Genomic DNA, 72,089 nt, shown 5'->3' with positions numbered 1-72,089 from the left:
GGATGCAGACGGACAATACCACTGCGGTGGCTTACATCAATTACCAAGGGGGCATTAGGAGTGCCCCCTGCGGCCCAGGAAGTGACCAGTATTCTGTCTTGGGCCGAGACTCATGTCCCAGCGATATCAGCAGTTCACATTCCGGGTGTTGAGAATTGGCAGGCTGACTATCTGAGCCGCCAGACCCTGGACCAGGGGGAATGGTCCCTGCACCCGGAGGTGTTTCATATGCTGTGTGCGAAGTGGGGATCCCCGGATGTGGATCTGTTCGCGTCTCGGCTAAACCACAAGGTGGAAAGGTTCGTGGCAAGAACGTGCGATCCTCTGGCAGACGCCTCGGATGCGCTGGTGGTGCCTTGGCATCAGTATCGCCTGATCTACAGTGAGTACGGAAAGTATTCAGACCCCCTTAAATTTTTCACTCTTTGTTATATTGCAGCCATTTGCTAAAATCATTTAAGTTCATTCTTCTTCCTCATGAATGTACACATAGCACCCCATACTGACAGAAAAACACAGAATTGTTGACATTGTTGCAGATTTATTAAAAAAGAAAAACTGAAATATCACATGGTCCTAAGTATTCAGACCCTTTGCTGTGACACTCATATATTTAACTCAGGTGCTTTCCATTTCTTCTGATCATCCTTGAGATGGTTCTACACCTTCATTTGAGTCCAGCTGTGTTTGATTATACTGATTGGACTTGATTAGGAAAGCCACACACCTGTCTATATAAGACCTTCCAGATCACAATGCATGTCAGAGCAAATGAGAATCATGAGGTCAAAGGAACTGCCTGAAGAGCTCAGAGACAGAATTGTGGCAAGGCACAGATCTGGCCAAGGTTACAAAAAGATTTCTGCTGCACTTAAGCTTCCTAAGAGCACAGTGGCCTCCATAATCCTCAAATGGAAGACGTTTGGGATGACCAGAACCTTTCCTAGAGCTGGCCGTCCGGCCAAACTGAGCTATCGGGGGAGAAGAGCCTTGATGGGAGAGGTAAAGAAGAACCCAAAGATAACTGTGGCTGAGCTCCAGAGATGCAGTCAGGAGATGGGAGAAAGTTGCAGAAAGTCAACCATCACTGCAGCCCTCCACCAGTCGGGGCTTTATGGCAGAGTGGCCCGACGGAAGCCTCTCCTCAGTGTAAGACACATGAAAGCCCGCATGGAGTTTGCTAAAAAAAACACCTGAAGGACTCCAAGATGGTGAGAAATAAGATTCTCTGGTCTGATGAGACCAAAATAGAACTTTTTGGCCTTAATTCTAAGCGGTATGTGTGGAGAAAACCAGGCACTGCTCATCACCTGTCCAATACAGTCCCAACAGTGAAGCATGGTGGTGGCAGCATCATGCTGTGGGGGTTTTTCAGCTGCAGGGACAGGACGACTGGTTGCAATCGAGGGAAAGATGAATGCGGCCAAGTACAGGGATATCCTGGACAAAAACCTTCTCCAGAGTGCTCTGGGCCGAAGGTTTACCTTCCAACAAGACAATGACCCTAAGCTCACAGCTAAAATAACGAAGGAGTGGCTTCACAACAACTCCATGACTGTTCTTGAATGGCCCAGCCAGAGCCCTGACTTAAACCCAATTGAGCATCTCTGGAGTGACCTATAAATGGCTGTCCACCAACGTTTACCATCCAACCTGACAGAACTGGAGAGAATCTGCAAGGAGGAATGGCAGAAGATCCCCAAATCCAGGTGTGAAAGACTTGTTGCATCTTTCCCAAAAAGACTCCTGGCTGTATTAGATCAAAAGGGGGCTTCTACTAAATACTGAGCAAAGGGTCTGAATACTTAGGACCATGTGATATTTCAGTTTTTCTTTTTTAATAAATCTGCAACAATGTCAACAATTCTGTGTTTTTCTGTCAGTATGGGGTGCTATGTGTACATTCATGAGGAAGAAGAATGAACTTAAATGATTTTAGCAAATGGCTGCAATATAACAAAGAGTGAAAAATTTAAGGGGGTCTGAATACTTTCCGTACCCACTGTATGCCTTTCCTCCGATTCAGTGTTTGTCCAGATTCCTTCGCAGGTTGGCCTCGGAACAATCACTGGTGATTCTGGTGGCGCTGGACTGGCCTCGCCAGTCCTGGTACGCGAACATCGTTCACCTGGCCGTAGAGCCTCCGTGGTGGCTGCCAATGCGGGAAGATCTACTGTCTCAGGGACCGATCCTCCATCCTGCTTTACAGTCGATGGCTTTAACGGCCTGGCTGTTGAAAGCCAGGTCCTGAGAGACAGGGGTCTCTCCTCAGAGGTCATTCCTACTCTGGTTGAGGCTAGAAAAGCCTATTCTGGTAAGATTTATTACCGTACATGGAAAGCTTATTTTGCCTGGTGTGAGTCCAGGGGTTTCTCTCCTCGTTCCTATTCGGTGGCGAGGGTGTTGGCTTTCCTCCAGACTGGTGTGGACCAGCGCCTTGCGTTGGCCACGATTAAGGGCCAGGTTTCTGCACTGGGTATTCTTTTCCAGCGCCCTGTGGCGTCTAATTCCTTGATTCGCACCTTTATTCAAGGTGTGCGTCACCTGGCCCCTCCTAGAAGGGAGCCCTTACCTCCATGGGACTTGAACTTGGTTCTGTCCATGTTACAGCGTTTCCCGTTTGAAAACATCAGGGAAATTTTGTTACCTATGCTATCTAAGAAGGTTGCATTCCTGGTAGCGATCACTTCTGCTCGCAGAGTGTCGGAGTTGGCGGCGTTGTCATGCCGCTCCCCTTACCTGGTGGTTCATAGGGATAAGGTGGTCTTGCGACCTAATCCGTCCTTTCTGCCAAAGGTGGTTTCGGATTTTCACCTGAATGAGGACATTGTTTTACCTTCGCTTTGTGCGAACCCTAAGCATCCAAAAGAGGTTGCCTTGCATTCTTTCGATGTTGTAAGGGCGATCAGGGTTTACCTGTCGTCGACTGAATCCTTTCGAAAATCGGATTCTCTCTTTGTCTTTCCTGAGGGATCTCGGAAAGGGTATGGCTGCGTCTGCGGCAACCATTGCCAAATGGATCAGACAGACCATTGTACAGGCCTATAAAAGCAAATAGTTGTTGGGACTTTAAATGAGGTTATAGATTAGCACAAAAAGATATATTTATTTATATCCAATGATATTTTTATTTTTCATCTCTTGATTTTCAAAAATAAATGTAAAAGAAAAACAATTGTAATACATATACATGTGCGGAAATTGAAACATGATATTTTATAAACTTCACAATGCTTCATTTTCATGTTATATCAAGAAACTATAGATCAATTTTTTTTTAATATAAAACATTTGACAATACATCTTACATTTTTATATAATATAGAGTAGTAATATACAGTAGTTAAACATCTTGATTTCTAGTAGGCTCAACGCGTTTCGTGGACCTCCGTCCACTCATCAGGAGCTTGGATAAGAATTATTGTATATCTAAAAATAGGAATTTGCATTAATTGCATATATCTCAAAAAATGAATCTGTTTGAGAATAGGTGTTAAATATTAACTACCTTAAAAATACGATGATTGGGTTAATAATTCCTTAATATTGTTGTCTAAAAAAAACCCAACATCGAAGAGGAAGAGCGGAGACGCTCTGAGCAATGCCTGATCCGGGGCTGTGGCATAGACCCCCAACTCAAGAAGGAAATTGTCCTAGTGTAGGCAAACATCAGATATCACAAATAGGATCGGGAAAAAAAAATGGTGAGGACACATTTTAACCAAAGAAATCTAAAAGAAAAAAGAATATATATATACAGTCAGGTCCATAAATATTGGGACATCAACACAGATATAATCTTTTTGGCTCTATACACCACCACAATAGATTTGAAATGAAACAAACAAGATGTGCTTTAACTGCAGACTTTCAGCTTTATTTGAGGGTATTTACATCCAAATCAGGTGAACAGTGTAGGAGTTACAACAGTTTCTATATGTGCCTCCCACTTTTTAAGGGACCAAAAAGTAATGGGACAGATTAACAATCATAAATCAAACTTTCACTTTTTAACCACTTGCCGACTGCTCACAGTATATTTACTGCGGCAGTCAGCCCCTCACAGGCAGAGCGACGCAGGTCTACGTCGCTAGCCTGTGAGGCTCTGGGTCCGCTCTGTCACGGACCCCCCCCCGCGCGCGTGTGACCGGCGGACCCGATGTCCGCCGGTCACTCGGCGATCGTCGGGGGAGAAGGAGAAAGTCAGGCGGCTGATGTAAACAAGCCGCCTGTCATTCTCCCCGGTGTAGAAACGATGATCACACGGTTCTACTATGTAGGACCGTTGATCATTGTTCCTACACCTCAAGCCACAGCCAATCACAGTTAGAATCACGCCTCTAGGGACACACACAGCCCCTCCCTCTCAAATAAAGTTAACCCCTTCACTGCCAGTGTATTTTTACAGTAACAGTGCATATGTATAGCACTGATTACTGTAGAAATGTCACTGGTAACCCCAAAAGTGTAAAAAATGTCAGTCAAGGGTCCGATCTGTCCGCCGCAATGTCACAGTACCGCAAAAAAAAAATCGCAGATCGCCGCCATTACGCGTTAAAAAAAAAAACAACAAAAATGACAGAAATCTTTCCCTTTGTTAGTAAACGCGATAACTTTTGTGCAAACCAATCAAAATACGCTTTTTGCGATTTTTTTTTACCAAACATATGTAGCATAAAACAAATTGGCCGAAAATGTTAAAAAATTTAGATTTTTACATTTTTTTTGGGGGGGGGGGGGAATTTCATGTGAAAAATATTGTTATTTTTGCAAAATTGACGCTCTTTTTTTGTTTATAGCGCATGATCAAAAAATCGCACAGGTGATCAAATACCACCAAAAGAAAGCTCTGTTTGTGGGGAAAAAAGGACGTCAAATTCGTTTAGGTACAGCGTCGCACGACCGCGCAATGGTCCGTTAAAGTCACGCAGTGCCGAATCGCAAAATACCCCCTGGTCAGGAAGGGGGTAAAATCTTCCGGGGCTTAAGTGGTTAATATTTGGTTGCAAATCATTTGCAGTCAATTACAGCCTGAAGTCTGGAATGCATAGACATCACCAGATGCTGGGTTTCATCCCTGGTGATGCTCTGCCAGGCCTCTACTGTAACTGTCTTCAGTTTCTGCTTGTTCTTGGGGCATTTTCCCTTCAGTTTTGTCTTCAGCAAGTGAAATGCATGCTCAATTGGATTCAGGTAAGGTGATTGACTTGGCCATTGCATAACATTCCACTTATTTCCCTTAAAAAACTCTTTGGTTGCTTTCGCAGTATGCTTCGGGTCATTTTCCATCTGTACTGTGAAGCGCCGTCCAATGAGTTCTGAAGCATTTGGCTGAATATGAGCAGATAATATTGCCAGAAACACTTCAGAATTCATACTGCTGCTTTTGTCAGCATTCACATCATCAATAAAAACAAGAGAACCAATTCCATTGGCAGCCATACATGCCCACGCCATGACACTACCACAACCATGCTTCACTGATGAGGTGGTATGCTTTGGATCATTAGCAGTTCCTTTCCTTCTCCATACTCTTCCCATCACTCTGGTACAAGTTGGTTTTGGTCTCATCTGTCCATAGGATGTTGTTCCAAAACTGTGAAGGCTTTTTTAGATGTTGTTTGGCAAACTCTAATCTGGCCTTCCTGTTTTTGAGGCTCACCAATGGTTTACATCTTGTGGTGAACCCTCTGTATTCACTCTGGTGAAGTCTTCTCTTGATTGTTGACTTTGACACACATACACCTACCTCCTGGAGAGTGTTCTTGATCTGGCCAACTGTTGTGAAGGGTGTTTTCTTCATCAGGGAAAGAATTTCTCGGTCATTTACCACAGTTGTTTTCCTTGGTCTTCCGGGTCTTTTAATGTTGCTGAGCTCACCGGTGCATTCTTTCTTTTTAAGGATGTTCCAAACAGTTGACTTGGCCACACCTAATGTTTTTGCTATCTCTCTAAAGGGTTTGTTTTGTTTTTTCAGCCTAATGATGGCTTGCTTCACTGATAGTGACAGCTCTTTGGATCTCATATTGAGAGTTGACAGCAACAGATTCCAAATGCAAATAGCACACTTGAAATGAACTCTGGACCTTTTATCTGCTCCATGTAAATGGGATAATGAGGGAATAACACACACCTGGCCATGGAACAGCTGAGCAGCCAATTGTCCCATTACTTTTGGTCCCTTAAAAAGTGGGAGGCACATATACAAACTGTTGTAATTCCTACACCTTTCAACTGATTTGGATGTAAATACCGTCAAATTAAAGCTGAAAGTCTGCAGTTAAAGCACATCATGTTTGTTTCATTTCAAATCCATTGTGGTGGTGTATAGAGCCAAAAAGATTAGAATTGTGTTGATGTCCCAATATTTATGGACCTGACTGTATATATTATAATATATATTGATAAAAAATGAAATTTATAATAATTGATAAATTTGGAAAAAATATTAATTTGCCACCCAAGAATAAGGAACCGAGAATGTGAATATCAAGTAGACAGATAGATCAGGTCTACAGCGCCCAAGATAATAAAAGGTATCATGAATAGGAAGGAAAATTTCTATATAGGTGATAAAGACACCTGTATGTGCTATACTAATAGACATATATATGAAAAGGTGCTCAAATCAAAGAATGCATAATTGAATATACCCAATAGTAGGAGGAACATAAAGAAATCATCCATAGAGAATTGTGTTGATAAAGACCCATTGGGAAAAGCAGTGTAGATATCTGATGTTTGCCTCCACTAGGACAATTTCCTTCTTGAGTTGGGGGTCTATGCAACAGCCCCGGATCAGGCGTTGCTCAGAGTGTCTCCGCTCTTCCTCTTCGATGTTGGGGTTTTTTAGACAACAATATTCAGGAATTATTAACCCAATCATCGTATTTTTAAGGTAGTTAATATTTAACACCTATTCTCAAACAGATTCTTTGAGATATATGCAATTAATGCAAATTCCTATTTTTAGATATACAATAATTCTTATCCAAGCTCCTGATGAGTGGACGGAGGTCCACGAAACGCGTCGAGCCGACTAGAAATCAAGATATTTAATATATTGGATTTATTATTGAGAGATTTTAGTTCTTTGCTACTGTATATTATATAAAAATGTAAGATGTATTGTGAAATGTTTTATATTAAAAAATATTGATCTATTGTTTCTTGATATAACATGTAAATGAAGCATTGTGAAGTTTATAAAATATCATGTGTCAGTTTCTGCACATGTATATGTATTACAATTGTTTTTCTTTTACATTTATTTTTGAAAATCAAGAGATGAAAAATAAAAATATCATTGGATATAAATAAATATATCTTTTTGTGCTAATCTATAACCTCATTTAAAGTCCCAACAACTATTTGTTTTTATATATCTATTTATATAGGGATGGAGGTATTTATAGGAGGTATGTGTCAGATCATATTGTACAGGCCTATTCGTTGCGGGAACGGGTTCCTCCCTTCCCTGTCAAGGCGCATTCTACCAGGTCGGTGAGTGCGTCCTGGGCCTTCCGGCATCAGGCTTCGGTGGCCCAGGTGTGCAAGGCTGTGACTTGGTCGTCGGTGCACACCTTTTCCAAATTCTATAAAATTGATGTTCTGGCGTCAGCTGATGCCTCCTTTGGCCGCAAAGTTCTCTGTGCGGCATTGCCATAGGGAACTCTGGTTTTGTATGGGTCCCTGGCTGTTGGGGTTGTTTTTCCCCTTGGTTATTTGTTTTCCTGGGTTGTTGCTCCTGTTGAGCCCTTTTTTGTTACCCAGAAGGTTACCTTTCTGTTCATGTAAGGTTCCTTTCTCTGATGTGGGCACTGCGTTGCTTTTCTGATGGTTGCGTTGCCCACCCCTCATGTCTACACTGCTTTGGGACATCCCCATTAGTGAAGACTGTGTGAATGGGCGGCGACTGTCGGAGGACGTAAGAGAAAACTGAATTTTTGTAAAATCTGACCGTAAAATTCCTTTCTCTGAGTCCTCCGACAGTCGCCGGCCCTCTTTTGGGTTTTTTTTCTACACTATCACTGCTTGCGACCAAACTGAGTTGGGATGGCTATTGCAGGGGGGTATTGGACTAGAAGGACAGCCCCCATGGGTGTGACTATGTAGATGAATTGTTCTTTTACAAGTCTTATGCCTAGTAACTCCTGCGAAGAGGAAGCAATACCCAATAGTGAAGACTGTGTAAATGGGCGGCGACTGTCGGAGGAATTTTAACGGTAAGATTTTACAAAAATTCAGTTTTCTTCCCCCCTGCACTGGAACCCGGATTGCATGGGTGTTCATACCCATGCGATCTGATTCCTGTCCCAATTTACAGTTCGCACTGTGATCTGTGCACTGATCTGTGGGTGTCATTAACTTTGTATTGACACCCGTAGCGGTTTGCAGAGGGCAGTGTGAACTGCCTGTGGGGGAGGTGTGATGCAGGAACCCACACTATAATCTCGCTGGTTCCTGCATCACAGTAATGTGAAACTGGGCTGAAGCATAATGAGCCATCCAGATGTCTTCAATCTGAAATGCCAAAAATCAGGGATTCCAGGTGTGTACACCTTAGTCTTTAGATCCAACAAACTTCCTCTGCCAGAACTAAGGATCCTCTAGCCTCAGCTTCCTTGAATAAGCCCCTGGTCTCGGTTCGGGCTAATTTTTTTGCCTTTCCTTCAGTGACATTCCTACCTCATCTGCTACAGAAAATAGTGCAAGAGCGGAAAATCCAAGTTAGATTTACTGGTAACTTGTTTTCCAGGAGTCTTTCAGGACAGCACCTGAGTGGCTCCTCCCACTTGCCAACTGGAAACACCACTTCAACCAAACTTTAAAAGGAGGCTTCTCCCCACAGCTTATCAGTTGTAGAGTACCTTCAGCCCAGGCTGGAACACATAATCATGATATGGTTAATAACAGCAAAAAAAACAAGGGTGGGTCGCTGCTGTCCTGAAAAACATCTGGAAAACAAGTTACCAGTAAGTCTAACTTGGATTTTCCCTTAACGTCTTTCATGACAGCACCTGAGAGGATAAAGGAGACTTACCAACTAGGGAGGTACAACAGACTGAAGGACCTTTCTGCCTAATGCCTGATCATCTGCTAACAGAAGGTCCAGTCTGTAATGAGAGACAAACATTAAATAACTTGACCATGTAGCCAGGGTGGGCATCAGCTTTTTCTGCCCATGTAGTGGCAAGAGCTCTAGTAGAGTGTGCTCGGATTCCCAGCGTGGGAGACAATTGCATCTGGGATTAAGTCTCCAAAATAGCTGATTTAGGCGACCTAGCAATTGACGCTTTAGATGCCTGCTGGCCCTTTTTTGTTGCACAAAAAAAAAGAACAATGAGTCCAAAGATCTGACGTCCCTTTTTACTTCCAATACCGTAATAGATTTATTTTTACATCTAGATTGTGAAACAGTTTCTCCTTATCCCCTGAAGGATTAGAACAAAAAGTTTGCAGGATAATATCCTGAGACCAGTTTTGAACTGACGCTACCTTTGGCAAAAACCCTGGATCAGTTTTGAGTATAATCCTATCTGGGTAGATGGACAAGGAAGGCTCCCTAATTGATAGCGCGTGCAGTTCACTGACTATTCTTGCGGATGTAATTGCAACTAAGAGTACCGTCTTGAGGGTAAGATTCCTTAAAGGAATTGATTCTAAAGGTTCCTTTGTAAAGGCTTGTAGAACCACTGACAAATCCCACTTAGGAAAATGTTTAGCAGGAGCTGGTCTGGAACAAGTAAGTGCCCTAAAAAAAATATTGCGACTCAAGGCTTCTGAAGAAATTGGTCTCTCCAGGAATACTCCTAAAGCGGCCACTTGCACCTCAAGAGTACCAACTGCCAGACCTTTGTCTGCACCATTCTGTAAGAATTCCAACACTGACACAATATCTTCCAAGGTTCGATTTGTCAAAGGACACCAGGCATTGTAGACTTTCCAAACCTTAGCGTAAATAGCTCTAGTTACTTTTTTCCTACTAGAAAGCTAAGTGCTTACTACAGGTTCTGACAACCCCTTACTCTTTAATAGCTGGTCCTCAGATACCAGGCAGTGAGGCTTAGCCTGGCTACATCCGGGTGACATACTGGGCCTTGAAGTAGTAAATGCTGTTTGAGAGGAAGTTGCCAGAATGGTTTGACTGCCAGTTGCAGAATGGTGGAGAACCAGGCTCTCTTTGGCCAGAATGGAGTAATCAGACACGGGGGACAGAGCCATAAATCGTAACATATGGGTTATATAGGCCACCTATAGGTGAAGGACACTGCCAACGAATCAGAATTGATGACCCCCTATATAACCCCTCCCACACAGGAATAACCTCAGTTTTTTCACCAGTGTCTAAAAGGTGAAGGTCGCTGTGGAGAGGGGCTCCACATGTTTATGTCTCAAAGAAGAAGAAAGAAGATTATGCTATCATACCCCAGTCAAAGATCATTGAATCTAAGGGGTTAGCTATCGGATCCATCTAAAACAGTCAATGTACTAAAAAGATGGTACCCGAACCTCGGGAAGCAGATACGAGGTTTTGCCTGTAACGCTGTCCTTTTTAGGCACTGGACCCTAGGATCCAGACCCTTGGAATACCAAACCACAAAGGCGCTCCCATGCAGGGTTCTCTACAGGTCCAAGGCCGTGTCAGAGTGTGAGGCGAGGAGAGCTGATCAGCGGCTCCTCCTCACACAAAGACAAGTAATCGGGGCACTGATCATCAGTGCCGATTACAGAAAATTAAAATAAAGTGCCAATCAGATCCCACCATCAGTGCCCATAGTGCTGCCAGTCGGTGCCCATCAGTGCCTGCTAATCTAGGGGCACCAATTGTGGGCACTGATGGTGCTGCCCATCAGTGCGGCATATTAGTCAGTCATCAGTGCCGCCTCATCAGCGCACATCAGTGAAGGAGAAAAATTATTTATTTTCAAAATGTACTCTCAGAAAATAAGAAAAACTTTTTTTTTTCAAAATTTTCTGTCTTTTTTTGTAAGCAATAAAAAACCCAGCAGTGATAAAATACCACCAAAAGAAAGCTCTATTTGTGTGAAAAAAAATGATACAAATTTCATATGGGTACAGTGTAGCATGACCGCGCAATTGTCATTCAAAATGTGAGAGCGCTGAAAGCTGAAAATTGGCCTGGGCAGGAAGGGGGTGAAAGTGCACTGTATTGAAGGGGTTAAAGCATATTATTACTCTATGTGCTTACTCTGTGCTGATTATCTGAAAAGCTGCTAAACATTGTAGCAGGTTTATGCAGAGTATGTTTAAAATATGTTTAAAGCATAGTGTTACTCTATGTTCTTACCCTGTGCTTTCTGCTGTGACAAACAGGATTCAGCCTAAACTGCTCTCTTTCCCTATTTGTTTGGGTTAGTCCTGGCACATAAGCATTCGCATGGTAGCCTCTGCTGCATCGCATGCCGCCTGTCTATGGCCTTCGCCCATTAGCGCACGCGGGGAAAATCCGCATTTAAATATAGACGTTTGACACAGTGGGCATGGTTTAACCACTTTACCACCGGAGGATTTTCCTGCTAAAAGACCAGGGGTTTTTTTGCGATTTTTTACTGCGTGACTTTAACGAACAATTGCGCGTTCGTGCGATGCTGTACCTAAACGAATTTCACGTCCTTTTTTTCCCACAAACAGAGCTTTCTTTTGGTGGTATTTGATCACCTGTGCGATTTTTTGATCACGCGCTATAAACAAAAAAGAGCGTAATTTTTCCAAAAACAACAATATTTTTCACTTTTTTTTATATGAAATTCCCCCCAAAAAAAAATGTAAAAATCAAAATTTTTTAACATTTTCGGCCAATTTGTTTTACGCTACCTATGTTTGGTAAAAAAAAAAAAAAAAAAAAAAAAAAAAAAAAAAAAAATCGCAAAAAGCGTATTTTGATTGGTTTGCGCAAAAGTTATCGCGTTTACTAACAAAGGGAAAGATTTTTGTCATTTTTGGTGTTTTTTTTTTTAACGAGTAATGGCGGCGATCTGCGATTTTTTTTGCGGTACTGCGACATTGCGGCGGACAGATCGGACCCTTGACTGACATTTTTGACACTTTTGGGGGTACCAGTGACATTACTGCAGTAATCAGTGCTATATATATATGCACTGTTACTGCAAAAATGACACTGGCAGGGAAGGGGTTAACAGTATTGGACAGGGAGGGGTTAAGTGTGTCCTAGGGGCGTGATTCTAACTGTGCAGGGACAGGTATACTAGTGTAAAAACAAAGATCAACAGTTCTACATAGTAGAACTGTCTGATCTTCACTTTTACACAGGGAGAACTGACAGGCGGCTTGTTTACATAAGCCGCTCTGTCTTTCTCCCGCTGTACCGGCGATCGTAGTGTGACCGGCGGACATCGGGTCCGCCAGTCACACTCCCGCACTCCTCCGTGAACGAGCCGAGGCGGGCGCGCGCCTCAGCGGGCGCGCGCCCGCCCGCTATTGGCTCTAGAAGGAGTGACAGGCGAGCGACGTAGACCTACGTCACTCTGCCTGGCCGGGGCCGACTGCCGCAGTAAATATACTGTGCGCAGTCGGCAACCGGTTAACATGGTTTGGCACGCGCAAACGCCACGCATGCATAAAAGGTCGCGTTATGCAAGGAACGCTTTCCAACACACTAGCCTCTGCAGGCTGAAAGGGGACACAGAGCAGCAGTAGCTGGGTTGCGTGAGTCACTGTGGGTATATGTTACTGGCACTAATAGGTTCTGTATCTTTGGTAATTCAGTGTTGTGTGCATTAGGCTGTATAAGCTTAGCACCGACCTTGAGTACACTTTAAAGGTAGTTCCTCAAACCTATAAAGCAATGTCTGTCCGAAAAACGGCTGGAGGGAGCACAGTTGGAAAAAGCACTGTGATGCCACTGTCAGGCCCTGAAGGCCCTAGTCGTGCTTCCAGTGTCTACTCCTCCTGGTAGGCCAGAGGCAAATAGTCAAACTGAGCCATTACGGTTGTGAGGCATAGTAGTTACTCCATGTACTTCTACCACAGCCTATGTTACCAAGGACGATTTGGCATTAGCCAGCCTAGAGGGTAGGATTGCTGACATGATTGCAACACCACATGGAAAGAAGCGGGTTAGATACCCCTCTGCTGAGCAGCCCCCTGAATCAGTTCAGGATTGGGCAGAAAATGTGGAGGATGTGAAAGATGTAGCTGAAGATGACCCTATTGAAGGTCAAGCTGAAACTTCCACTTCTGGGGGAGTCAGAGTCCGAGGAATCTCTATCAGCCTCTCAATCACAGAGATGGTTTATCCAGTCTCTTGCTGAGATGGTGCGGGCTGAGTTTAAACTCCCACCCCTGGAGTCAGCTGAGAACTCTTTTTCCTCCCTTGGCTCACTGCACCCTCCTCAGAGTCCTTGGTCTTTTCCCATGCATCACTCTTGGAACAAGAAGTGTATATTGACTGGGATCATCCAGATAGGATGTTTATTCCTCCTAAAAGGTTTTCATTATGTCCTATGGAGGAAACGTTTTCTAAGAAATTGAATATTCCCACTGTGGATGCAGCCATTTCTTCGGTTAACAAAAATTTAACCTGTCCTGTGGATAATGCCCAGGTTTTTAAAGATCCAGTGGATAAAAAGCTGGAATCTTTACTGAAAGCCTCCTTTGCGGTTGCAGGTTCTACAGTACAACCAGCCGTAGCAGCCATAGGAGTGTGTCAGTCTTTGAAAGACCGCATAAAGCGAGTGTCCAAGACAGTTCCTTCTCAAGGAGAGTCTGTGGAAGATCTGTCAGATCTACCTCGCATTTTGTGTTTCGCAGTAGATGCTCTTACGGACTCCATAAGGCAAATGTCACGATTTGCGCCGATGACAGTGCATATGCGCAGAATCCTGTGGTTAAAGAGCTGGTCTGCGGCATTACCATGTAAAAAAATTACTGGCTAGCTTCCCCTTTAAGGGAAAATGCCTTTTTGGTGATGATGTGAATACCTGTATAAAAGATGAGCAGGTGTCCTTCTTTTAAGATCCCCAGCACACACACAATACCAGTGCTTCCAATTCCAGGCAGTGGAGACGGCCTCAACTGCCTGCATCCAGACCCAAGCCCTCAGGTCAGAAAAAGCCCTGGGCCCAGAGACCAGCCAAGTCTTCCTCTAAGCCCTTGCAGTGAAAGGGCGCCCCCACTCACCTAGGTGGGGGGGGGAGGCTCCTGCGGTTCGCAGGGGCATGGTTGGAGTTGATTCAAGACAACTGGGTTGTCTCCACCATTTCACAGGGATACAAGCTGGAATTCCGGGTGTTCCCACGCCCTCGGTTTGGGAGGCCAAGTATACCAACAGATCCCCTAAAAGAAAGCTCTCTCTTTCAGGCATTGGACCAGCTGAGAGCTCAGAGGATGATAACCAAGGTTCCAGAAGACGAAAGGATTCAGGGGTTTTACACAAACCTATTCGTAATCCCAAACGAAACGGAGATGTGAGACCTATTTTTGATCTCAAGGCGCTGAATCAGTTTCTGAACGTTTGTCGTTCCCCATGGAATCAATTCGTTCAGTCATATCCTCCCTGAAGGGAGAGGAATTCCTAGCATCCATAGACATCAAGGATGCATATCTTCCTGTGCCTATATTTCAAACCCATCAAAGGTTCCTGCGTTTTGCAATTGGAAACCATCATTTTCAGTTTGTTGCCCTGCCCTTCGGGCTGGCCACAGCACCAAGAGTGTTCACAAAGATCCTAGATCCAGTATTGGCTGTTATAAGGTCCAGAGGGATATCAATTATAGGATATCTGGATGATCTGTTACTAATAGATCGATCAGCATCAGCTCTATGCCAAAATATCCTTCAGACGGTACATTTTTTGAAACATCTGGGTTGGATACTGAACTTGGCAAAGTCAGCATTACAGCCAGTCCAGCATCTGGAATAACTGGGGCTTCTTGTCGACACGGTGCAGGCAAAGATATTCTTGCCAGCGAAAAGGGTCTCGGACCTGAAGGATCAGGTTCGGTCTATAGTAAGACTGAGATTTCTGTCTATACATGACGTTACTGGGGAAGATGGTGTCCACATTCGAGGCAATTCCCTATGCTCAATTCCATGCCAGACCCTTACAGAACAACATTCTGTCTGCGTGGAATGGAAGAATTCAGTCGTTGGACCGGTTCATATCTCTGCTACCAAGAGTACGACAGAGTCTGAATTGGCGGTTGTTGACCAGAAATCTGGAGAAGGGGAAATCCTTTCTTCCAGTGACCTGGAAGGTGGTGACTACGGACGCTAGTCTCTCTGGCTGGGGAGTGGTTCTAGAGGAAGCCTCTGTCCAGGGGAAATGATTTTGGGTAGAGAGTCATCTCCCCATCAACATTTTGAAGATTCGTGCAGTCAGTCGGGCGCTGAAGTTCTGGACGCCTAGACTTCTGAGTCACCCTGTCAGGGTGCAATCCGACAATGCCACGGCCGTGGCTTAGGTCAACTATCAAGAAGGCACAAGGAGTCTTATCAGCCCAGAAAGAGGTGGATATCCTGTCCTGGGCAGAGAAGTTTGTGCCATGCCTGACAGCATTATTCATTCCAGGAATAGAGAACCGGCAGGCAGATTACTTGAGCCGTCAACAGATGTTTGGTCCTTACATACCGAGATTTTTCAGTTGATTTGCCTAAGCTGGGGGGATCCCAGATGTAGATATGTTGGCAGTCAGGTTAAACAACAAATTGAAGAGATTTGTGTCCAGGACCAGGGATCCACTCGCCGTCGGAGTGGATGCTTTTGTGTCCCTTTGGGAGGAATATTTCCTGATCTATGCCTTTCCTCCGGTACAGCTGATATCGTGTCTGTTGCGCAGGATCCAGCTGGAGGGGAGACCAGTAATTCTGATAGCTCCGGCTTGACCGAGGAGAATTTGGTATGCACAAATCCAGAAGCTGGCAGTGACGAGGCCCTGGGTCCTTCCATTGCTTCCAGACTTGCTCTCTCAAGGCCCGATATTCCACCCTGCTATACAGTCTCTAAATTTGACAGCTTGGCTATTGAAGCCTTAATCTTGGAAGAGCAGGGTGTGTCTGGCACAGCAGTTTATACACTGATAAACGCCAGTAAGCCAGTTTCTCAAATATTTATTACAGGGTCTGGAAATCCTACATTGCCTGGTGTGAAGCCAGGAAATTGCATCCCCGCACATATATCATCGGGAGAATTCTATCCTTCCTGCAAGCAGGGGTAGATATGAAATTAGCCCTGAGCACAATTAAAGGGCAAATTTCAACTGTCTTTTTCCAGGAACCGATCGCTTCCCATTCGTTGGTTCAAACCTTCGTCCGGGGAATATTGTGTTTGCTTCCTCCAGTGAAGCCACCGTTGTGTCCTTGGGACTTAAATTTGGTGTTGGCAGTTTTGCAAAAACAAATTTTTGAACCTCAGGGGCAGGTTCCCCTGGTTCTTTTGACCAAGAAACTGGTCTTTTTGATTGCGATAACTTTGGCTAGAAGAGTATTGGAACTAGCAGCTCTTTCTTGTAAAGAGCCATTCTTGATATTTTATCAAGATAGTGTGATTTTACGTCGTCACCCAGATTTTTTTGCCCAAGGTAGTGTCTGCCTTTCATTTGAATCAGGACATTATACTACCTTTGTTTTTTTTTTCAGATCCTCACTCAGAGGAGGAAAAGTTATTGCATTCCCTTGATGTAATGCATGCACTTAAATTTTATTTACAGGAAACCACTCATATTCATAAAACCAAGAGCATGTTTGTGCTGCCAGAAGGCCCCGGGAAGGGGTTGGCAGCATCTAAATCTATGATTTCCTGTTAGATTCGCCAGGTTATTACCCAGGCGTATGGTTTAGTGGGAGGAGTAGGTGCCTCTGGGCACATCGCCATCAAGCCTCTATGGCTCAGATTTGCAAGGCCGTGACCTGGTCGTCGATGCATACGTTCACTCGTTTCTATAGAGTGGATGTTGGGACCCAGGAGGAGTCTGCCTTTAGCCGCAGTGTACTGCAAGCGGCGGTGTAATCCTTCTGTTAAGGGTCAGATGGCGGTATGTTTTGGTGTCCTCCTCCCCTCAGATGCATTGTTTTGGGACGTCCCATATGTTCTGATTTATGGCTCTGTGTCCCGTGAAGAAAAATGGATTTTTAATTCATACTTACCTGTAAAATACATTTCTTGAAGTACATCACGGAACACAGAGGTCCCTCCCCTCTTCTATAGGGTCTTTTATTGCTTGCTACAAAACTGAGGTACTTCCTGTGTGGGAGGGTTTATATATTATATATATATATATATATATATATATATATATATATATATATATATATATATATATATATATATATAATGTCATCAATTCTGATTGGTTGCCAGTGTACTTCAAGAAATGGATTGTACAGGTAAGTATAAATAAAATCCATTTTTTTGTATCTTCCTCAAAACCTACAGAATTAGCTGAAAAGGAGGCAAAGCATAACCCATGCAAAAGTTCCAAGAATGCGCTAAGCGAAGGCATCTATCCCCAGAGCACTGTCGTCTTGGTGAAGAGAAAAGAATCGAGGGCGCTGTGCATTTTCTCTTGATGTAATTAGGTGCATCTGTGGATGCCCCCAAGTACTGGTGATCAATGCAAATATTTCTGGATTCAAGCTCCACTCTGCTTCCTGAATTTGCAGTCTGCTCAAAAAATATGCCACAACGTTTAAAGTGCCTTTGAGATGGACTGCTGATAAGGAAAGTGACTTTTTGCCCACTCCAGGATTTTTGTTGACAGCAACTGAAGGGCCTTGCTTCTCGTGCCCCCCCCCCCCCTCCCCCCTGGTTTCTGCCATTACCTCTTGTAAAAATCCATAGGGAGGGTGAAAGGTCTGAAAGGGAGGGCTTTAATTGTAGATGCAGGACTTCTTTCCCCATATCCACTGCCAGCCTCAGGAATTTTTGGGACTAAGGGGCTATAGGAATGTGTAGGTAAGCATCTCTTAAGTATAGCAATGCCATGAAGCATCCTTTGGTGAATAGATTCCTGAGAGTGAAGATCGAGTCCATACGAAACCTGTATAGGACAGACCTGTTCAGCGGCTTTAAGTTGAGGATGAGATGAAAACTTCCTGATGGCTTCCTTACGAGAAAGATATAGGTATAGAATCCCTGATGACGTTCCTTTGGTGATACCCGAATCACAACCCCCTGTCACATCAGACCCTTTATTGGGTCTTTCATAGCCAGGGCTTTTGTGTCTTTTGAAAGGTTTGTGACAAAAAAATTTTCTGGAGGAGAATCCAAAAATTCTATTTGGTATCCCTAGGACAGCATGGCTAGAATATATTGGTTTGCTGTCACGCTTGCCAAGTGGGGGGGGAGGAATTTTTGGAGCCTTCCTCCCACTGGTAATGAATCGTCATTGCATTGTGTGGTTGAAGCAGGAAGATGGCAAAGATGCATCCTCTGCCTTTAGTCCTCTATGCTGATCAATTCCTTCTTTTCCCCTGGGGCTTGCTATCTTGTTCCTGAGCCTTTCAGCTGGTTTGTTTTTCTCTTTTTGTTCATTGACAGAAACAGCTCCTGTCATTCTTGACTATTGGGTTATGCTGCCACCCCCTACAGGAGTAGGACACTAGACAGAAAAAAAAAAAAATTGTGGCTACACCCGGGGGGGGGGGGGGGGGGGGGGGTTATACTATCTCTCTCTGCTATAGTCACTTAGTTTTTTTTTCTGCCTAGTCAGGAGTATGGACGTAGTTCCTTGCTGGGATCTTTGGTCCTTGCAAAATCTTTTAGATAGAAAATCCAGGAGGGAAAAAAAAAAATTTCTTTCTGTGAGATCTACTATCAACTGCCAGACTGAGTGATGGGATGGATAATTTAGATCCAGTGGTCACCCCAGTCTGGCCCAGGCCTCAACTCTGTTAGGTCGGCCGCGACATAGCCCCACTGTACGGGGGGGCTGGCCCTGCGAGGTAAAAGTCTTGCGAGGTCCCATACAACATGACCTTGGGCTGAGTCGCAGCATTCCTCCTGGCAACAGCCCATTTCGATGGAGAGGAAGATCTGTCTGGAGTGGTGCCCACCTGGTTCCTCAGTGTACATCTTGTGGCATGTATATATTCTTCGATCATGCGATAGAGGTCGAATACAGCTGCACAAAATGTAAGCACGTTGCTTCCCTGGAAGCCCAGGTCCTGAATCTAGGGAAGCAGCTGGCAACACCAAGAAGACTCTCCATACTGAAGGAGAGCTGGGATCATACCCGACAGGTGCAGGTCGGGGCATGCACAGAGGAGGGTGGAGAAACAGGGGTGCAGGCCTCAGAGCAGAGTAGATGGGTGACAGGTAGGAGGGGTAGAAGGGAACAAGACAAGGAGGCCGATCCTGGGTTGGATCACGCAATAAATACGCACCGTTGCGTGATGTTGGGGAAACCAGTCAGGGACCATCATTGCTGGAGCAGAGCAACGCCCCTAGCTGCCAGGGGAAGAACTCCTCCAGTGAGGCCAGGAGAAAGGAAAGACAGGTGCTGGTGGTAGGGGACTCAATTATTAGAAGGACAGACAGGGCAATCTGTCACAAAGACAGAGAGCGCCGAACTGTCTGTTTACCGGGCGCTCGGGTTCAGTACATCACGAATCGGGTGGACAGATTACTGGGTAGGGCTGGGGAAGACCCAGCTGTCATGGCACACGTGGGTGACATAGGGAGATGGAGAGTAATAAACGATTTAAGGGACTTAGGCGCTAAGTTGACTAGGACCTCCAAGGTAGTATTTTCAGGAATACTACCTGTACCTCGAGCCACACCAGAGAGGCAGCGGGAGATTAGGGAAGTTAACAAGTGGCTGAGGAGCTGGTGTAGTAAGAAGGGTTTCGGGTTCCTGGAGAACTGGGCTGACTTCTCAGTTGGCCACCGGCTCTTTGGTAGAGACGGATTGCACCTAAATGGGGAGGGTGCAGCCATACTGGGTGAGAGGATGGCCAAAAAGTTAGAGGGGCTTTTAAACTAGGTGATGGGGAGGAGGGTAAAGATGTAGAATTAGCCAGCGGGGAGCAAAATGGGGACATTAGCGGTAGGGATTTTCAGAGTTCCTAAATTCAAGGTGGGTATGGGGAAAAAAAAAAAAAAACACAAGAGCAGCCTAAAAACAACATCAAATAAGGATATGGTATGCATCCGGTCACAAGGTTTGTATACCAATGCCAGAAGCCTGGCCAACAAGATGGGAGAGCTGGAGCTGCTAAAGTATGAGGAGGACTTAGATTTTGTGGGGATAACAGAGACTTGGTTTGACAGCTTTCAGGGGTATTCCCTTTATTGCAGAGATAGAGAAGGTAAGAAAGGGGGAGGGGTATGTCTGTATATTAAGAACAGTGTACAGGTAAATATGAGGGATGATATTAATAATGGAGCTATGGACGAGGCAGAATCCCTATGGGTAGAACTTCAAAGGGAAGGCACTATGGGGAAGGTAATATTGGGCGTATGTTATAGGCCCCCCCCCAACCAGAGGGAGGAGGGGGTGGCGGACCTCCTTTCACAGATAGGATTGGCAGCAAGGAAGGGAAATGTCATAATGGGGGACTTTAATTATGCAGATATAGACTGGGCAGAAGGAACCGCGCATTCAGCCAAGGCTCGGCCATTCCTAAATGTTTTGCAGGACAATTTTTTGGGTCAGATGGTGAACGCACTGACAACAAACAATGCGGTACTTGACCTACTGATTACCAATAATACAGACCTGCTCACGGATATAGAAATACAGGGCAACTTAGGAAACAGTGACCATAGGTCAATTAGTTTCAGTATTAATCATAGTAATAGGAAACACAAGGGTAATATAAGGACACAATTTCAAAAGAGCCAATTTCCCAAAACTGCGCTCTTTGCTAGAAAAGATCAAATGGGCTAGAACCCTGGGAACAAAGAACACAGAGGAAAAATGGGAGTGCTTCAAGAGCATACTAAAAAGGGATTGGCCAGTGCATTCCACAGGGAAATAAATTTAAAAGAGCAAAGCTAAACCCTGGGAGGCTAAACTCCAACATAAAAATGCATATTAATACTAAAGAAAAGGCCTTCGAAAAATACAAGGCTGAGGGGTCATTGGCAGCATTCAAGCATTACAAAAGAGTGTAATAAGAAATGTAAAGGCTAAATCAAGGCGGCTAAAATAGAACACAAGAGACATATCGCGGAAGAGAGTAAAAAGAACCCCAAGAAATTCTTTAAGTATATAAACAGTAAGAAAGCGAGGCCAGAACACACTGGCCCCATAAAAGACGACGATGGAAATCTGGCCACAAAGGACAGAGAGAAGGCGAAAGTGTTAAATAATTTATTCTCTTCAGTCTTCACAAAAGAATTGGGGGGCTACACTAATTCAGCTTGTAATGCTAAACTAAATAATACACCTCAGGAAGTACCGCCAACAGAGGATAGACTTAGAACTAAACTAGAGAAACTTAACATAAATAAATCACCGGGACTGGATGGCTTGCACCTGAGGTTTCTTAAAGAGCTCAGCCAGGTGATTACCAGACCATTATTCTTGATCTTTAAGGATAGTCTACAGATGGGTATGGTGCCAGCCGATTGGAAAAAAAAAAAAAAAGCCAACGTGGTACCAATATTTAAAAAGGGGTAACTATAGGCTAGTCAGCCTAACAACATCCCCTCCAAAATCTTGCAGACTACTGATAAGAGACTACATACAATAATTTAGTAATGAAAACAGTATTAGTAGTAATCAGCATGGATTCATGAAAAATTGTTCCTGCCAGACCAATCTACTAACCTTCTACGATGAAGTGAGTTGCCATCTAAACAAAGGAAAGCCTGTGGATGTGGTGTATTTGGACTTTGTACAGTAAGCGTTTGTGGGGAACTGTGTCAAATGCCTTTGCAAACTAAGGTACATAGGTATGGACCATAGCATCAGTACCTGGATAGAGAACTGGCTCCAGGGGGCGAGTGAAGAGGGTGGTGATAAATGGGGAGTATTCGGATTGGGCGGGTATGGAAAGTGAGGTCCCCAAAGGTTCTGTCCTGGGACCAATATTGTTTAATTTATTCATAAACGACCTAGAGGAGGGGATATCCAGCACAATCTCGGTATTTGCGGAGGATACTAAAATAAGCATGCCAATATCTTCTATGCAGGATGTGGAAGCCTTAAAAGCAGACCTGAACAAAACAAAATGGGGCGGGCAGCTACATGGCAGATGAGGTTTAATGTTGAAAAATGTAAGGTAATGCACTTACTTGGGCATCAGAAACACGAACGCAAGCTACTCACTAGGGGGGGAACCTCTGGGTGAATCCAAAATGGAAAAGAACCTGGGGGTACTAGTGGACAACAAGCTTGGCAGTGGCATGCAATGCCAAGCCAATAAAAATACCGACATGTATCAAAAAAAGAGGGGATTCACTCCAGAAATAAAGAGATTATTCTCTCACTTTACAAGACTCTGGTCCGGCCACACCTGGAGTATTCTGTCCAGTTCTGGTCACCGGTCCTCAGAAATGTTGTGCTTGAACTGGAGAGTCCAGAAAAGGGCAACAAAAATATTAGGGAAATGTAGGACAACAGCTATGAGGAAAGACTACAGGCATTGAACTTATTCTCTCTGGAGAAGAGACGCTTGAGGGGGGATATGATATCAATGTACAAATCCTGTACTGGTGATGACCCTAGCATAAAGGAATAAACTTTTCAAAAGAAAGGCAATACAATAAGACACGTGGCCACTCACTAAAACTAGAGGAAAAACGGTTTAACCTTAAAATACGTAAGGGGTTCTTTACTGTCAGAGCAGTGAGGATGTGGAGCTCTCTTCCACAAGCAGTGGTATCGGCAGGGAACATCGATAGTTCAAAAACCTATTAGATGGGCACCTTAAAGACCACAACATAAAGGGGTATACAATGTACGGTTAACAGTAAACACACACATCATAGGTTGAACTGGATGGACTGAGGTCTTTTTTCAACCTCACTGTTTAAATGCAGACGTCCCCCCACCCCCGAGTCGGTTGAGGGCGTCCCTTCATGCAGAGGAGGAGTTGCCGACCCCGAACTGGCTGGGCTTGGACTTACCGGACCAAGCCTTCTTCCCTCCAGAGACCCTGAGCGGTGTATTTTTCCCTTGCACCAATGGGGCACGAAAAAGCCACTTATGAGCCGTAATGGAGGGCCCTCGCTTACTGCGAGGAGCCATGCCTCGTGAGGATTGAGGTAGTAAAGTACTCTTTCCTCCTGTAAGGCCTTTGATTATATCATTAAAAGGATTCAACAAATAGGCATTCACCCAGAAAAGGGAGATCCGCTAAGGCTTTCTTAGATGCTTGGTCGGCCGACCAGCTCTTCAGCCACACCATGCGGCGTATGTCAATGCCCACCGCAGACACTCTTGCCACCAGAGGGGCAGCTTCCATTGCCGCATCACACAGGTACACTTGGGCCTGGACCATCTGGTCTACAAGTACAAATAAAGTTGGGGGAACCATCTCAGGGTTCAGGTGACCCCCTAAGTACCTTAAACCATTTTGTAAGTCTGAGACCAGAATGGACTCAAAGACCAGCATAAGTAGCGAGCCTGCCAACAAGTGTAGATGGCGGGAAAGGGATTCCACCCGTCTGTCCACCGGGGTCATTAAACAGCAGGGAGTCTTCCACAGGCACTAAGGTAGATTTGTTCAACCTGGAAACACTGTCCAACCATTGGAGACTGAGTCAGCAAAGGGATAACGGCGGGCAAAGCGCTTAGGCACCATCAGCACATGCTTAATGCGCGGTCATTGCTCATTCACGATCTCGTGAAATTCATCAGGACAAGGAAACACCTGGCCTGATTAGTGGGCTTTGCGGGAGCCAATTTTCTGCCTGTGTGGGCTCATCATCCATTTGCAATGTGCCCCTTACTGAACGAAAACAGTGCTTCCACCATAGCGCATTCCCCCGCTGCAGCCGGGAGCACACATCCTTTTCTCCATCCAACTGCGAGGATAGAGATCCTGCAGGGATGAGTTTGTCCGTGGCAACCATATCAGGCTCAGAATCAGAAGACATCTGCCGTTAAAAGGTGGCGACCTGTTGCATCACCAGATCCACCTTTGATGCCAGAGTTTCTACTACTGCTGACAGACATGAGGGATGGCTATCCGGAAGTTCCAGCATGTGCACATGTACAGTCTGAGCAGGAATTCATGTCTTGGGACTCCATTTGCAGTTTGAAAAAAAAAAAGAAAAAAAATCGTACTGTCCCTTTAAATCGCAGGATGAATCGCCGTACCGCGCTATACTGCTCTGCCACTAGAGTCCCCCTTTAAGGTTTGAAGAAGCAAAATGTGCCCAAGGAAAGCCCACCAAGACAGAAGGCCCCTGTATTTTACCCCCTGGAGCAGCAGCACTGTGTCTGTCTTCAGCTTGCAGAAAACGTTTAACAGGAAGTGACAAATCACCACTAGAGGCCGAGCAGGGCCTGTGAACACACCAGGCTAACACAAAATGGTGCCAATGTTAAATAGGCAGCTCAGGGAAAAAGGCCGCTGCCCTCACACAGGGAGAGCCCTTTGCCCACTTAAAACAGTGCTGAGAAACGCCAGCATGAGGCCACCGCAGAGATCACCTTAAAAAGGACACCCCAGGACAAAAAGGTACCGCGCAACCACTAACCTCCCCCCCCCCCCATGGTGGGAGATGCCGAGTCCAGCGCCCCCAGGTGGGAGCAGGCCTGTTCGGAGAGGCCTGGGGGATCTTTCAGGGGCCACAGCCCTGCCATCCCCGGGAGTTGACCCATATCTTCCCCCAGGGTCTGCGTCAAAGACTCCTCTCCGAAGCAGATCACCTCCCACCCTGAGTGGGGGTGCTGCCAGCAAAAAATGGAACAATGCGACGTCCACTCGCAGGCACGTGCCGGTCCACGGGCTCCGTCGTGGCGAAGCCTGATCGGCACCACAACCTGCTCACACTTGATGGCCAGGCTGGGAGACCTTAAGGATCTAGGTTATCCAGTGCGAAACCGAAGCCGGCTGTCGCCTGTAGTTCACCAGGGGGATCCCCCTGACACTAGCTAGCGATAGTGAGTGAGAAAATAAAACAAATACATTTTCAAAGAAACAAAAAGCCAAAACCGAAGTCCCAGCAGGGGGCCTAGGTCCTACTCCTACACTAGGCAGCAAGAAACTGCTTTGTGAGCACTTTGTGCCCGGTGTTATGGTGTTAGGGACAGCCCTCATGGGCGTGTCTGGTAAAAGCTTTTACACTGTCTAGTCAACTCCTGAAGAGGGCGCATAACCCAATCGTAATGAAGCAAAGAGAGCTGCATCTGAAATTATCGGTTTGTTTTTTTTTTTTCATAGTTTTATAAAATTTTGCACTTTTAAAATTTAAATTTTCGGTCTTTTCCATTTGTATAGCAAAAAAATAAAAACCCAGTGGTGATTAAAAACTACCAAAAGAAAGCACTGTGTGGAAAAAAAAATGATAAAACAATCATATGGGTACAGTGTTGCATGACCACGCAATTGTCAAAGTGGGACTGTGCTGAAAGCTGAAACCTGGCCTGATCAGGAAGGGGGTAAAGTGCCCAGTAGGCAAGTGGTAATACACTGTAATTGCACGGTAGGTTAGTGTTGTGGTGTGCTGCATCAGATAAAAGCATTTTATGGGTTGTGAAGCAGCCCTTTCGGCTTTCTTTTTTTTTTTTTTTTTTTTGTAACAAAAACACTTTATTTTGGCTATAAAGCCTGTACATTTTTTGCCATTTGTATCCCATTGTGGAGATTTCCCTTCACTTCCTGTCCCATAGCCAAACCAGAAGTGAGGAAATCCCTCCAAAATTGGTGGAATCCCAGTGTGTCACCCAGATCAAAAGCACTGGTAATCCCATTGGAAGATTTCCCCTCCATTAGTCCTCTGATATCAACCCAAACATTAGGATTTTCTTTTACTTTTGATGAAAATGGTGAGCAGGACAAAAAGTTAATCTCCCTAAAAGGGACACAAAAGAAGAAAAAACTGACCGCAATCTTAATTGCTCTTCACTTTATCCAAAACTAAAGAAAAAGTTTAACCTTTAGTTAAGACGTTATGATGCAGCATTCTTAAAGTGGTTCTTCAGTCACTTTTTAAACTTCCTTCCAACAGCATTGTCTACCCCTGTTTAAATATGAATGGATGACAAAAACATTTCCAAGCTGCAAATTATGAATGGATGACAAAAACATTTCCAAGCTGCAAATACCTTTTTTTTCTTCTCCATAGTTCCTGTCCACTTCCTGCTTCGGCAAATTACATCAAACATCTGCTCCTGTTGACTCCTGGGATATTTTCATCAGAAATCCCAGGTGTCTTTAGGCTTTTTTTTTTTTGTGAGTGAAGGGATGCTGAAGGAGGGTGAAGAAGAACTGAAAGAGGGCAGAGAAGAGCTGGAAGAGGGCAGAGATGGGTGGGGATGGCCAGAGGACAGACTCCGTGTTACTCTGCACATACTCTCTATGTGCCACTGTACTGCGCATGCACAAACCCGTATTGTGGAGGGTGGAGAAGCAGCAGGAATTCCCCAGAAACTGATGGTGCTGGCTTCAGCTGCCCTCAGTTAAAATGCCCACGGTGACATATATGATCTGTGGAGTAACCAGCTGTCTTTTTACACTGCAGAATGGAACATTAAGAAAATGGAGTCGATAAGTCACATCACTGCTGTTTTTAGATGCTGCTTGTATTTTTTCCAAAGTTTTTGGATGATTGACTGAAGTTGCTCTTTAAAGTCAATACAATTGCTCTACTGGATCTTACTTCTGCCTTTTATACTATAGACCACAATCTTTTATGGTCTCATCTTGAAACCATATTTGAAGTCACAGAATTGGCTCTGAAATGGTTTAAAAGTAGAACTTTAACCTCTCAATCAACATGGACTATTTTTAATCCCTATGCTGCTAGCATTAGTAAATAGGAAAGTATATCATTTTATGGTTTTAAGCTTTTTTTTTGCATTTCTTAAGTTACTTTCTGGTTTCTTGCCTAGGCAAATGTGGTCATACATCCCAGGAGCCTTTAAGCGGGGAGGAGGGGTTCTCAACTAAGCACACCTTTTTGCCTGCATGGCTGAGCTAAGGGAAGATGGTTCCAGGAAGTAAATATTACATGAATCTGACCTTACTCAATATGGCCAAAAATGGGTGTTTTTCAAAGTGAACAGGGATAAATAGGGGAGTTTGCTTTGAATTTTTAAATTTAATTAAATAGTGTTTTTGGTTGGTGGTGCTCAGATGCAGTGTAGTTCCTCCTACGTTGTATCTTACGGATCACTGGCATTTTGTTTTTCTTGGCAGAGTCCAGTCTGAAGTTGGTCCAGTCAAGTACGGTGGTGTTCCTCAGGGCTCAATCTTGATTCCCTTACTATTTAGCATTTACATGTATCCACTTGGCCAACCACTTAGATTACATGAGCTCTCTTATCACTTCTATGCTGAGGACACTCAGCTATACATCCACACTAAACCACATTCTGCTTAGGCTGCTTCTCTCCTATCTAACCATTTGTGATATAGAAACTTGGGACCACAATTTCCTTAAATTATTATCTTTTTGGCTCTATACACCACCACAATGGATTTGAAATGAAGCAAACACGATGTGCTTTAACTGCAGGCTTTCAGCTTTAATTTGAGTGTATTTACATCCAAATCAGCTGAAAGGTGTAGGAATTACAACAGTTTGTATACGTGTCTGCCACTTAAGGGACCAAAAGCAATGGGACGATTGGCTGCTCAGCTATCCCATGGCCAGGTGTAGGTTATTCCCTCATCCCATTTACAAGGAGCAGATAAAAGGTCCAGAGTTAATATCAAGTGTGCTATTTGAATTTGGAATCTGTTGGAAAATCTCAATATGAGATCCAAAGAGCTGTCACTATCAGTGAAGCAAGCCATCATTAGGCTGAAAAAAAAAAAAAAACCCATCAGAGATAGCAAAAACATTAGGTGTGGCCAAGTCAACTGTTTGGAACATCCTTAAAAAGAAAGAACGCACCGGTGAGCTCAGCAACACCAAAAGACCCAGAAGACCACAGAAAACAACTGTGGTGGATGATCGAAGAATTCTTTCCCTGGTGAAGAAAACACCCTTCACAACAGTTGGCCAGATCAAGAACACTCCAGGAGGTAGGTGTACAGTGGGTACGGAAAGTATTCAGACCCCCTTAAATTTTCACTCTTTGTTATATTGCAGCCATTTGCTAAAATCATTTAGGTTCATTCTTCTTCCTCATGAATGTACACATAGCACCCCATACTGACAGAAAAATACAGAATTGTTGACATTGTTGCAGATTTATTAAAAAAGAAAAACTGAAATATCACATGGTCCTAAGTATTCAGACCCTTTGCTGTGACACTCATATATTTAACTCAGGTGCTTTCCATTTCTTCTGATCATCCTTGAGATGGTTCTACACCTTCATTTGAGTCCAGCTGTGTTTGATTATACTGATTGGACTTGATTAGGAAAGCCACACACCTGTCTATACAAGACCTTCCAGATCACAATGCATGTCAGAGCAAATGAGAATCATGAGGTCAAAAAGGAACTGCCTGAAGAGCTCAGAATTGTGGCAAGGCACAGATCTGACCAAGGTTACAAAAAGATTTCTGCTGCACTTAAGGTTCCTAAGAGCACAGTGGCCTCCATAATCCTCAAATGGAAGACGTTTGGGACGACCAGAACCCTTCCTAGAGCTGGCCGCCCGGCCAAACTGAGCTATCGGGGGAGAAGAGCCTTGGTGAGAGAGGTAAAGAACCCAAAGATCACTGTGGCTGAGCTCCAGAGATGCAGTCAGGAGATGGGAGAAAGTTGTAGAAAGTCAACCATCACTGCAGCACTCCACCAGTCGGGGCTTTATGGCAGAGTGGCCCGACGGAAGCCTCTCCTCAGTGTAAGACACATGAAAGCCCGCATGGAGTTGCTAAAAAACACCTGAAGGACTCCAAGATGGTGAGAAATAAGATTCTCTGGTCTGATGAGACCAAAATAGAACTTTTTGGCCTTAAGTCTAAGCGGTATGTGTGGAGAAAACCAGGCACTGCTCATCACCTGTCCAATACAGTCCCAACAGTGAAGCATGGTGGTGGCAGCATCATGCTATGGGGGTGTTTTTCAGATGCAGGGACAGGACAACTGGTTGCAATCGAGGGAAAGATGAATGCAGCCAAGTACAGGGATATCCTGGACAAAAACCTTCTCCAGAGTGCTCTGGACCTCAGACTGGGCCGAAGGTTTACCTTCCAACAAGACAATGACCCTAAGCACACAGCTAAAATAACGAAGGAGTGGCTTCACAACAACTCCATGACTATTCTTGAATGGCCCAGCCAGAGCCCTGACTTAAACCCAATTGAGCATCTCTGGAGAGACCTAAAAATGGCTGTCCACCAATGTTTACCATCCAACTTGACAGAACTGGAGAGGATCTGCAAGGAGGAATGGCAGAGGATCCCCAAATCCAGGTGTGAAAGACTTGTTGCATCTTTCCCAAAAAGACTCCTGCCTGTATTAGATCAAAAGGGGGCTTCTACTAAATACTAAGCAAAGGGTCTGAATACTTAGGACCATGTGAGATATTTCAGTTTTTCTTTTTTAATAAATCTGAAACAATGTCAACAATTCTGTGATTTTCTGTCGGTATGGGGTGCTATGTGTACATTCATGAGGAAGAAGAATGAACTTAAATGATTTTAGCAAATGGCTGCAATATAACAAAGAGTGAAAAATTTAAGGGGGTCTGAATACTTTCCATACCCACTGTATGTGTGTCAAAGTCAACAACCAAGAGAAGACTTCACCAGAGTGAATACAGTTGGTAAACCATTGGTGAGCCTCAAAAAACAGGAAGGCCAGATTAGAGTTTGCCAAACATCAGCTAAAAAAGCCTTCACAGTTCTGGAACAACATCCTATGGACAGATGAGACCAAGATAAACTTATACCAGAATGATGGGAAGAGAAGAGTATGGAGAAGGAAAGGAACTGCTCATGATCCAAAGCATACCACCTCATCAGTGAAGCATGGTGGTGGTAGTGTCATGGCGTGGGCATGTATGGCTGCCAATGGAACTGGTTCTCTTGTATTTATTGAGGATGTGACTGCTGACAAAAGCAGCAGGATGAATTGTTTGAATTGAAGTGTTTTGGGCAATATTATCTGCTCATATTCAGCCCAATGCTTCAGAACTCATTGGACGGCGCTTCACAGTGAAGGAGGGAAAATGACCCGAAGCATACAGCGAAAGAAACCAAAGAGTTTAAGGGAAAGAAGTGGAATGTTATGCAATGGCCAAATCAATCACCTGACCTGAATCCGATTGAGCATGCATTTCACTTGCTGAAGACAAAACTGAAGGGAAAATGCCCCAAGAACAAGAAGGAACTGAAGACAGTTGCAGAAGAGGCCTGGCAGAGCATCACCAGGGATGAAACCCAGCGTCTGGTGATGTCTATGCGTTCCAGACTTCAGGCTATAATTGACTGCAAAGGATTTGCAACCAAGTATTAAAAAGTGAAAGTTTGATTTATGATTGCTAATCTATCCCATTACTTTTGGTCTCTTAAAAAAGTGGAACACCCGGCCATGGAATAGCTGAGCAGCCAATCGTCCCATTACTTTTGGTCCCTTTAAGTGGGAGACACATATACAAACTGTTGTAATTCCTACACCTTTCACCTGATTCAAATCCATTGTGGTGGTGTATAGAGCCAAAAAGATTAGAATTGTGTCGATGCCCCAATAGTTATGGATCTGACTGTAGATGGCACTGTTCTTGAGCTTCAGTCCATCCAAATTGAAAAATTTAGGGGGCGATACTTGATGCTAGCTTAACCTTTGATCCACATGTACAAAATGTCACAAGATTTTTTTTTTTTTTTCTACTTGAGAAACATTGCTTGGTTGCATCATATGCTATCATACACTGAAGCTGATCCATACATTGCAGTTGTGAAGTTGGGAGAACAACAATGCTCTACTCGTTGGGTGTACCTAAATCCACTTTCAACTACAATATGTACAAAACTCTGCAGCCAGAATTCTCAAGGTCTGGTACAAGTCACCAGATTACCTCTATCGTGGAGTCCTTGCACTGGCTACCCATCAGCTTTCACATCACTTTAAGCTCATCTTGCTCATCTTTAAGGCTCCCCATTATTTATCTGAACTTTTATGCTCCTCTCCTCAAATTCTGGTCTTCTGTGTATCCCCCTACTCACCTACACTAGATAGGCGAGAGCCTTCTCCTGCTAGGCCCGGAAACTCTGGAATTCACTTTAAAAAGAACATCAGAGTCATCTTCTATAAAAACTCATTCAAATCTCAACTTTTTTTCTTTTGACAAGCCTTCACATTATTTCCATTTTTTCCCCTTAAAAATCCTGTGTATTTTTTGTGCTCTCTTTGTAAAGTGCTTTGAGGAGCTACCTTTAAATCCGGTCCTATATAAGCGAAAAAAAAAAAAAAAAAAAAAAAAAAAAAAAAAAACTTACCGTTAGACCGTTACCAGTAAACTTTCTATGAACCCTTCCAGGACAGCCTACATATGAGAGATTGTGGCTCCACCCTACAAGAAACACAACTAATTTGCAGCTGTTAAAAAAAAAGGTCCCAGCCATACCTTGATTTTCAGTAATAGAAAAATAACTTTCCAACCGAATTACAAGGGACACAGTTATTCAATAACAGTTACATACACACGCATTTTTTTTTTTATACTCCCCACCACCTCAGGGCGGTAAGTAGGCCATCCATCCTGGAAGGGTTCATAGAAAGACCGTTACCAGTAAATTAACGGTAAGTTTTCTCATTTCACCCTTCCAGGACGGCCTACATATGAGAGAATAAAGGAATCCATACTGGCCTACCTTAGGGCGGGACCACTGCCTGTAAGACCTTTCTACCAAAGGCAAGATCTTGCTGCGACAGTACATCCACACGATAGTGCTTTAGGAAGGCATCTCGACTGGACCAGGTGGCTGCATGGCGGATCTGTTCCCAGGAGGCTCCTGCTCTTTCAGCCCAGGATGTTACCATGCCCCTTGTAGAACGTGCCTTTAATGTTTGCTGGTGTGGGAATACCTGACACTTTATAAGACATACCAATGGCTTGCTTGATCCACCTAGAAATCAAACGTTTTGATGCTTACAATCCCTTTCTTGGTCCAGAATGTAGAACCAACAGGTGACTAGATCTCCTAAATCCTTTGGTCCTTTCTAAATAGGTGAGAAGACACCTTCTCACATACAAGCAATGGAATTTTCGTTCCTTTGCACACCTAGGCTTTTCACAAAATGAGGGCAGGACCATCTCTTGCTTCCTGTGAAAAGAAGAAACTACCTTGGGTAGATACAAAGGATCTGGCCTAAGAATCACTCTGTTTTGGAGAATTAGCATAAAGGGTTCCTTTATGGACAAACTTTGTAAATCTCCCACTCTTCTAGCTGTGGCAATTGCTAACAGAAAAACTAACTTAATGGTAAAAATATTCAGGGTAACCTTATCCAAAGGTTCAAAGGGTTCACTAGATAAAGGTCTCTAGTACCAGAGTTAAATTCCACGCTGGGAAACTAGCTCTATTAAAAATCAGGGTAGCTCTTCCCCCATGCTACCAAAAACCTTTTAATTAAAGTTTCCTTGGCCAGGCTTTTATCTAAAAAAAAAAAAAAAAAAAACAGAAAGTGCCGCTACCTGTACCCTAAGGTAACTGCCACACCCTTATCTACCCAATCCTGCAAAAGTTACAGGATCACGGGGATTGAGGCAGAGGAATTCTTCTTCTTCTGACTCTGCCAAGTACAGAATATTTTCCAAATTTTGGCATAAATTTTTCTTGTCACCGGCTCCCTACTTAGGAGGAGGGCATCAATGACCCGATCTGAACAACCTTTTTCTTTCAGAATTTGGCACTCACTACCCAGGCAGTTAATTGAAAAAATTGCGGTGTGGGGTGAATAAATGGTCCCTGTAGTAACAGGTCCGGAATCTCTGGGAGTTTCCAAGGGTCTGTTACTGACAAGGACATCAGAGTTGCGAACCACGTCCTCTTTGGCCACCACGGTGCAATCAAAATGAGACGCAGTTCCCAGGCATCCACTGAGTTTCTGTAGAACTCTTGGAATCAGATTTAGAGTGCCACGGCTGCGCCAGAGCATCCAAGCCCAACTTTCCTTTTGTTGCGTCAGGTGGCAAACATATCCACCTCCGGCTGACCAAACTTCCAAACTAGAAGCTGAAATATTCTGGGATTCGTTCCCACTCTTGTCTGCTTGATGGAATGGCGACTGAGGAAGTCTGCTTGGTGAGTCTAGGTGAGCTCCCCACCCCCCGATGCTCACGTCCGTGGCGATCCTTAAGGGTTGCTCTTGATCCCAAAGTCTGCCCATCCTCAGGTGGTGGACAGTTCCTCAAAACCTTAGGGACGATATTTGAGGGGAGAGCATAATTTTCTCATCTAGGGACTCCTGTCCCTTGTTCCAAGAGAACAGGTGGAAAAATTGTAGGTCTCGTAAATGAAGTTGGGCTAACTCTACTGCTGGGATACAAGCGGTCAGACCCAGAATCCTCAAAATCTGACTCCTGGCACACAGAGGGCGAGAGCAGACATTTTTCACTGCCGAGACCACCTTTTCCTCTGGGAGAAAACGTTTTTTTTTTTTTTTTTTACTCTGGAGTCTATTTGTTATCCCAGATAGAGCTGAACCTGCGCTGGCTCCATTGAAGATTTTTCCACATTTAGAAGCCTTACATCCTTGGGAATTGGGACATGAAGGTAGGCATCCCTTAGATCAGTGGTCCTCAACTCCAGTCCTCAGGGCCCACTAACAGGCCAGATTTTAAGTATTACCTTGGGGAAACGCAGACTAGAGTACTGCAAACACTGAGCAGCAAAATTATATCACCTGGGATGAATTTCAGTTATCTTGCAAACCTGGCCTGTTGGTGGGCCCTGAGGACCAGGGTTGAGGACCACTGCCTTAGATCCAGGGTAGTTATGAAGACGTTGAACAGATTTTTTCTGACTGCATGAATGTTCTCCATAGAAAAAAACTTTTTGTATATCAAAAGTTTGTTTAGCTTTTTTAGGTTTATGACCAGACGGAATTTTCCCAAGGGTTTTGGCACCACAAATATGTGGGAGTAAAAGCCTTGGAATACCTGAGTTAACGGTACAGGTGTTATTACCCTCTGTACCGCTAGTTCTTGAATACCCTTTAACAGGGCTTCCCTTTTTTGATGGATATGTTACCATTATTTCTGCCACTGGCAGAGGAAACTCCAGTCAGTATCCTTCCCGAATGATTTGGAGAATGTAGGGGCTGGTTGAGATGTTTTCCCATTGGGGAACAAAATGGGCTAACCTGCCGTCACTTGGCCTCTTTAGCGTTGGGTCGAGGTTTGAGGAACAGCAAGTTAGCTCTTTGCTTTCCCCTTGCCAGACCCTCTTTTGGCTTGTTCCCTGAAGGACCTTTGTTGGTTTCTGTCTTGGAAGTTCCGAATGGAATACCTCCCTAACTTGTCCTTCCTCTTAGTGTGGAATTTTTTCCCCTTTCTCTGAGGATCTGCATAAAACATCATCCAGACCAGAGCCAAACAAAAAAGACCCTTCAAAAGGCAAAGCACAAAGTCTTAGCTTGAAGATACATCTCCTTCCCATGCTTTGACCCAAACTGCCCTCCTAGCAGAATTCACAAGAGCTGCTGTTCTTGCAGAGGCCATTACCGACTCTACCGCTGAGTCTGCTAAGTAAGACAACGCTTTCCCAATCACGGATAGGGAATCTAGTATGTCTTGTGATCCCTCCATTGCTGAGATATGTTTTGACAGTTCCTTGATCCAGAAACTTGCATTTCTGGCCATACAGGTATCTTCTAGAGCCGTAGTCATATTATAGGAGTTAAAGCCTTTAATAAGGATTCAATTTTACGATCCATGACATCTTTAATGTGACCAGCGTTTTCAAAGGACAAATCTGATCTTTTTGATAGCTGGGCTAAAGGTGCGTCTAGCTTAGGGTTTTTTGAAAACTCCTCCAACTCTTGTTCCTCAAAAGGATACTGCCTTTTCCAGGTCTTCGGCCTGGACAAAGCATTCATAGGAAATTTCCATTCCTGGTGATTCATGTTTTTTAAAGACTGGTGAATGGGAATTACTCTGTACTGGGCTCTTCCCAAGCCTTTGTACATTTTATCCTGAATGGAAGACTCTTTGGCTGGTGTTGGGATCCCTTCAGTGGCATGCACAATTTTAAGGAGACCTACCATGCTATCTAAGGGAAAGAGACATTTTTTGATTCTTTTGGAACTATCCCTTTCCTTCTCACTGTCGCTGTATGACACTTCATCTGAACTGGAAGGTGATCTGACTGGTACCTTCCCCTGGATCCTCCTCATCCCTTGCTTGTGCAGAGGGAATGGGTTGGGACCCTGACAGGAGAGAAGAGGGTCCTGTTCTAGACCAAACACTATCCTGGGAGGATAGACTATCCCTGGAGGAGATCTCCTCTGCCTGTGTTGGGGTCTGAGGGGTAGCTGCTGTAGTCCTGAAAGACCGAATAGTAGCCAACATTTCATCCTGCACGGATTTAAGAAAATCCTTCATTAAAATAGATGCTTCCTGCCCTGCCAGCTTATTAATACATGTATGGCGAAATGGCTTTGTGTAAGATCTAGACAGCCTGTCCCCACAATTACCGCACTTCTTAAGACGTGCTAGCTGAATTTGATGGGGGTCTGACAGGGGCCTCCTGGGTTGAGGGAAGACCTGTGCACAAAATAGAAAGAGAAACGTGTGTACAACAGACGTTTAACACTGCGGCTGCTAATCAGGGAAAAAAAAGGCATGCCTGTCCTAAAGCTATAGACAGCAGTCGGCCCCATAACCGGTATAGTCACTTACCCGGTCTCTGAATTCCCTGCAGCCACGTGCACCACCGCTTTTTCCTCTATGGGAAGTGCGGTTGTTCTTGTCTCTTTGGGGTGTTTCAGCCCCTTAGTAGCCGGAGAGTCTGCCATGATTACTCATGGGTCCAGCGTCTCCTCCATCTTGAGCTTCCTTCCGGGTTCCTCTCGCTCCTCTTCTCTTGACCAGAACTACCGGTCCCCTCGCTCCTCTTCTCTTGACCAGAACTACCGGTCTTCAAAGCGAGGCTTGAGGCGCACTCGCTTGGCGGGAAATACAAATCCTTACCGCTTCCAGACTACAGAGGAGCAATTGAGGCGACTTTTCCTGCAGAGACAGCAAGACTTCAGGGTATAGAGGGACCTTCTCATTAAGGTAACCGACTACCTGGCATGTTTGGCGACCTGTAAGCTCCTTGTCAAAGGACACAGGTAGGGAGGAACCACCCAGAGGCCGTCCATACCTGCCTTACAGGGGTACCTTTCAGACACACACTGCCTTTAGGTCAAAGAAAAAAAAATAAACGTTCCGAAGTAGGTTGGAAACACAACTGAACTGAAGCTCAAGGTATGGGTGGGACCTTTTTAAACAGCTGCAAATTAGTTGCGTTTCCTGTAGGGTGGAGCCACAATCTCTCATATGTAGGCCGTCCTGGAAGGGTAAAAATGGGAAAAAAAATTATTAAATAAAGAAAAATGAGGGGGAGACACACACAACTTTAAATATCAAGTGGAGTGAGCCAACATACACAAAAGATTCTTTAAAGTGAATTTTAATTGCACAATAAGAAATGATATAGTACTTTGGTCTGTATCAAATATCTTCTAATACAATGCTGCAACAACTGGGTTATTATCTGATAACACGATCATTCATAATAAATATACAGACCGTGATCTGGAACATTCCATTCCATTGAAATAAACATTCAAGTGTCCTGAAATTCTATAAAACTAAATAAGTTAGGTAGGCCTATTGATAAAATCAGTGTTAATTACCAACAATAAACATCTCCATTAAACACTAATGTGGGAATCAGGGTGCACACTCGGGAAAGCCTCAGGACATAAAAGATACATCCTGAATGTACACCATAAGAAATTAGATCTGTGGCCAGGCCACACTTTTCAACTGGCATCTCTTGATATTGCACATCAAAAAAAAAAAAAAAGAAAAAAAAAAAATCAGCTAATACTAGGCCCTCTTAAAAATAAATATTACTAGTTGATAAATGTTTAATGTAGAAAAATAAATACTTTCAGAAAGTGGCATTTAAACAAGTGACTAACAACTAGAACATGGTACACTAAAGCTGTGCACACCACTTTTTACAAAGGCATTTGGTTTTGAAAATGCTACAACCAGTGAAAAAAAAAAAAATAAAATAAATAGAATATACACAAAGACACAAAAATGGATATTTTAGCCTTGCTTGAAGCATGGGTATGTAAACTGTTGGGTCTTGTAGAAGATTCTTAGCTGTACAGGTTTATTATTCTTTATATTGTATTTAAGTGTAATTTTTAAATCTTTTATAAAATATGGCCTGTGGAGCTGGCCCTTTTTCTGATGCGTATTATGCATGCTGTGCTTCCTGCTCAGTAGTGCTGCACAGTTATCAAGCTTTAACCCCTTAGTGTAAATCCATTACTCACTACTTTATTTTATAATTTTAGCAGTTGCTCTGCAAAAAAGCTTCTCCCGATAAAGAGATTTGCTCGATTCTGTAGAGGTTCTCTGTACAAAGCACGAAAACAGCAAAAGGGTGTCCAAAAAAAAAAAAAAAAACCACATTAGGTAACCTTTGATCACGTGAAAAGCTAAACTAAATACACTCTACTTTCCCTTTAAATGGGTAGCGTGCAAAGTCCAACAAAGGTTTTGGCAAAACAGCTTAATTGACAGAACAAAACTTTGAATACAAGCTTCAAAAATTAGGAGGGAGATTTAAGGAAAGTTCCATGCACATACAGTGTGCTACTTGCATTACTGAGTTCTTGAACCCACATCACTTTATGCCAGCTACAGTTCAGTGTCACGGACACTTATAACAGCCTGTCTGGGTCCATATTAAAACTGAAGTCGCAGATCAGGGAAAGATGATCCGATGGGTATGTAAAAGATGGGAGCCTGTTTGGCCCAATTTGCTCCTCTGTAAGCAAACTCAAGGCAGCATTCACTTCCAAAGCATGCTGGGAATACCAAATATAATCTAGGGTATTGCAAGACTCTCCAGTGGGCCGGATTTTCCAGGTGGTGTAAGGGGGCTCAGTCTCTCCATCTTCACTGAGCACCTTGTAGGCACTGTTAAGGTTCAGGCTTGAGGAAGCAAACCGCTTGTATACCTCCTCTGTTGGTTCTGCATTGAAGTCCCCACATACAACCAGGGGAATTTTGGCCCCTTGTGTGAGTGATTCAAGATTCCGCAAGAGATCGGAGCCCTGTGCAAGCCTGAACCTCTCCCAACCGGTACGCGCCTTTAGGTGGGTAACAGCAACGCACACCAACCTGCCAGTCTCTTTACACTGAAGGATTTCAGCAATGGCCACCTGGTTGGTTTTCAGGGTCCTTGCAGACAGCCTGAATTTGGCACTGCTGATCAGCTGAAATCTGTCCTGCAGAAAGAACAAGGCACAGCCATCAGGTCCATTGTTGTGCTCAACATCAAGGCAGGGAGACCACGGCTTTGCTAGAAAAGTGCATTGGTAGCCTAACCTACTGAGTATCGGCTGGAAAGTGTCAAAGTAGTGATCCACTTCCTGCAGGCACAGGACATCAGGACGATAAATTAGGATCTCCTCCAGGATCAAATACTTCCTCTCCTCCCACTTCAATGCTTCCTTGGGACAATTGACAAAGTTATCCTTGCCTTCTCCGAGGGCTGCCAAGAAAGCAGAGAGACCGCTCAATAAAACAAGACTTCTTTTCACTAGGCAAAACACTACGCACTGGAGTTGATTTGCTAAAACTGGAAAATGCAAAAATCTGGTGTGTTTGTGCATAGTAGGCATTCAACTTCTAACTTCAGCTTGTTCAATTAAACTTTGACAAAAAGTCCTGGAAACGGATTGGTTTCTATACAGAGCTGCACCAGATTTTGCACTCTCTAGCTTTAGTAAATCAACTCCTGTATATAAAGTATCATGTGCCCTATACTCCACAAAACATGCTACACAAATACACAGTAGTAGTCTCAAAATTAACTGATTTTTTTTTTTTTTTTTTCAACAGGCATAGAAACCCTATAAAGCCAAAACTTTTTGGGGAGAAAGTAGGAAGGGTTGCGACCCCTTGTCCATTTTATTGCCATGGAGATTAGCTTATGACCTAGGGACCATTGTGAATATAATGGGACAGGAGCTGAGATTTTTTTTTTAAATGAAAAACACACAACACAGGGGGTTTTAACCACTTGCCAAAAAATTATATATTAGATAAAATGTTTGGGGGTTCTGAGTGAATTTCTAACCAAAAAAAAAAAAAAAAAAAAAAAAAAAAAAAAAAAAAAAAGATATATAGATAGAGATATATATATATATATATATATATATATTTATTAATTCCCCCCCCCCCCCTTTAGATATATGTTGAATTTTTCTGGGCCCAGAGCAGTGTAATAGATAGGTTGGACAAAGCAATTGTACATTACTTTTGCAGGTTGTGAACAAGCATGTACTCCATTTTCGTTTTCCGATATAGATTGATACCATTCTGGACAATAGGCATCAAGAGCACACACACAATGGCAACTTTGGCTAAATGATCTCTTTAGGCCTCATGCACACTAGATGCTTGGCTTAAGGGCCATACACACGTGCAGATTTTCTGAAGACTTTCCTTCAGACTTACCTTTTCTATGTAGTGCATGGGCCTGCCAGATTGCATACAAATTGAAAGTGTTTAGATTTGACCTCCTATTATCTGGTTTTGGCAAGTCTAAAGGAAAAAAAGTCTTCAGAAAATCTTATAGTGTGTATGGCCCATTACTTGCCCAGACTCCTTTCCTCCTGGCAGCAGCATTTTGGGAGACAAAATGCCTGATGCTTTTAAACTTGCATAAATGTGTTTAGGTGCATCAAGCACTAGGGCATTCATTTAATTGGCTAGGATAATAAATTAAATCCATGTACAGTTCCAAAAATGACAGTTGATTGGCTGTAGTATTAATCGCCTATAATTTTTACAATTGTTCTGACAGGGACTAAAATATTAAAGCCAGAGACAACCAGGCAAGTAGTATGTTCAGGAGGTGGTTGAATGGGAACTTTCATCTATTATAGCTGAGCAATAAACCTTGGCCAGGCTGTCAGTGGACAATAAGGGAGAAGCAGCACAAACAAAGAGGACACCAGTTTGCCACCCCTCCTGTAAAAATGTTCAAACCGTTAAAGTGATATTAAAAAAAGGTAGGACTTTTTTTTTTTTTCCCCCTTCATCTTTAATCATCATCAACATGTCATAAATCCATGCTCTGTAGTGTAGTTTACAGACTAGCCCCAATCCTCTTTTCGGATCCCTCGTTGGCGCTCCTGGCTCCTCCTCCTTGAGCAGTGCCCCACAAAGCAAGCCACTGGGGGCACCTGCGCATGCTCGCTCCCGAGCCCCTCTTGGAACGTCCATAGGACACACAAAACTAGGCTCAGCTCCACCCCCTGCTCCTTCCTCACTGGCTGCCATCGACAGCCATGGGAGGCAATGCCTCTGCTGTTTAGGCAGAGAACCGAGATTACATTTGCTCTCATGCACATTGCTGGATCAGGATCAGGCTCCAGTAAGTATTGGTGAGGGAAGGGGAGCTACATATGGAAGATTTTTTACCTTTACCATATAATGCATGAAGGTAAAAAACCTTCAGCCTTTACTACCACTTTAAACAACAGGCCTACACAAAGCGCTGTTTGAATGAGTGGTGCTGTGCTCAGGATTTCAGGGAGGACAACATTAGGATAAACTCAGGTAATTACACCATTTTAGTTAATTCAGAGTAGGGCTATCAGTTTAAAACTTGCTGCTTTCAGCATTCATTGAATACAGAGGGCAGCAATCCAGAGATGCCGACCAAATATTGCTTTCCATTGTGAAAAAGAAAAAGAAGAAACATGTAAACTACATGTCACACTACCGCGACCTCTAAGTCGCCTCATAAGGGGCGACTTGTGAATTATTTTAAGCGATTTATGATAGACGACTTTGTATTTGGCCAATTTACTCATTGCCCACCAAAAAAAAAGTTCGTAAAAATTGTCGTTTTTGATTGAGAGCCAATTATTGGAAAAAAAAAAAAAAAAAAAAAAAAAAAAGATTTCTTTGGATTAATTAGTGTCTGGGGGTCTAAAAAGTGTACCTGTGAAGTTTAAGCTCTGTAGCATGTCCAGAAAAAAAAAAAAAAAAAAAATTATAAAAAGATACATTTACTTAGAATTATTATTAGAGCAGGGATGGGGCTCCGCTCCTTTTACACCTGGGCGTTTTTGTTTTATGCGTTTATTGGGCGTCTTTGGAGGCAGGCATGACATCTGAACTTCGATAGAGATATAGATATATAGAGAGAGATATAGATATAGATAGAGATAGAGATAGACACACACACACACACACACACATATATATACATATACACACACATATACATATACACATACATACATACATACACATATAGGTGTGAAAGGAGGGTAACACCATCCCTGCAAATGTCATGCCTGCCTCCAAAGACGCCCAAAAAATGCCCAATAAACGCCCGCAACAAAAACGCCCAAGGGGTAAAAGGAGCAGGGCCCCATCCCTGCTCTACAAGTCTGAATGGACTCTAAAGGTGTAAAATATTAAATGAACAAAGCAAATAAAAAAAAAAAAAAAGGAAGAAGTTTTTTTTTTTTTTTTTTAAATCCGTCTTTAAGTGCCGGTTTACACTAGTGCGGCGATCGCATGTAATGTCGGAGCGCACTGCTCCTTCATTACATGCGATCGGCTGTGCGGTGCGAGTTTAGCCATATACTTTGTATGGCTAAATTCGCACCGCACCCGCAGCAAAGACGCACAGGACCCTTTTTTGCAGCCGCATCAGGATTGGATCGCACAGTGGTTCACACTTGTGCGATCCGATCCTGTGCGAACTGTAAGATCGCACTGCGATATGCGATCAAACTGGGGGTGTCGTTAAGATTACATTGACACCCCCGGCGTATTGCATATGGCAGTGTGAACTGCCAGGGGTGCGTTTGCGATGCGGGAACAGGCTGCGAATTCGCAGCCTTCCCGCATCGCACAAGTGTGAACCGGGGCTTAGTAGCTGAGAAATGATTGAACATTGCTGGCTGTTTTTTTTTTTTTTTTTGACAGCTGTGAGCATGGGAACTGCTGTCAGCTGAAGGAGTCATTTGTTAAGCAAGCAGTGGCCCCACTGCCTAACCGGTGACTGCGGCTTTTTTTTTTTTTTAAAAACGTACTTACACATTTCAGCTGTCAATGGGGGAATCCCGCCAACAGATGAAATAACGAGCCGAATCGTAGAAATGCTAGGTTAAGATCCGTGCGTGTGTGTGTGTGTGGGATGTCAAATCGAGATGGCAATCTTTTAATGATTAATCGCGCAGCTATAATCACACATAACGGTGAGTATGGAAGACTTTGTGCATTATTACGTTCTCTTACCTTGAGCAAGGATATTCCATTGCATCACCCTAAATGCGTGAGGGCTGCTGAAATCATCTCTGTGTCGAACAAATTCTCTATTGAGCCGGGGAGGCCTTCCCTGCAGGGCAACTTGGCATTCCTCCAGAAGATCCTTGGGGTCCAGCGGATCAAGCTGGTCATGCTCTGACTGTTCCAGATAGTCCTGATGCTGAGGGATGGCTGCAGTGCTGCTGAGAGTCTTTGCAAGAGCACTGTACAGGCGACTTGTGCCGTTTCCCATGGAACAAACTGGAAATAGCAAAAGAAGAGGTCAGCTCTGAATTGCCGACTGACATTTTATTTTATCTTGGTGATCTAAACTGATTTTAGTTGTTGCAGTAGGTTTGCTTCCCACTCTGTACCCTCCTAGGGTCTGGCATATCCCAAAACATGGACCTTCAGCAGAGGACAAAAGCAAAAAGGAAACAAGCACAAAAGATCTCCAACATATTAAAACTATATAAAGCATTAAGGTAACTGTGTACAACACCCCAGCAATGCAGCCAACACCATAGTGCATGGTTGCCAAGCCAATTCGGCTAAGACAGGGCTTGACAAATTTGCTTGAAATCTAGGAGCCAGCTAGAAAAAGTTTAGAGACAGTTTTTTTTCAGGCATGCTGAATGGCTGGCTTCTGTTGGACTGGCTGCCATACACACAGTCCCAATGGCAGCCAGTTTTTAATGAACCGGCTGATGTTGCCCAGCATTCGACCCGTGTGTACTTGGTTTACTTCTTCTGAGAAATATTAAAAAGGAACACTCCCAACCACCATGACCACTTCAGAGATTTGAAGTGGTCATGGTGGTAGGAGTCAGAAACCCTGCACATGCTGGGATATTTACAATTATGTGCTGGGGGCTAGTTGCACCCCTAGCACATGTGACTTACTGCTGGTGGGGTACTGCTGGCAGGGAGTGTGAGGAGCAGCGGCGTTGGAGAAGCAGGCAGAGCCGATGCTCCCTGTATCTCTCCTCACAAGCAGAGTGCATTTGCCATCATTCCACCTGTGACAAGACGGAGCCAGAACTATACAGGAAGCATCGGCTCCCTTCTGACACAGACAGCCAGGACATGACGCGGCACTTACAGGTGTCCGGGAGACCACTGCACCTCACAGGAGACTTGAGATGTCTGGCGACAAGACGCCGGCGCCAGGCCGCTAATTCTAGTCACCAATGCGACCTGGCGCCTGGGGTTTGTCGAGCCCTGAGCTAAGAGGTCCCAAACTTGTTTACTGAATGGACTGGAAGAGGAAGAGCACATCAATAAACTAAACTCAGGAGCTAGAGCAGAGCCGATTTTCAGGACTTGTAGACAACATTCTGCAGCTGGGTCTACCAATACCACTTCACATGACTAAAAATAAAATAGCACAAGTCCATATAAAATTACATTTGGAGAAGGAAAACCAACTGAAACCCTTCCAATTTTTTGGTTCTACAAGATTTAGGAAACAAAAAGTGAGGAAAGCAAAATCGAAAGCAAACTTCTATTCTCCACTCTCTGGGAAAAACATGGCTGGAGATGGACCTCAAAAGTATAGGTAGAGTCAAATTTAATTTTGGTGGAGTTTTGAAGGGTTACAACACCAACTCTGCATCCCTACTGAGGAGATTCATTTGATTTGTCATGGTGACTACGGTCACTGGAACAAGGACAGAAAATCCAATTTCAATGGAAAAAACCTAGAACACGTGTGTTAGTGACACTGGAGAGATTAAGATATATGTTGATTTACCAGGTTGTTTTTAAAAGTATGCATTATAGACAAGTCACAATACACAAAAGTAGGGTTAACTGAACCCTAACAAATTGTGCCTAGACCGATTTAGGATCTGTCTGAGAAGGTGATCCGATTCTGCTGCAGCCAGCCATTTTCCTCAGTCCTCCTTTCCTCAATTATCCCTCTGATCACCATTGCCACCAGGACCTGAAGTGAATGGAAAGTACAAAATTCTGAGGGGTCACTGTGACAGACTTAGGGGGAGATGTACTAAAACAAATGCACTCAGAATGTGGAATTTGGTGCAGATACACATGCAGATACACATGGTAGCAAACCAGCTTCTTCAATTAAGCTTTGCAAATAAAACCTGGAAGCAAAACCTGGAAGCTGATTGTTTGTGCAGAGCTGCACCATATTTTGTATTCTCCAGTTTTAGTAAATAACCCTCTTAGAAGAGGATTTCCCTCACTTTAGAAAGATTGACTTTTTCTTTAGTGTATAGGACAAGGAAACTAAAAATAAAATATATCATATCTCACAGTCAGGGGACGTAGTGTCGCCTGTAGGCAGACATTATCTATTGTTTTTATTTTAATATGCCTGAGCCACTTGGTGTATCTGAGTGTATATCAGCCAAAACCTAGTGACTGTTAACATTTACTTTAGAATAATAAAATTGAGGAGTCCTCTATTTAAACAGGAAGCATAGAAAAGGCAAATGTTGATCATACCTGCTGCAGAATTAGATAAATCCAAAGATATGGGCAGATTTTTTGTTTTTCCCCTCTTACATCTGTGCCAATTCTTAAAAACCTCACAATGCTAAAAAATAGTCTGCAACACACTAGCAAATTAAACAAAGCCAACAATGCCCCCCCTCCTACAATCAAAGCAGATTCATATATCCTACCTTGAGCAGATAAAACATGGTATCTTATCTTCCGGTTTGACAATGGAACTGCAATTTGTACATCCATCCTGCCTGAATAGCTCCGTACACTGCAAGTTACAAAGCACACTAAGGTCCTCTGTGCTCCAGGCAGTGCAGGAGGGTTTATATCACCTTGCCACTAAGTCTGTCTAAACTCATCAGAGGATAAAAGAAGTTAAACTCGTTAGACCATAAGCCAGTGACAGACAAGGGCGTCTGTCTGGCTGATGCTGTACATACAGCTGCTGGCTGGTCTTCATGCTTTCCATGTTTTGAGTTGGCTGACTAAAATCAATAGATGTCTTACTTATCTGGAATACCCCTTTATGGCATGGGACTAAGAAAAAAAAAAAACACATGCTTAGAATTTACCAGGTCAAGGTACCTTAAAAAGTAAACCCTCCTCTGCAAGTTGTACCTATAGTTAAGCCTATGATAAGGCTTACCTATAGGTACTGTAAATATCTCATAAACATGTACCGTTTAGGAGATATTTACCTTTCATGCAGCCAGTGACGTCACTGGCACATGCGCTCTGAAGGAACTGACGCTGCTGCCGTTCCTTCAGAGCCCCGTGCCCGTCGGCTGCTGCGCGTGTGCGCGGGAGTGACGTCACCGCGGCTCCAGCCAATCAGATGGCCGGAAGACTGAACATGTCACCCGTCAGAGGTAAGCAGGCAGCACGGCGGGGGCTCGTTCTAAGGTAAGTATTTCATAATGAGCTAGTATGCGATGCATACTAGCTCATTATGCGTTTCGCTTTCAGGGTGAAAAAAAAAAAAAAAAACCACAATTGAGTTTACAACCTCTTTAATTATATGCATTTTGTTGAATAAAAGGGGATTTCTACAGTAGACTCTGCATGGAGTGTAAAATGGTCCCAACAGATAACATCTGAACTACATAAAGCTGAATTAAAAGGCCAGGGTCATGTTTTTCCACTAGGGATGCATGGATACCAGTTTAAGATAGGGTAGAGTACCCATATTTTTCTCAATTACTCTCCAATACCAATTACAGTTACCTATTTTGACCTTGGGTGCATCCCAGGTTCACACCAGTGTGGCTTTGAAATCACCGTACTTCAGCTCAATCTCAAAGCCACAGATCAATGTGATTTGGACCTCAGAAATCATTGCAGCTAGTCAATGCAAATCACAACGAAGTCATAAGAAGTAGTGCAGCAACCAGATTTTGAGTCGCAACTATTTTAACAATTCCATTTTCAGCAATGGGGAGCGACTTGTCATGTGATTTTGAACTGTCAAATCGATGAAAAATGCACATCTCTAAGGTATCGGTTTTTGTATCAGAGCATTTGCACAAGGACTCGTGCTAATGCTTAATATCGGCATCGATACCAATATCAGTGCAACCCTAATTTCCACCGACCGACTACCATGAACATAAAATATACCAAATTAGGGAGACTGACTTCATACACTTTACCTCAATCACAGCAAGGATGACCTCTATACGTTTTATGACAGGCACAGCTTTTTTCCTTTGTAGCATGAACAAGGGCTCAACTAATAACCTTGCATGGATTTCAATACCATCTCTATGCTGAGAGCATGCAAATCTCCCCACTTCTCCCCTTTAACCCCACCTGTATATCACAATTTTAATAACGGATATATCAGTACGGAGATCAGACCACTTCCTATAACTAAATCTTTCTAAAAAGCAAGCTCCTCTCTCCCCTGGTTTTTCTCATCTAGATCAATAGCACAAAAATGTCATTCCCACTCCTCATGCCAGGAAGAGTGGGACTGATCTTTGCTGATCTTGCAAGTTAGTAGTCAGTGTTTTTTTTTTTTTTTTTAAACAAATGCTTAAGTGTGGAACATGTAACATGTTCCCGAAGGTGAGCTTCTTTAACCACTTAAGCCCTGGAGGATTTGGCTGCTCAAAGGCCAGGGCCTATTTTGCGATTCGGCACTGCGGACAATTGCGCGGTCATGCGACGCTGTACCCAAATTAAATTGACATCCTTTTTTTTCCCCTACAGAGCTTTCTTTTGGTGGCATTTAATCACCTGTGCGATTTTTACTTTTTGCGCTATAAACAAAAAAAAAAAAAAAGCGACAATTTTGAAAAACAATATTTTTCACATTTTTTTTTTTTATATGAAATTCAACCCCCCCCCCAAAAAAAAAAAAAAAAAAAATGTAAAAATCTAAATTTAACATTTTAGGCCAATTTGTTTTCTGCTACATATAAGGGAGGTTACTGGGGACCCGGAAATTATGTTCCACGTCACTTTCGGGTTAGCAACCAGAAGGAGAGGAGAGCAGACCTGTGTCCGCTCTCCTCCCTCGCCTCTATCTGGCGGCACCCGTTATGCTGGCTCCGGCTCACAGATGAGCAAGCGGAGCCCAGGATACATAGCGCAGAAGGGAGTGAGGGGCGCACACGCAGGGTGTGTGGAGCATTTGGGCAGAAAACCAGGTGCCAGGACGCAATTTGTCACCATGGCAACCTGGGGTCTGGGGTTTGTTGAGCCCCGACATAGGGAGATCTGAGCTTTCACGGCTACCTGACAGATACCCCACACAGACGTTCTGTTCTAATTTTATTACTAAGTTTATTACTGAAAAGCTCTGGAGAAAATTAGTGGCCCTTAACAGCCAGGTTTTTTTTATTCCCTCCCTTCTACTTAAGTTGAAAAGTGATGTCACAGCCTGATGGTAATCCTATGCTCACTCCACAGAGCTCAAAATTATTAGACAACCAAGTGAAGTATTCAAAATGCATCTGAGTCAGGAAAGGCCTCTCTGTTGCAGTTTCCTCACTGAAGATTTCACCATATTGCCCATCCCTGAGAAAGTGCAGAAAGTGATAGAAATTTCTGTCACTTCCGATTACAGGAACATATGTCTCCTAAGCAAGACTGGAGGTAAAACATTCCTACGAGGATGAAGACATCTGTAAAAAACTTTACATTTCTCACTTTTTATACTGGTTATGGACAACAGAACAGAGGGTGCATTTCCCCAACAGTCAGAGCGATTAAGCTGAAGTTCTAGCCCTTCCCATTTAAAACTTGTTCAGCATGGAACTGCCAAATACCGAGAGTGGCAACTACAGATTTCTTTTAAAGATACAGCTTCTATAGTGGTCATTGTGATCCTGACTTCACTACATGGTGAACCACTCAGAACAAGCATATTCATGGAGGTCACCTTGTTTTGAGGTCAGCGACTTCCTGGTAGTGAAGCCAAGACCTAGATCACTAGACCTTAAAGCTTTTGAGAATTGCAGATTTGGTTTAAAGCTTTATTTTAATTTTGTGAAGCATTGACCGACATTTCAACTGCAGTGCAAACTAGATCTTTTCCTGGGTGCGCCTTTGGTTGAACGCAATTTTTGTGCACAGAACCCTGGATTTTCCCCATCGTATAACAGGAATGTACAGCGTCTGCTCTTTACAAAAGTTACAGGCTTAAGTTATCTTTCTTTATCAACAGTACAAAGTCTACAGCAGTGAAAGCCTAATTAATCGGGTCCATTCATATCTCTATGCTATAGTGCAGTATTACAAAAGACCGAGCCTGTGTGCATTCTACTTCATCGGTGCTTGTGCTGGCAGGCCACAGAAATCTATCGTTATAACACACAAGTTGAGTTTTAGTATAGCTTATGACTTGCAAAGAGTATTTTTGTCAGGCATAAACAAATATTTAAACTATATTGATGAGGAAAAAGGGAAGCAGCCATTTTATTTATCAAATATTTAAACGAAGATTAGGCAGTTGGAGGGAGATGTCAGGGAATTTAGAAGGGATTGATAGGAATTGTAATTTTATCTGCCTTTCTTCAAAATACATTTTAAGTTAGGTTTTGTATGTGTTATGAGACCTAGTTTGTTCCTTATTCCTCATATTAGCACCTCCAGGATCCACATCTGGGTAAGCCATACGTGGCTTTAACAGTTACCAAAAGTAACTGATGTGAGATCACCACACAGGGACAGCAGAGTGGAAACCGCTACACTGTTAATGGTCCCCGGCCCAACTATTCACTACAAATAGTGTGTGGATTGCTTGAGATAGCAGTGATATGTTTCCAGAACTCCAATATTAGGAAGGGACAGTTTTGTTTGTGGCAATATATTGCCAACAGGAGGAATATTGATAAGGAAAAAGGGAAGCATTAGGATTATCAAACATGGATTTATGATTAAGCAGATATATTGGATTTATATTTTGTGAGAAGTCATATTGTATAACAGCTGTTGTATTCAAAAGCCATTTACAGCTCCAGCTGTTAAGATTGCCATCTCGACCTTTGAAGACCTGTTTAGCCAACATGTTTCGGAAGTGACACATTTATGTTAAATGTCCATATCAAAGAATGTCATCAAAGACTGAGATGTGACTTTAAAGAAATTAGATAGCTAGGTTCCACCCACTTTAGTGTATAAAACTGTATTAGAAACCCTAGCCAGATAGAGCAATGTTTATTAAGCCAACAGAATGTAATGTGATTGACTTGCTCTCCAAACATGTCTTTCTACCTACATGTTTGTCTAAATAAATAGAAATTTTCAATCTGGCTTCAACAGTCAAAAGGTTACTGAAACTGTGAGTTTTGGGGTTACCCTTACAAACATATAGGGAGAAAAATAGGGATGCACCGAATATTCGGCGGCCGAACATTATTCGGCCAAAAATAGAGAAAATAGCACTTTCGGTGTTCGGCCGAATAAGTCAAAAGGCCGAATAATTTTGAGCCGAACAATGTCAGCTTCCGCCCTGACCGCTCACCTTCCTCATTGCGGCTCCCTTCTCACACGCCGGAGTCCTGTCTGGCCGCGAGTATGGGGTGTGACGTCACGCGCGCGTCCCGCCCCCTGCTCCTGACTGCGGCTCCTTCACACTAGGTCCACGCCCCGCCCCCCTGTTCTGTAACGATCCTCTGCTATGATCTCTGAAATGATCCTATGTAGTGATCCTCTTCTATGATCTCTGTAATGATCCTCTGTAGTGATCTGCTATGGTCCTCTATTATGATCTATGTAATTGTCCTCTGCTATGATCCTCTGCAGTGACCTTCTGCTATGATCTCTGTAATAATCCTCTGCTATTATCTCTGTAGTGATCTGCTGTGGTCCTCTATTATGATCTATGTAAATGTCCTCTGCAGTAACCCTCTGCTATAATGTATGTAATGATCCTCTGTAGCTTCCGCCCTGACCGCTCACCTTCCTCATTGCGGCTCCCTTATCACACGCCACCGGTGTCCTGTCCGGCCACGAGTAGGGGGTGTGACGTCACGCGCGCGTCCCGCCCCCTGCTCCTGACTGCGGCTCCTTCACACTAGGTCCACGCCCCGCCCCCCTGTTCGCGGCAAAATAAATGGAAAAAATGCGAAACACCGCGTTCGGCCTTCGGCCAAGCATTTCATTATTATTCGGCTTCAGCCAAGAATTTCATTTCGGTGCATCCCTAGAGAAAAAAATAAAAACTGCAAGATAAGTCTTACTGCACATAGACACACAGGAGTTGATTTACTAAAAGAACAAAACACTCCTGCACTATAGTCAGCTGACTGTGTAGTGTCACAGGTGCCTGGTCAAATTATGTATAATATAGATGCTTTGCTGCCCTCCTAGACGGGTCGTTCTGAGAGTGCTGCAAGAATAGAGAAAAAAAAAAAAAAAAAAAGAACGTACTGGCCTAGTGCATTATGCAACAGATTTATTAAAAAATATGAATAAAATCATAAAGATGTCTACTCACAAACAAGTTAAAAACACACTCATCAGGCCACATGTGTGGCTCTCTCTCATCAGTTGCTTGAATCACCGAACCAGGGAGTGTGGGGGTCCTGGATGAGACCCCTCAGGCTGACGCGTTTCGAAGGACTGGCCGCCTTCAGAGCCTGATTTACCAAAACAGGAGAGTGTAAAATCTGGTCCAGCTGTGCATTGTAGCCAATCGGCTTATAACTTCAGCTTGTTCAATTAAGCTTTGACAATAAAACCTGGAAGTCGATGCCCTCAGTGAAAAAAAATATACTGCATTTTGGCCACTAGATTGAGCTAGCAATCATAGGAATTAATCGATTATAGAAAATACAGGGCAAACTCATCCAGCCTACATGAATGTTTAATATCTAGTGAATCCAGATTTAAACCTCATGCACACAACTGTATTGATGTTGCACAGGATCCTGCACAGAACAGAAGGTTGTCTTGTACTGCAATGGTACTCACAGACAAAAAAAAAAAAAAAATTTATATATATATATATATATATATATATATATATATATATATATATATATATATATATATATATATATATATATATATATATATATATATATATACACACACACATACATATATATACACACACACACAATCCCAAAATATCTGCAGCTGCTGTCCACCCAGTGCTAGATACACCTCAAAAAATACAATCATGATAATACAGCTCTTGCACGCGCTGTATAATAATTATACACTGCTCAAAAAAAAGGAACACTTTTGATCTCAATGGGGGAAAGGATGCCACATCGTTTGGAAATGAAACAAATCACCCTACAGAGGGCTGAATTCAAAGACACCCAAAAAGTTTGCCCACCCCTGGTCTAGCCTGTAGAGGTCTGTGCATCCCTCCATGGATATGCCTCCCTGGCCATTACTGACCCACCACCAAACCGGTCAGGCTGAACAATGTTACAGGCAGCATAACGTTCTCTACGGCTTCTCCAGACCCTTTCTCGTCAGTCACTTGTGCTCAGGGTGGACCTGCTCTTATCTGAAGAGCACAGGGCACCAGTTGCAGACCCGCCAATTCTGGTGTTTGGCAAATGCCATTTGAGCTCCACGGTACCTGGGCAGTGAGCACAGGGCCCACTAAAGGACATTGGGGCCCTCGGGCCACCATGCTGAAGTCTGTTTCTGATTTGTTGTTCAGAGACAGTCACACCAGTGGCCTGCTGGAGGTCATTTAGCAGGGCTCTGGCAGTGCTCATCCTGTTCCTTCAGGAACAAAGGCGCAGATACCAGTCCTGCTGATGGGTTAGGGACCTTCTACGGCCCTGTTCAGCTCTCCTAGAGTAACTGCCTGTCTCCTGGAATCTCCTCAATGCTTTTGAGACTGTGCTGGGAGACACAGCAAACCTTCTGGCAATAGCAGGTATTAATGTACCATCCTGGAGGAGTTGGAATGCTTGTGCAACCTTTAATAGGGTCCAGGTATTGCTTAGCCAAAATGCAAAACTAGTGAAAACAGTCAGAAAAGAGGAGTAGGGAAACAAGATCACAAAGATATGTATGTACATCCTAAAATACAGTCTAAATCTGACCATGAGCCCTTGTTCACATAGGAGCGATTTATGCGATTTGACAGGTCCAAATCGCATGACAAGTCGCACCCTATTGTCAGCAATGGCCATATTCAAATCTGTGCAATGCCAACTTTGTGGTGCTGCACAGATTTTAAAAAAGTAGTTCCTGGACTGCTTTTGGTGATTTTGGGTGTGACTTGCATAGACATCTGTTCATGAAGCTGCACAAATGTCTTTAAAGATGCATTCACAATGTGAATGAGGGCTGAATGCAGATTTTTCCTAGGTCATGCAGCTAAATGCTATGGATAAAAGCGCAGCCAGGTGAATGGGCCCCTATCATTCAGATCTGTATAAATAACAATAACAAATCTGAACACTGCTCACTGTAAGCCTGTGTGCATGGGCCCTTAGGGCCCCGTTTACACCTATGGGGCTGCGATTCAAATGCATTTTATTTGGGATTTATATTGCACATTGTAACACACTATCACGTGGCTCCACACATGCATCAAAATGCTTTTTCTTCATTTTAAGCCTTTTTTTTTTACACATTTATCAGTCAGCTTGAAAGGGTGGGATGGCAACGCATCACAGCACAAAAATTATGCCTTTTAATGCGTTGGCATAGAATAAAAAAGTCAGTTCAGATCTTTTAGTTCTGAAACAGCACAGATGAGAACACCACTTATTTATAACATTAGCATTTTGTGCAGGTGTTGTAGTGCAATGCAGTGATACAGTGTGAAGGGTTCCTAATGTGCCTCCTGGTGCCACAGTGTATCTAGGTCCTTGCTCATGAGATGGATTGGAGAATTTAAATAAACCAGTAATATGCTGTGATAGAGAAAGCTGGACAGATTGAGGCCTTGCCTGGCTTTCTGGTTCACTACATTCCACATTTGGCCTTTCCTAAGTGAACACTGACAAGATTCCTGAGCAGTAATACGCTCCCTCCCACAAGTCTATTTCTAGTGAGCAGGGATACATACAGAAACCCATACTAGACTGTGCACAAGCAGATCCCTCTACAATTCATAGTGGTCTCCAGTAAAAGTCATCAAAACTATTTTATCAACTACACAACCTGTGAAACATAAAATCTACAGAATAACATTTCAAGAAGTAAATGAATACCTGGCTTTTCTTTCCCAATATTTTCCTGCAAACTTCAGATATGCCAAATTGCCTCTAAACTTCAAAAGTTTCAGCTGATTCTATACTGCGTTCTAACACCACATCTGCAAGTGGATCCAAGTACAAGTGTAGTGCAACAAAACCACAACAAACAGGATTTTATAGTCTATGCCAAAATCACTACACAGGAAGAGCTGTCACAACACTATGCCTGCTTACACCCTGCAAAAAAGACACTTACACAAGATTGAGTTACCAGAGCCAAGAGAGCCTGGGCCACTCCTTCAAATCTACGGTTTAACCTCTATGACCTTGGCTGGCAAGCTAAAGGCGCATTTCGTTTTTCCTTGCTTCTCCACCAGAGTGTGGCTTGCCCGTTGTCACCAGAATGCAATCACTACCCACTTAGATGACATTTACGCTGAAAACTGTCATAAAAGCAGCAAGTAGTAACACTTGACAATCCATTCCCTGCAGCCACTGGTCACCTCTGCTTCAAGCATGTCACTGAAAACCGGGACAGTGTAAAGTCAAAGAGGACATACGCACCAGTTTACCAGCTCAGGGGACGCTGCTAGTTCCAACCATGGACAGAATGAAATTTAAACTTCATGGTCACATGAACAGGGAGTCCATAGAAAGGCGCACAGCGACATCTAGTGGAAGAGAATGGAAAGTACACTGGTATAACTGCTCTTCCAGGGGGGGGGTCTATTAACCCACTTCCAGTCCGGGCCTTTTCTGACTTTGTTTACAAGGGTAAATCAGTATATTTTTGCTAGAAAAATTACTTCTAGCCCCAAAACACACACACATATACACTTTTTCACACATATACACTTTTTTTAGCAGAGGCCCCAAGGAATAAAATGGCGATCGTTGCAATTTTTTCAGTCACAGGGTATTTGTGCAGCGGTTTCTCAAAAAAAAAAAAAAAAAAAAAAAAAAAAAAAAAAAAAGGAGAGAATAAAAAAATGCACTAAATAGGAACATTTTTAAATACACATATGTATGTATGTATGTATGTATGTATGTATGTATGTATGTATGTATGTATACACAGTAGGGCTGCAACTAACGATTAATTTGTCTGTCGACTAATCTATCGATTATTTTTACGATTAGTCGACTAATCTAACGATTATTTTTATTTTATTTTTTTTGCTTGAGGGTTTTTCGATTAGCTAATTAATCCTGTAATTAATACAGACCCCTCAGTAAGCCCCCCTCCCAGTAAAGACCCCTCAGTAAGTCCCTTCCCAGTACAGACCCCTCAGTAAGCCCCCCTCCCAGTATAGACCCCTCAGTAAGTCCCTTCCCAGTACAGACCCCTCAGTAAGTCCCCCCTCCCAGTACAGACCCCTCAGTAAGTCCCCCTCCCAGTACAGACCCCTCAGTAAGTCCCTTCCCAGTACAGACCCCTCAGTAAATCCCTTCCCAGTACAGACCCCTCAGTAAGCCCTTAAATGGAACCTGCTGGCTAACCAAGGCTGTCTGTAATAGAACAAATTACTGGATCTTCCTGACCCAGATTTTTACTGCACAGGGTTGCTGTAGATGAAGTGGAGAGGCACTGTTGAGCACCTCAAATGTCTTCAACACAGGGATGCTGTAGTTATGACAGTTCATACTGAAGACATTTTTAGGTTTTTTGGCAATCTTTCTGCATTTTGTAAAAATATGGCTAAGCTTTAATTATGTCACAAGTTATGACAATGTTTTATTTCAGTAAGTAAAAAAAAAAAAAAAAAAAAAAAAAAAAAAAAAAAAGGGCATAAGGGCATTTTACTAACTTTTGCACCAGCAGAGCATTGCACCACATCACTGCCTCAGTGTGCAGAGTGTCGCTCGCCTCCGGGATGTCATGCCGCTCGCCTCCGGGATGTCATGCCGCTCACAGCGGCTGGAGCACAGCGGGGGCAGGGCAGTGCAGCGGCCCCAATCAATGCAGCGGCCGGCCGGCAATGCGAGCAGGGGGCGTGTGACGTCACGCGGTGACGCGTCGACGCCTTTTACGCACGTCGACGTATTTTTGTAGTCGACGAGTCGTGACAGCCCTAATACACAGATATATACACACAATATGACAGATGTTAAGCTGCGTAAATAGATACCCAACATGTCACGCTTTAAAATTGCATGATGTGGAACGGTAACAAAACTACAGTCCATAAAAATCTCCATAGGTAACACTTTAAAATTTAATTTTTTTATTTTTTTAACAGGTTACCAGTTTAGAGAGTTACAAAGGAGGTCTAGCACAATTATTGCTCCCGTGCCAACATTCCCAGAGATACCTTAAATGCGTGGTGCGAACGTGTACATATGCGCTCACGACTTAAGTATGCGTTCTCTTCTGTGCGTGAGCACAGAGGGATGGGGCCACTTTCATTTTTTATTTTTACACTATTCCTTGTAATATAAATAAGGATGACAGGTCCTCTTTATGGAGAGAGCTGGGATCAAAAAAAAGATTGGAAAAAAAAAAAAAAAAAATGGCACTCCAGTCCTCCAAAACCAGAGAGACAATCCGGTCTCTCATTGCATTAGACCAGCCGGTCGCACTATCCGATTGTTTCTCAGGCGGGGCGGTGGAAACTGTAGGCTCAAAAAACACTGGTAAGTAAACCACTTGCAAACCGCAATGTGTATGTACGTAATGAGGTCTGCAAGTTAAAGAGCCCCAATTTTAATGCTTTTCAAATAGCAGCTCATAATGGGCCAGTTTAGGAGCTCAGAATGAGAAGTTGCTATGGCGGAGAAGAAAAAAAAAATATAGATAGCACAATTAAAAAAAAAAAAAAAAAACACAAGAAGAAAAGTGGAAGCACAAACATGCAAAGGCTTAAGGCCCGTACACACGTACCGATCGTCGGCATACAAACGTCGGTGGACGAAGGATCTGCCGATTGTACGCGTGTTAGTATGGTGCCTCCGACAGATGTCTGCGCACAATCCGCGGACAAAAGTCTTTCGTGCAAACATGAAAATATTTGTATGCCGACACCAGAACGGACGATTGTTCGCCTGTCAGTACACAATTCGGCCGACAGACCGCAGATTTGCAAGACTGGGCATGCTCAGAAAATAGAAAACACAGGGAAAGTTAACCATTACATGACATCACTTCTGCAGTCGGCGGACAAAATTCTTGTGCTGTCCTTGTGCTGTCTTTGCACTTTTCAGCAGACACCGACATCCCGGGGAGAAAAGAGGAACATTTGTAAGCCGACCATCGGTACGTGTGTACGGGGCTTTAGTTTGGCTCTCCGCCTCTGAAAACAAATAGCCTTTTGTTGTTTGGGTTAGCAAAATATCAGCTTCAGCCCTAATGTGCATCTAAGTGACACAGGATGAAAACACAAACAATAGAGACCATCGAAAGCAGTCAAATAAACTTATTAAATTCTCTTTGAGGCAAACTGTTAAGTAAATTTAGACTCAGCGGCCTAAAAGGAGTGTTATGCCCCATACACACGTGCAGATTATCTGCAGACTTTTGTCTGCAGACTTACCAAAACCATATAATATGAGGTCAAACCTAAACACTTTCAATTTGTATGCAATCCGGCAGGCCCTTGCACTACATAGAAAAGGTAAGTCTGCAGACAAAAGTCTGCAGATAATCTGCACGTGTGTATGGGGCATTAGTGACTATACAAACATTAGTGTCGTTGCAAAGGGTTCATAAGCTAAACCAAAATTGTTAAAGCCCAAATCCTGGCAAAAAGGTTTATACAGCACTCCCAGTGGGTGCATCTGTTCGTAAAGGAAATAGTTCATTTGGGCCAGCTTAGCACAAACTATTTAAAGTCATAGTAAACCTGTGGCTAGGCTTTGAAAAGACTAGTTGCCTGGCTTTGACAGTCACTCAAAATAAACATGCAAACAAGGACTTTTGACTTTCCTTATCTGAATACTTGTTTGGGGTCAGTGAACAAGTACTGGAATCAGCAAAACAGGCAGTTAGCATACAAGGAGGTCAGCAATTGAGATTCCAAGACTTCTTAAAGCAGGGTTACCAGCTAAAGGATTGGATTCCTTTTTGAGCTGTCAATGCAAAGCCAAAGACAAAACCTAATGACAGAAAAATTCAGGGCCTGATTACTGTCATGTAGACAGTAAGTGCAGATCAGTTATAATTGGACTTGTGTGTCAACTGTCATTTTTTTTAGCTTATAGGTGGGTGTAGCGGCAGAAAAAAAAATGATCTCTTTTATGCAGGGACTGCCAGCAGCTTACATACTGGAGAACCTCCTGATCGCACTCAGAATGTGTGACCCAAAGACTAGGCTGCAAATCTGAGAAAAGGGTTGATGCCAAAAGGCCCTAGAAGCACTCACTGATCTATTAGTGTGCACTTTGACAGGAAAGGATTGATTCCTTAAAACCATAAACTTAGAGATGATCTTCATGAGCCCCCTAAAGATGGTGGAGTAAGAAACTGGTGCACCCTTTATGGGGGTCTATCCAGGACTAGTAAAGGGAAATCAGTCTTCCTGAAAGAAGCAGGGAGATTTTTTATAGCCCACGCAACATTCAGGCAACAGTTTCATTTACTTTTCATGAAACCAGAGCTGGGTGAAAGAGCAGAAGAACAATGCCCTGGTTGAACTGAAATGCAGAATATATATTTCGGCAAGTCCTGGGTTTCACCAAACACTGTGCCTTTATGCAGAACCAGAAAAAGATTTATTGAAGGACAAGGCTATCATTCCATACAGTCGCCTCTTATAGGTGATAGCTACAAGCTTTAGCCAGACAGTGATAGAAGTCACAAGACTGCTATATACTGCTGATGAGAAAAGGTATTTAGCAGTTTATATTTACTGAAATAATTAAGTACACAACATTCATAGACAGCGCACGGGAAACCACACGTGGTAATCAAAGGAAGATCCAAAATCAACAATGAATGAATGGATAATTACTGTAGTTTATTTGAATAAAATCAGGAACATAAATTTACATTACTACACCGGGTCCTGAATGAAGTAGTAGCACTATTGGGAGGTGGGAGTGCCAGATGGAAGGTGCCAAGTGATGCCAAATGCAAGGGTTACCAGAGATGGTGGCTGTGGGAAAGCCCCGCCGGACTCAGCCGGCGCAAGGATAAGCCGTCACTGCGGCGCACAAGGCACTAATGCCGTGTCAGGAAGGAAAGCCACTTGTCTGACAGGAACTGTTGTGGAGTACAAACTTCCCCATTGCCATGACTATGAATTTGCGCACATGCGCTTTGTCAAGTCACAAAAAAGGTGGCAAGAGGGATATTTAGGACCAATGGAGGGGTGGGGAGTGGACAATGCTGGGAGAAATTCATTAATACCGTTAATCCCTCAGTGCCCTTATCTCCCTCAAGACCCACAGAGGGCACCCAAGGGGTTAACAGTACTGATCAATTTCTCCCAGCATTGTTCTGACCTCAACCCGAGAGAAGACCTTTGGGATGAATTAGAGCAGAGTCAGGACTTCTCATCCACATCAGTGTCTGACCTCACAAATGCACTTGAAGAATGTTTAAACATTCCCATAGACACTCCTAAATCTTGTGGACAACCTTCCCAAAAGAGTTGAAGCCCTTAAAGTGGAGTTCCACCCTAATTTTATACTTGCCTCCATCTTCTCGCTCCGGGTCACCTGAAAAACAAATGGCTAATTGCATTTTTTTTTTTTTTTTTTTTTACTTACCTCGTAGCGAAGAAAACATACTTACCTTACTTCCTTCTTCCTCCTTCCTCGGCCCGTCGTCACTTCCTGGCTCCGCAATGATTCCTGGGAGCTAAACGTCATCGCTCCCAGGAATCATTGCGCCTGCACCGGCCCCGACGTCAGTTCCGGGGCGCGCGCGTCATCCCCTTCTAAACAGCTTCTGTGCATGCCCAGAAGCTGTGGAGGGAGGAAGTGACGGCGGGGCCGGCGCAGGGCATCGTGGGACCGAAGAAGGCGGAAGAGGACGCAGAAGAGGATCGCGCTGGCTTCAAGCTGCCCACATCTGAGATGGCAGCGCTGGACAAGACTTTTTCAAGGTAAGTATTTGTCCTAACAGGTAAGTGCAACCCGGGATAGATCAGAGGCTAGCCATTGTGGAATGTACTAGCCCTGACTGTCCCGGGGGCATTTCTAAAAAAAAAAAAAAAAAAATTCCAGGGTGGAACTCCGCTTTAAGTGGCTCGCTGAGAGGCTGAGTAAGGGGCCGGTCCATGCATGTGGGGGGGATCCCAACCATATTTTCACAATCCTTTCTAAACCTGGATCGGCTCTGTGACGTCAATCGAGAGCGGGTCACAGGATTGCAGAACGAACTGAACTCCTGTGAACCACAGGGGGAAGTACAGCCAAACAAGCTTTGGTTGTACTTCTGCATCCTTCACTAGGTGAGAAATTTATATTAGAAAGACTACATACAATGTAACAATTCTAGAGAGTGATGGAGGGGATTAACAGGGTTCTCATTGTAGCAAAGACTACTTTTTTTGTTATTTGCCAAATTTCCTCAAGCATTTTTTACAATTGTTACACTACTGTATCTCTTCTTACTAAGTTGCATCTCCTATGGTCCTTGTCTCAATCTAGTGGCTTAAAACAGAATTTAGGAATTTTTGGGGGAAAAAAAAAAAAAGGTGGACAAAAACAAGAGACCGGCAGAAAGTGGAAGCACTTCGGACCAGCGGGCGTGCTGACAGCGCAGAACTGGAAGGCTTTGTTTGACAGGTATCATTAATATCCTCTTACATGAAGATATACAGTGCAGTAGCTGTAGTTTTTAAAAAGAATGAAGAGAAATGCCTTTTTTTTTTTTTTTACATCACCACGTGACTTGCCAGAACTCGCCTTTCCTGCTCTGAGCATTACAGTGGGAGGGGCTGCGATTCCCTGCTGACATCAGCCAGGAAGAGAGAAGGATAGCGGTGGGAGGTCACGTGAGCGCCAATGGCGCTGAAAATCAGGTATTTTGGCGAATCATTTTTTAAAAAATCACATATAGCGCACATTTTCATGTAAGAAGGGATTGCATGTTTTCTCACTTGTAATATTACACCTATAGTGGCGAGAGGGAGATGACAGAGGCATGTAAACTGATCACTGAATCATGGATCAGCAGCCATAAATGCCGTGGTCAGTGTACTGTACACAGGAACAGTCAGGATCAACCAGGTATTTTTAGAACATAGAGAGCACAATAACTATGCTGTGTTTCCTGCTGTAAAAGGATCAGGATTTTTTTTTATTTAAGGGTTACAACCAGTTTAATGTGCGAATATGTAGTACATACCAGCACATCATGGCATAAACCACCTGGGGGCACAGAATAATAAAGAGCAGAGTTTAAATGTGTTTTAACAGGATAATTTCCTGATTTACTGTTAGTCTTCTGTCCTTGTAGCATTTGGGCTGGTTCACACTGGTGCGGGAACCACATGCAATGTGAACAGGAATCGCACTGCATTCCTGTTCAAATTGCATGCGATTCTGCAGCAGTGTGGTTTGAGCCATTCATTCTGTATGGGTCAAATCGCACCAAACTCCCACAGAACCCTTTTTTGTCTGCAACAGAATCAAATCGCATTGGGTATTCACACCCATGCGATCTGATTCTGCAAAATGTTTACACTCTGAAATCAGTTCACATGAACTGGTTGCAATTTTGATGCGGTGCAGAATCCACAACAAATTTGCACCATCTAGTGTGAGTCAGCCCTGAGGCAGACTAGATGAACTTTGCATAAGTGATTAGCAAAGTAAAGCCCTAGAGCCTTTTCACACGTATAGGTTTTTTTTTTCTGTAATAATGCTATTGACAGACTGCATAATGTCTTTTCCCCCCACAGTGCCACGCTAATACACAATTTAACTGCATTGCATCCCCCAGATATCACCACTGGGGGTCAATACAGCAAGGCTAGAGACAAATCCAGGTGATAAAAAGCCAAACCTCAAAGACATACAAAGAATATCTTCCAAACACACAAGTATTTCAGAATTCACAGATACTGAACAAAAGAGCATTGTTCATTATGTACTCAATATGGTAATGAGTACATTAACCCTACATTAAACCTGGCCATAGATGGATCAGGTTCAGCCGGAACCGGATGAATTTTGATCCATCTCAAGGCAGGCTGTACTGATATCCCATCGATCGACTTCAGTACAACCAGCCTGTTGTGTTTTTTCCCCCAGTACCCCCACTGCCGGCGCCAGTGATCGCTGTATTCTGATGGCGGAGATGAGTTTACTCTATTTACTGATATCACTGATTTTAGTAGAGGAGAATTAATTGAAGGAAGCCACAAGCATCCAGACAGTACAGGATGTACTAATTGGTCATACAAGCTGCAATGTTCCTTGAAAAGGAAAAACACACACTGTGTGCTAATAACGTACAGAAGGAGACTTCCGACCTGACAGCCCCCTACCCTGGGACACTGTACTGCAGTGATCAGACATCAGCTCCATGAATCACCAACCCCTCCCCCACATCTACTGCTCCTTACATAACACAAGCTGCTCACCATCTTCATTGAAAGACATGCACAGACGCCAGGGGCAACCCACAACCATTCATCTGGACAGAACGTTCTACTGGCTGATCACATGATCGGGAACATTCTGTAGAGGAAGCTAATGTTCCATTCAGCCCCCCGGGGATTCCCCCCAGTCCACAACATTCACGAGATCAGAGCAGCCAGCCAACGGTTCATTGACTGCCTGCATTCTCCATCATACACCCGTTTGTGTGCCCAAAACCCCTAGACTGCAAAAGGAAGGGTCCAATGACAGCCCACCTCCTCCATCTACACACACATTCACCTGAGCAAAGCCACAGAGACCCAATGGTCCATCGATTGCCTGCATTCTCCATCAAATACTCCCCTGTTCATGAGCCCAGCCCCCCTCTAGTCTTCCATCTACACACCTGTTCATCTGACCAAAGCCAAAGAGAACACACAGGGAGTCACTAGTTCATTGATAGCCCACATTCGCCATCATATACTCACCTGTTTGTGCACCCAGAACCACTGGGACTGCAGAAGGAACCAATGGTCCAATAACAGCTCGCCTCCCATCTACACACACCTGTTCACCTAACCAAAGCCACAGAGAGACAATGTTCCATTGATTACCCGCAATCTCCATCATACACTCACCTGTTCATGTGCAAAGAACCACAGGTCTAATGACAGCCCCCCTCCATCTATACACACACACACACACACACACACACACACACACACACACATTTCCCTGACCAAAGCCAGGGGGAACCAATGGTCCATTGATTGCCTGCATTCTCCATCATACACTCACCTGTTTGTGTGCCCAGAACCACTGGGAATGCAGAAGAAACCAAAGGTCCAATAACAGCCCACCTCATTCTATATACACACACACATACATTCCCCTGACCAAAGCCATAGAGAACACACAGGGAGCCACTAGTCCAGCCTTTCTCAACCTTTTCAACACAGAGGAACCCTTGAAATCATTTTCTGGTCTCGGGGGAACCCCTGATAAAAATTGAAAATCTACAACTCCTGACACATTAGTCAGTGAGAAGAATGCTCCTTACTCTTGTCATAATTGGGAAGAATTACCCCCTTACAGATAGCTAAAAGGAACAATGGTGTTATTGGGAACTTATCGGAGAGGCAGAAATTGCCTATTGCTCAAGGAACCCCCAGCAACCTCAGGAGGAACCCTGCACTAGGCCATTGATTGGCCGCATTCTCCATCATATACTCACCTGTTCACGTGACCAGAGCACCAGGCGATGGAGAGCGAGCCGACAGTCCGCATTCCCCAGCTACACTCACCTGTTCACGTGACCAGAGCCATTAACCCTTCCTAGAACACACAGCCGCTCTATAGCGTTCACGTGACCTCCCCACGCACTTACCGGCTCTCGGCACCGTCCTGGCCGTATTCCCCGCTGCTCCTCCTGCCGGTACCGTCGTCGTTGCCGCCGTACTCGTGCTGGGAACCGTTTTAGCCGCTCCGTCCCCGATCCAGCCGGTCAGACTGTGGCAGCAGCCGAAGCTGCTCAGGGAGCCCAGTACGGGCGGAGAGAGAGTCCTCGTCCTCACCGGGGAGTGGTGTGGCTGCTGCCGCAGAGAGGAGGCGCACAGCGCAGGCACGTCTCTCAGCGCCGAGCACAGCCTACCTGCCGCACTCTGATACATCCCCGGCCTCAGCTCACACTAATGGCAGACACCACACTGAGAGACCGCCAGTACACTCACTATACCACACTCTAACCCTACCGCCTCTATGACCCTCTGCTATTCAGATACCGGCTTCTTAGTCACCCAGCCACGCCCCGCATTCATCGGAACAGGGTGACGTTAGAGGACCGGCCACGTCACCGTCCGGCATGCTCCACTAGGGCGGAAAGGGGGGGCTCAGAACACCAAATCCCGTATTCTCTCTGTACGCCAACGGGAGGATTGGCTTTCTGTTTGAAAAAAAATATTTATACCACTATTACAATATAAAATATTTAACAGGTATAAAATAAACGACGCGTAAGTTGGATTGTATTTTATTTACCACAGCTCCCCCCCCACGTCAAAATGCTGCAGCCCGGAGCAGGGTTTCCCTGGCCGGGGGATGATCGGAATTGAGTGATGGCTGGGAAGTAGGTGAAAGGTTATTGAAGCAGAATAGGTTTGTATTGTGCTGTGCTCTGCACCTATTATAAATATCCCTGGCTGGGAGCTGCATGGACATCACATGCTAGAGGGACTGATCGGGACTGGCTGCTAGAGCTCTACTCCAGGTAGATGGAAATAAAGGCAGGTCTGCAACCAGGTGTAGTGAGGGGAAAAAATATATATATATATATATATAAATTATTTTAGTTTTCCACTGTCACTTTCAATTTTTTTATTTCTAGCACAATAAATGCGAACATCCCTTGTGATAGAATTAAGGCATGACAGGTCCTCTTTATGGAGACGTCTGGGGTTTATAATACCCCGGGTATCTCCTCTACCCTGAAAAGCATGAGATAAAACAAAAAAAACATTGATCTCTGCTTTCTAGGGAAAAAAACAGCAGTGTTTACATCTGCCAGAGCCACAAGTGACATCATGATGTCGCTTCCGGCCTCCCAGGGTCATAGAGATGGCCAGCTCTGTGGTAATCTGACGCCACTACCACCGGATCAGATCTCCAGTATCTCAATCACACAGGAGAGCCCAGAGAGGCACCAGAGGGTGGCGGGGCATGTAACATCCCTCCCATCGACTGTAAAGGCTTATTCATAGTGGAGAATCACCATCTGAAAAAAAAAAAAAAGATATCTGGATGATGCCTGTAGCTGCAGGCATCAGCCAGATATCCCCACTTAAAGAGGAAGTAAACCCTCCTCTGCAAGTTGTACCTATAGGTAAGCCTATGATAAGGCTTACCTATAGGTACTGTAAATATCTCCTAAACTTGTACCGTTTAGGAGATATTTACCTTACATGCAGCCAGTGACATCACTGGCGCATGCGCTCTGAAGGAACAGCCGCTCGTGCCGTTACTTCAGAGCCCTGTGCCGTGACCGTCGGCTCCCGTGCGCATGAGCGGGAGTGAAGTCACCGCGGCTCCGGCCAATCAGATGGCCGGTTGTCGCGATCCCGGAAGACAGGCGACTGAACATGTCCCCCGTCATAGAGGTAAGAGGGCGGCACGGCGGGGGCTCGTTCTAAGGTAAGTATTTCATAATGAGCTACTATGCGATGCATACTAGCTCATTATGTGTTTCTCTTTCAGGGTGGAAAAAAAAATAATAATTTCGGTTTACAACCTCTTTAAAGTCCACGTTGTCATATGACTTCATACGGGCGGGAATTGTTTAAATCCCCAAGCAAGAGGTGTAGGGTGGCTATACAGGCTTGCATTGGCACAAAGCTGTCCCTTGGTAGTGAGCAAACAGGGTATTGCACCTTGCTGTTTCTCCTCTGTCAGGCCCCGGGGGTGTGGTGGTTGAAGCTGCAGTCCCTTTGGTGAATCCTGAAAGCTGAAGCGACTGTGGGACAGACATCCCATGAACAGGTCCTGACCTTGGCTCCCAGGATGGCTTCAGCTGAGGTTGAAAGGGTGTGAGGCTTCAGCTACTTCTGGTTTCTTTCTGCCCAGGGGCAGAGCCCCCCAGCACAGGGGTTCCCTCCAGGCAACTGGACCCATGCTGCCAGGCTTCAGAATCTTTCACCTTCTGGGCCATCCCCTCTCAGGGATTGGAGGAGACTCCATAAATATTCAGGCTTAATCTCTGCTTCTTGGCCCTCTAAGTTCTAGAACTCTTCAGAAGTCAGGGAGAGGGAACAGAGATGCAGCCATTGGAGCTCTGCACAGTAAAACAACAATTTACCCCTTTTCTTCTTACAGAGGAACTAAAACTACATTTTCCTACTGTACACTGAGGGTGCTACACAGGAATATATCATTAATGGAATTCCAAATTAAAGAAAACAAAAGGGGAAGCTCCACTGGTCTGCAACCCCCCCCCCCCCACTGCCACATTTGGCACTTTTTTGGGGGGAGCAGGCACCTGGTTTTGACAGGTACCCACTCCAACTTCCAGGAAAGATCAGAAAGCGCAGAGCAACTTGTGCATGCGCAGTAGGAAACTACCTGTGGAGCCTAAAGGCTTCACTGTCAGTTTCCCTCAGTGAAGATGGCAGTGCCTGCACCCCAAGCCGACTGAAGAATTGGCTCAGAGTGCTGACGTCGCTGAATCCCTGGACAGGTAAGTGTCCTTATATTAAAAGTCAACTGCTACAGTATTTGTAATTTTATTTTTCGCCCAGACTGGAGCTCCTCTTTAAAGAAAAGCTAAATTGACCTTTTCTTTAATGGTCCCTTCCCTCACTGGCATCTTGTGGGTGGATTTAACTGTCACATTGTTTGTGCTCTCAACCAAACTGTCAAACCATCCAATGGCTGCTGTCATGACTGATCTGTGCAGCACCATGGCAGTTAAAGATCAGAGGCCAAGATGGCAGCTGAAAAAAATAGGAGGGTTTAGTTCTGCTTAAACTCCACTCTTAAAACTATCCCCCACTATCCTACCTCCTATGGTGGTAACTTGTGTAAGAAAGATAGATATACCTACCTTTTTTCAGCCCAGTCTGGACATGTGATCTCCTCTGTCAGCCAGTAGTGGCTGTAGGGAAGAGGAGAGAGCACTTTCATAATGGCTAGTAAAGCCTGGAGTGGTGATGTTACCCAAAGGCTTCAATGGCTCTTCCATCAGTGGACCCTCCTCTCCCCTGCAGCTGCTCTGGCTGACACTGGGGAACCACATGACCAGACCGGAGTGGGCCGAAAAAAAAGCAAGTATATACAGTATATCTTTCTTACACAGTTAAATTAGTTTAGTGTGAAGTGCCCCAGAAGTCTGCGGAGGAAGGAGGGGGGGCCAAACTTCTGGTTCAGTTCGCCGCAGCAGCTGAGCCGGAAGTGGGAGCGGGTACCTGTCAAAACCAGGTACCCACACTCCTCTCAAAAAAGGGGGGGGGGGAAGCAGACAAGCAGGGCTCTCCCTTTTGGGTGGAGGTCTACTTAAATCTTCAACTGCCATGATGCTGCACATGTGATCAGTTATGACACCAGCCATTGGATGGTTTGACAATTTGGTTGAGAGAACAATCAATGTGACAGTTACATTCCCGGTATGTGCCGGAAATGTAACTGTTTTTAATAACTGGTAAAGCAATAGGTTTACTTATGCTTTAAATCGGAGTTCCACTCAAAAGGGGAACTTCCGCTTATCTGTCTCCTCCCTCCTCTGGTGCCACAATTGGCACCTTTCAGGGGGGGGGGGGAGCGGGTACCTGTTTTTGACAGGTACCCTGTCCCCACTTCTGTCGGACCTCGCTGCCGCGAGGTTTGTCATAGGTTTGGCCCCCTACTCCTCCCTCTGCTTTGTGGCCAATTACCGAGCGCAGCGCACTTTATGCATGTGCAGTAGGGACCTGGCTGTGAACCCACAAGGCTTCACTGCCGGGTTCCCTTACTGGCAATGGCGGTGGCAGCACCCGACAGCGAATGGAAACACCGGCTGCGGTGCTGACATCGCTGGACTCCAGGACAGGTAAGTGTCCTAATATTAAAAGTCAGCAGGTACAGTATGTGTAGCTGCTGACTTTTAATTTTTGGAGGGGGGGGGAGCGGAACTCCGCTTTAAGTGGGCTTTTATATTGGAAGGCAGTGTGGCTTTCCAAACACTTGATCACTGTGATTGGCTCTCACAGTGGTCATATGATCAGGAGCCCATCCTGCGGTTTCTTGATAAGGGACCGCACAGTCAGTGAGCTGGGAATGTGCTCTCAGTACAGATCCTCAGACCACTAGGAACACATGTGCAGAAGCAGGGTATTAAGGCCCACTCTTTGCGGCTGTAAGAGGTTACTATATTTTTTTAAATGCAAGCAGCGCATCTAAATTTACCCTGGTACCAGCTTCTTGCAGTCTTTGTACAGCAGGGCTAGAGCTGCGCCCCTATATGGATGGCAGAACTGAACTCTACACCAAGACTGATTTAGGTTTTTGCATGAATAGTTTATGATTTATCTTTGAAGCTCTTTGCTTTTGATATAATACAAGTGGAGGACTATATTGGAATAATAAACTACCTGGAATACATACCGTATATTGCTATTTTGGTCAAGGTTCTGGACGTGCTGTGCATTCCCTCGATGGATAGCAGCATTGAACTCCAGGCCATAACTGAATTGGATTCTTGCATGAATATTTACCTTTTTATTTTTGAATCTCTTTGCTTTTGATGTAAAAATGTGGAGGACTATATTGGATATTTACTACACCTTTTGGACTGTGCTAATTGGAAGTCAAAGGCTTGATGTTACCCAGCCCATTGCCCGGATTATAAAGGTTCATGGTCAGATTAAGGCGCAAGCCCAAGCGCTAACCAGTCAACCATTACAGATATTTGGACCTAAAGGTTGTTTATACATCCATCAAAGGGAACTGGCTGCTACTACTCCAAATGACAGCTCAATATCTGTTCTTGGGTCAGAAGATGCCACTACATGTCACATTATAGTGCTCAGGCACACAGCTGGTCACATTCCCTATGTTCTCAGCTGCATAACAGCTGGGGGAAGAGCAGCAACAGTACACTGAGCTACCCAGTTAAAGGTTCTGCAGGGAGGGTGTGTCAGGACAAGTCTGATCATTGGATCAGAGCAGGCCAAGTTCCCAGCACAGCTATCTTCCATATCTTTATATTTGCGGACTGCATTGTCCACGTACGAGTAACGTAGGAGCAGGATATTCTGGATGAGAAGCCGAGGAGAGGTCTGATCCACCCGTTTGGGGGGAATCGCAGGCGTTGGGGGTCCTTGTGGCCTGCTATAGTCTGGTGGGAGGCAACGTGTGGCACACCCCAGCACCTGGAGCACTATAGATCTAAACAATCAAGTTTACACAAGCACTCCTTTGTTGCATGAATTGCTCAGGATTACCAAATATATTAGAGACACTTTAATCACATTGTAAATCTAATGTTGATATAATTTAAAGGTATATATCACTTGTGATTTAATTTATTTGTGGATGCACTATGAATCACTTTTCCTGATTTGCAATAATCTTTGCACAAGTAAAGGTTAGCACTTGCACCTTAATTTACTAAGTTGATGCACTAGTAAGCACTTTGATTTGCAATAATTTTTTTTTTTTTTTGCACCAAGTACAGTACAGCACGTGCACTTTTACTATAATATTGATTATATAATTTTATTGGATTTTTATGAAAATAATTTAGTATTTGTATTTAGCACAATAAAAGATTACCAGCGCCTTTTTACCAATTATATACACCTTTTGGACTACTATCTTCATGTCCTGCGGCTGTCGCCTTCCTGATTTAAGAGTTTCCACTTTAACAAACATTATGGAATCTTCTGATTTAACTGGGTTTCCCAATACAGATACTGTTCACATGTGCTCCTGATAAAGATGTTTGAAGCATTTGAAACGTGTTGAACTAACATGGATTTTGAATTGAAATAAGATTCGTAAATACTGGACATGGTTCTATATACAATGTTAATATTTGTATAATAAACTTTATGATTTTATGAATTTATTTTGTGGTACCATTTTCTATATGACCAGAAAAAGTCCATTGCTACAAGAATGTTTCTGTTTTACTCTGAAACCAGTGCCTGCCCGGAAAAGTTGCCTCGCCCCACTCACCAGCATGCGCAGATGACACTTCACACCGGAGGTGGAGAGGGAGGTCGGAGACAGTGTACAAACTAATATTTTCAGCAAAACAGAGCCAGTGCAATTTCAGCAGGCAGATTAGTGATCATAATGCTCTTATTCCAGGACAAAGCCTAGGACACAGCAGAGGCGGGACAATTAACTCAAAAACCAGACTGTCACGGCAAATCCGGGACTGTTGGCAAGTATGGTTCAGGTGTTATCAGCATGCAGGTATCTACATGAAGCCTTTAAAACAATTATATATTTGCTCTGTGTAGCTTATTATTAAATACACCCCATAATAAATAAGGGCCCAAAAGTTTAGAAAGTCAGTGTGGTAAATATAAATATTCTGATTTCTATCCACCTTACCTCCCCTACCACAAATATATTTACACATATCCAATGATAGACATTCAAAAAACAAAGGAAAAAACACTGCAGAAACTTTTTGGCGCAGTATTGTGAACATTTCCACCCTATGCAGTCTGCACAAATACTAAAATATAAATATATGCTTGGGGACAGCTCTGTTCTGTTTTGCATTTCTCTTTAGCACATTGACATTTTTCTTTGGCAGTGACAAACTTCTTCCCACTAACATCTTGGATTGCACATCTCATATTGCATTTAGTGGTACAGATTGCCAGAACAGTGATTGACTAAAACAATCTATAAATAACATCAAACAAATCCACATTTGGACTCTTTCCAGTGGTTCGCTTGACATTTCCAAGAAAACCTTGTGTACATGGCTAAAACAAAAAGGTACAATATAAACCAGACACAAACTGGTCCTTGTTAAACATTAATTATCAGCATCTGGACTTCAATCAGTCCTAAACTTATTAGGGACTTGTCCCACAGCATATGCAGAAGGTTGGCTTCTACAGTAAAATTAGTGTATCACTCGCGCCACTGGTGTGTCCAATGTGGATATCAGTCTAATAAGTAAAGTGGGAGCTGCTAGTTCAAAACAATGAGTATTGTAAAAAAGTGCAGGTAAAATAAACTGTGCTACCCCTATATTATACAAATTGATATATATATTGCGTGGTGCTAATGTGACAATAAATATGTCTTAAAATAAATCATATGTGCCATACATAAATAATTGATGGTAAAGTGCAATGAATAGATAATCAATATGGTATCACCATACATATACCTGTTCCTTTCAAGTAATGATAAAGTGCAATGTGCTATTATTGATAGCTCAATAAATAGATAACACAATATATAAAAATAAATAGGTGAATAAAAACCAGGCCAATATGCTCTAAAAAAATTCCAACGTGAAAAAACTTGTTTTTTTAAAATATATATGTAAAGTGCAAAAAAAGCAATAATGTCCTCCAAATCAATCATGCATATAATTCATAGAGTCTGTGATACAATAGTGCTGATGCAAAATAGTGCAAATGTGCAATGAACAAAAAGTCTATTCATGTGATTCTTGAAAGTGACGGTGCATACATATATGCAACAGTGGTGTGACCCTCCGCTTCGGTGTGGAACGGTAAGAATTCCTACTTACCAGATCTGGTGGATTCCAGGTGGCGTACGCCAGCGGGAATCAGTAAAAGCTTGGTCACAGTAGTTCCGGTTCCCTGGTGAAAAAAAAAAGGGGGGTCCGCGATTCTTTTGCCTGTGATGTGCTCAGGGTATAGAAGGAAGAGAACTCCTCATAGTGTAGACGGTAAAAATCTTCTTTATTTAAAAAACATCACGCCAATCACACAAAATAATTGTAAAAGAATATATAACATCGCTGGATAGGAATATCTGGTGTGCCTTTGGCAGACATGGTAAGCCTCGCGGCTATCTCCCGAGTCCACTCGTGTGAACTCGCTCCGGAGTGGACCCCCCTTTTTTTCACCAGGGAACCGGAACTACTGTGACCAAGCTTTTACTGATTCCCGCTGGCACCGGCACCGGCACTTTCAAGAGTCACATGAATAGACTTTTTGTTCATTGCACATTTGCACTATTTTGCATCAGCACTATTGTATCACAGACTCTATGAATTATATGCATGATTGATTTGGAGGACATTATTGCTTTTTTTGCACTTTACATATATATTTAAAAAAAAACAAGTTTTTTCACGTTGGAATTTTTTAGAGCATATTGGGCTGGTTTTTATTCACCTATTTATTTTTATATATTGTGTTATCTATTT

General features: G+C 43.8%; 1 protein-coding gene across 1 annotated transcript; it reads right to left on the bottom strand.

Annotated features, from left to right (window-relative positions):
• Nucleotides 1-37,876: 37,876 nt before the first annotated feature.
• On the bottom strand, nucleotides 37,877-64,007 carry NOCT (nocturnin). The gene is made up of 3 exons (XM_082243183.1): nucleotides 63,582-64,007; nucleotides 42,561-42,830; nucleotides 37,877-38,787 (listed from the first exon to the last, which is right to left on the bottom strand). The coding sequence occupies exons 1-3, from the start codon at nucleotides 63,862-63,864 to the stop codon at nucleotides 37,952-37,954; spliced, it is 1,389 nt and encodes a 462-aa protein (XP_082099309.1). The 5' UTR covers nucleotides 63,865-64,007; the 3' UTR covers nucleotides 37,877-37,951.
• Nucleotides 64,008-72,089: the final 8,082 nt, after the last annotated feature.

The sequence above is a fragment of the Pelophylax lessonae genome, assembly GCF_965119305.1.
Source record: "Pelophylax lessonae genome assembly, chromosome: 1".
NCBI lineage: Eukaryota > Metazoa > Chordata > Amphibia > Anura > Ranidae > Pelophylax > Pelophylax lessonae.
This window is presented reverse-complemented; position numbering and strand designations above follow the sequence as displayed.

What these genes read in the sequence shown, in the direction of transcription:
- NOCT (XM_082243183.1), bottom strand. Translation starts at nt 63,864, where the DNA reads ATGTATCAGAGTGCGGCAGGTAGGCTGTGCTCGGCGCTGAGAGACGTG. An exon ending in CAGGACGGTGCCGAGAGCCG is followed by an intron (nt 42,831 to 63,581) that starts GTAAGTGCGTGG and finishes TGCTATTTCCAG; the next exon opens with TTTGTTCCATGGGAAACGGC. An exon ending in ATGGAATATCCTTGCTCAAG is followed by an intron (nt 38,788 to 42,560) that starts GTAAGAGAACGT and finishes CTTTCTTGGCAG; the next exon opens with CCCTCGGAGAAGGCAAGGAT.